Source organism: Ruditapes philippinarum, unplaced genomic scaffold (assembly GCF_026571515.1).
Source record: "Ruditapes philippinarum isolate M1 unplaced genomic scaffold, ASM2657151v2 ctg3458_1_1_1_1, whole genome shotgun sequence".
NCBI lineage: Eukaryota > Metazoa > Mollusca > Bivalvia > Venerida > Veneridae > Ruditapes > Ruditapes philippinarum.
The window spans coordinates 1-72,089 of NW_026860950.1; the positions used below are offsets into that span (position 1 = coordinate 1).

The 72,089-nt window shown below is 32.9% G+C and overlaps 5 protein-coding genes across 6 annotated transcripts in view; 1 reads left to right on the forward strand and 4 right to left on the reverse strand.

The window, feature by feature from the left end:
- Positions 1–2,761: 2,761 nt before the first annotated feature.
- Positions 2,762–5,885, reverse strand: LOC132714004 (lambda-crystallin homolog). Its single transcript, XM_060696740.1, has 6 exons — positions 5,738–5,885; positions 4,898–5,132; positions 4,464–4,625; positions 3,984–4,178; positions 3,527–3,632; positions 2,762–3,109 (listed from the first exon to the last, which is right to left on the reverse strand). Exons 1-6 carry the CDS (start codon positions 5,770–5,772, stop codon positions 2,898–2,900), a joined length of 945 nt encoding a protein of 314 aa, XP_060552723.1. The 5' UTR covers positions 5,773–5,885; the 3' UTR covers positions 2,762–2,897.
- An 8,798-nt stretch (positions 5,886–14,683) lies between these two features.
- LOC132714005 (lambda-crystallin homolog) lies at positions 14,684–18,473 on the reverse strand. 2 transcript variants are annotated; one of them, XM_060696741.1, is made up of 6 exons: positions 18,393–18,473; positions 17,909–18,143; positions 17,007–17,168; positions 16,527–16,721; positions 16,192–16,297; positions 14,684–15,028 (listed from the first exon to the last, which is right to left on the reverse strand). In XM_060696741.1, the coding sequence occupies exons 1-6, from the start codon at positions 18,425–18,427 to the stop codon at positions 14,817–14,819; spliced, it is 945 nt and encodes a 314-aa protein (XP_060552724.1). In that variant the 5' UTR covers positions 18,428–18,473; the 3' UTR covers positions 14,684–14,816. The 2 variants fall into 2 exon arrangements, with proteins under 2 accessions (XP_060552724.1, XP_060552725.1); XM_060696742.1 differs by lacking the exon at positions 14,684–15,028 and adding an exon at positions 15,068–15,779.
- A 5,436-nt stretch (positions 18,474–23,909) lies between these two features.
- On the reverse strand, positions 23,910–30,639 carry LOC132714009 (lambda-crystallin homolog). Its single transcript, XM_060696745.1, has 6 exons — positions 30,525–30,639; positions 29,491–29,725; positions 29,108–29,269; positions 28,256–28,450; positions 26,985–27,090; positions 23,910–24,235 (listed from the first exon to the last, which is right to left on the reverse strand). Exons 1-6 carry the CDS (start codon positions 30,557–30,559, stop codon positions 24,024–24,026), a joined length of 945 nt encoding a protein of 314 aa, XP_060552728.1. The 5' UTR covers positions 30,560–30,639; the 3' UTR covers positions 23,910–24,023.
- Positions 30,640–47,589: 16,950 nt separating this feature from the next.
- Positions 47,590–62,271, forward strand: LOC132714008 (protein SPO16 homolog). Its single transcript, XM_060696744.1, has 7 exons — positions 47,590–47,709; positions 52,900–53,005; positions 55,106–55,238; positions 57,998–58,099; positions 59,214–59,292; positions 60,962–61,079; positions 62,093–62,271. Exons 1-7 carry the CDS (start codon positions 47,692–47,694, stop codon positions 62,215–62,217), a joined length of 681 nt encoding a protein of 226 aa, XP_060552727.1. The 5' UTR covers positions 47,590–47,691; the 3' UTR covers positions 62,218–62,271.
- Positions 62,272–62,409: 138 nt separating this feature from the next.
- Positions 62,410–72,089, reverse strand: part of LOC132714006 (molybdenum cofactor sulfurase-like) — a gene marked incomplete at its 5' end in the record, with an annotated part of 14,416 nt that continues 4,736 nt past the window's right edge. The window contains 3 exon segments of the mRNA XM_060696743.1: positions 62,410–64,380; positions 65,230–65,334; positions 71,084–71,193. Of these exon segments, the coding sequence (XP_060552726.1) occupies positions 64,297–64,380; positions 65,230–65,334; positions 71,084–71,193 (299 nt within the window). The 3' untranslated portion in view covers positions 62,410–64,296.

Consider the following 72,089-nt stretch of genomic DNA (forward strand, 5'->3'; position numbering starts at 1 on the left):
AAAATTTTTCGAATTTGTTACATTTTCACACAATGTATGCAGTCATTTACTTGCTTCTCCTATAGAAGCAAAATTTACGTACATGACAAAATTTAATTCCTGTTGATAATTCAATTTAGTGTTGTTTTTTTTTTATTCATCAGAACAGCTCATGCCTTAGATTGGTAAAATAAGAACCATAAGGAATAGAAAATTGACAATATTGTACAAAATCTTTTAGAAATGTGTAATCATATGAAAAAGAAACATTTTAAGTGTGTGTGTTTTTTGTGTTTTTTAATTCTTATGTACTAAATAGTTGAAATGATTCTAAAAAATCCTTTAAATAAGTTTTAAAAAAGAATTTTCAGGATAAAATTATGAATTTTGGCCAGTTTGTTTTTTTTCTCATTTATAATAGACCTTAATTTGGCTATTTGAAAACTATATATAGATGCAAAAATGTAGGAAGAATGTCAATCTTTTAATAACAAGCCATGGTTAGTAAGTTTTAAGCTCTTGTAGTTTAATTGTCAAAATGCCTCTTTATTGTATCACATACATAAGAGGAGTTCTGAGTTCAAATCTCAGCAAGAGTTCTTATTTGCTGATTCATGGTTTGTAAAATTAAAATAGGGCTATATTAAAGTTTTTGTTTTTATAAGTCATTGTTTTTATTTGACAGTTATTAAAATCAAGTTTTTTTTAAACTTGATTAGAACTCTGACAGTATGATTTAAAAAAAAAACTATTCTTTTTTAATGAAATTTTCCGAGAATCTTGATCTATCATAGTATAAAGCGACTTGACGAGTAAAATATCACTTGCCACAATGTCCAAGTGTAAATAGTGTTTGACAAATGGTAAAATGTACTAAATTTTCTATGCGTTTTCTAATTTCTGCTTACTAAACTGCCGGCATATAATATGGTAATATCTGCTAATCGTGAAATTCGCTCATATCTAACACCCGACCGCGGATCGGCAAACCTGTGAGGAATACTACATGATCAAGGAGTACTATACGAATGCTAAATGCAAGATTTCAAAATGGCCCAAAACATTTCTCATTTCGAATAAGACCAAGCTTGTCTGTCGATTTTCGTGTTGACCGTGCATTTCATACTGTGCATGTTTTTCACGTATTTGCCGAAATTTTTGTCTTGATATTCAATCAATATTTCAAGTTTGAAATGAATATTTGTTTTGGTTTTGGGGAAAAAATATAAAAAGGGAGAAATGCCTTTCAAGATCATCTTAATTCCTTTAGAAATGCATTTTACTTTTATATAAAATAAGTATTTTATGTTTTAAGTGAATATGTTTGAATTTTTTAGCAATAAGCCGTAACAAGGCGAAAACATAATCGAAAACATAACCAAAAAGGTTAACCAACGCCGACACGTTTAGCTTTTCATTAATGAAAAAAAAATATTTCTCGGGAGTAAATAGTTAGCTGTCATTTGGTCACGGAGGCCCCTCATACCTTTTGATATAAATGCAAATATTGTGTTAAACAATAGCTGAAAGTAATGACATATGATATACAATCATATCAAACATCAAACACATATCAGTTTCCGCCGCCTAATTCCCTTAAGTATGCAAGTCATAAGTGATTGCATTTTTTCATTATAACGAACCAACACATTTTACAGTACCAGTTAAATGTTTACGCGAGCAGAGCGACCAGGGGAGAGAACTAGAACATTACGTTTTCTTTACTCTATACAGATTACTTGCCCCTGGAGAATGTTGCTAGGTGATATGATAGATCAAAATCAATCGGAACATTTTCGGCTATTATCTATAATAACCTCGGGGTTAAAACGGATTGAAAGTAGTTCTACCACGTGGTTGGTTTCTGATGTAAACAAAAACAGAGAGAGAGTAATCTTCGATAATATATATTTGACATCCAAAGGAAAAGAAATGTCTGTTTCAGTACACTTATGATTTAAAATATGTCTGACAACAATTTTTAATTTAAGACATGCCCACTGATGTACAATTTTAAGCAAATCCGACTAAATGTCAACAGATTGACTTTTTGTACTTTTGGTTTCTACAACCATAATAACATACATGTTTTGTTTGTTTGTTTGTTTCATTTTGCGCCTTTTCCCAACAGTATTTCAGTTATATAGGCGGGTAGTTTCCTAATATACATGTATATAAAAAATAATGTTTTCTATGAATTCACTTATTTACGGTTAATTTTACTTGATATATTTGAAATAAACTTGTCAACAACTCCCAGCATTAAATTACTATTTGCTTACATGTTTAGTTTCTTAGCGTAGGTTAGACCGTTTTACCGCATCCGTTCTGTGTATTCATACTATTGTGTCCGAAGACTGATGGAAAGGGCCGAAAAGTTGCGATTGAGATCGAAATAACACCATATGACGTCACGTAAAAAGTTTACGTACGTTAATGCACTTCACAGTCTGTTTAAATTTAGATTAGAATATGTCTTATATACCGCGAAGAACCGAAGCAAATAGCAATGTATTTCTAGAACGTTGAGGGTATATGTAAGTGTGTGCATTAAATCTATTATTGCGTTTTGTCTTTTTTCGTATATTTCAGCTTAAAAAAGGTCATTTTTTCCGTATTCGGCATCATACTTCTTTAATTTATGATTTCATGTTTTCAACATCGTACTTCCATGTTTTTCGCGTTCTAGATGTCTTCATTCATAGGAGATGGCCCTAACGGATCATTATAGTAAAATCTTTCAAAATGATAGTAATGACCTAGTAAATATGAAGTCACCCCATGTACTAAAGGATATTTATTCTTATCAAAATAATCTTCTTACGATTGTTTTTCTGAAATGAGCACAATAAAGATACAATGAATTGAAAACATGTTGAATTAAAATGTCTGGCTTATATGTTTCCGGGTTTAACTCTTTAGTCTCCAGTTTTGTTTTTCAGTTTATAAAGTTCTGCTAGTTTCCGGTCCCTCCATTCACGGCGCTGCTCGATTTTATCCAGAGGAATTTGTTGCTCGAGTTCTTCCTGAATCTTTTCAAGTGGAGGTCCTTCAAAACGGATTGGAGGCCCAGATTGCTTTTGAAGTTCATACAATGGATCCGCATACATTGAACAAAAATCCTTCATTCCTGAAACAAAATGCGAAATGTACAGTCCTCTTAAAGTTTCCAGAACTTTATGGTCAATTTTTTTGGTCAATTATCGGAACCATCTTTTGTATTTTGCTTTTGTTGCCTCAGTTAGTGATTTAGTATTTTGTATGGAAGTCGGAATACTACTTTGTTTACATTTTGTTACCTTTATGACAAACGATTTCACATTCAGTGCTTCTTTCTTCATGTAATAAGCATCTAACATGCTCTAAAACCATTATTTAGACCATGATAAAACTCATGTTCGCCAATTCTAAATAAAGAAAGAATATTAATTTCTGAGGCATAATTGCCTTTAAGAAATTTTGCTTAATTAATTATTATTATTATTATTTTTATTTCAATGTGCTTAAAGAATTTTTAATGACTCTTAGAATAATGTTGAAAATTAACCGTTTGCATTAAGGTAGGATGTCTCTAAAGCACCCATAAATGCATATCTCAACCCAAGTCCGTGTGGCATAAGCTTGTCCAAGTCAGCTACACTGATAACATCATCCTAGAAAAGAAATCAACAAATGCTAAATTTTTAGATTGAAGAATAAAGATGTAATCTTGAAATGCAAATAGTAAATATCTTAATAGAATGACTGGTGTAGAAGAACTTGCAAGTAGGCCTATGTATAACATTGACTTTCAATTTTGTATCGTCACTGTTAATAAAAGCTTTCTGCATAGGTTACAAAACATAAACATGTATGTATTCATTGCATTATTTTCTGGCAACAACAAAAATCTCAGTGGTATTAACTATTTAACGTCGCTATATCTATTTTCCTGTAAAATTAAGTTACCTTTAATTGGCACTGTGCTTGATACATTTTGGGAAAAAAACAGAAGTTAATCGAACCCGTATAAGTTTGAAACATTCCGCAGTAATCGTATGCTGAATACGACATATAATGAATCCCGCAGTCTCCTTCTTTGCAACAATGGGCACTTGACCAGCGTCTTCAAGGATAGTTCTAGCTTGAGTTACAACTGCTGGGTCGGTCCAAGGAGTCGCAATGATTTCAACTAGTGGAACCAGATGTGGCGGGTTAAGCTTTGTAGTAGAATTGTTTTGTTATATTGATGCAAATAATCTTAAAGACAGACTGATCGGAACACTGTTATTTAAAATAGTCTTGAAATTATTGACCTTTCTGTCAAACTGGAAGAGGGAGGTTTTTGCCATTGATATAAATAGTAAGATATATTCTATTTCTATTAACGGTGGTAGATATTACATTCTTTTAAATATTGTAGATGTCATAAATTTCATTGTATAAACAATTATATGAACAAGTAATAAGGGGTGTACTAAACTGTAAAAATAAAAAAGTCTTACAGGATGTGATACAATTACTCTGTCCTTGAGTTTCATTCCCTCCGCAAGTCGAGATGGAAAAATATTCCCGGTTGAACTTGCTAATATAACATCCTTAGACGCATACTTTTCAGCTTCTTCAAACACACTTCTCTTCAAGTTGAAGTTTTCAAACACACATTCCTGTCAATGACAAAGAAAGCCAAAGAATTGTATTAATTTCTGGTAAATGTAAACAAGAAAGAAATCATTGTAAATAATAATCCAATAGTAGATCTTAATCAGGACTTGGACGATCACATTTGTTTCGGCCTTTATCATATTAGTATATTTTCAATACATTTCATTTTGGGGAGAGCGGGGTATGCTTATAATTAACATTCATATTGACAATACTGATAAAGGTGTCTCTCTCAAAGAAATCAAACATGGTTGCAAAATATAGATAAATTTACCTGAACGTAAGATGCACCAGCCACACACTGTTCCATAGAAGGCGTTGTTTTTATAAACTTGAGAGCTTCCGCAGCAGATATAGTTCCACGTAAACATCCTTTCTCTTCGAGTTCTTCCATCTTCCTTTTTATGGACGCCAAGCCATCTTCTAACTTTTCGGCAATATTGTCGAAAATCCGTACATGGAATTTTGCCGTCGAGAAAACGATAGCCCAACTTTGGCCCACCAAACCACTATAAGAATTAATGAAAAGCAAAAAAAGGTTGTTAAAACTACATGTCTAAAATATAATTCGTCTGTGTCCAATTTTATCGTGTTTTTTTTATCAATTTATTTATTTGAAAAGTTGTTCAAATTGTTATCAAGAAAAGGTTCTTAAAAGATTTATATTTTCTGATTTATCATATTAATTTAGTCCCTATATTTAAAGTATTAAAAAATATTTAGAAATATCAACAAAAATACTCTAAATACTAGTTTTGCATAGTCAGCTGTTTTATTAATTTTGTAGGCAAGTATAAATAAATATTCAACCAATATTCTGTTTTTCAATCATTAAAAGCTAAGTCAACGTTCAAATTTTTGTATAAAGGTTTTAAACATCAACCAATATCTTGTCTTTAAGTTATTGTATAATATTAAAATTGTCATACAATGTATGTAATAAAAATATTGCATCTTAAACTTTCTTAAAGTAAATAATTTTTGTGCTTAAAGTTTCATTAAATTTTATAACAGTCAGCATATCTCCCAAGTTCCGCGCATGCGTACATACCGTTATAATAAATAAAACGAAACAAGAACACCAGTAAAACAACAATATTAAGTATACTCATACCAGCCGATTATTGCTATCGATTTGTCCTGAGCCATGTTTCTTCAAACAATCTCTCTTGAATAAAGACATATATATTGTAGGTCTACATGTCTTATCAATTTCAATGTGGGTCACTTGTCAAAGATAGGGTTAAATTAAATGAATACATTAGAGTGGAATAATTGGTTGACAGTAATTATACTTATCTATCTATACAGTATATACATACAATGCAATAATTTATTTAATTTTAACTTGGTCTGTGAAAACAAACGGACATGTTTTAATTTTAAGGTTATAGTTTTAATCAAACATACCAGTACACATTTATAAAAAAATGTTAAATCGGCGGCAAATTTCAAATTCTTATGTTGCTTAAAAAATGACAAGACATAGACCAGGCGTTAGTTTGTTGATTTCAAAAATATGTATTTTTGTTTCGTTTCATAACACCATTTTAAGTCTGTCGCACAATTCTCTTTTTTATCTTCTGCAATTCTTATGTTGTTGTCGCAGGGTAGAATAACTTATCTAACTCCCGGCGTAGGTTCATCAATTAATAAGATATATATGAAGAACAAGCCTAAAACATAAATATAAAACAAGTTTAATGTAATAAAAACACAAACAATACATCATTACAACGATTGTCCGATGGCAATAAGAATTATTTTAAGTAAAGTAATAAAATGAATGAAATGAAGAATATTACCACAGCGTTTCATTAATAATGAAAATTACTTAATAATTTTATTTCTATAAACAAGAGCTCCGCTAGGCGGAGCATTATATGCCCGAAAGTGTGTTTTATAGTAAGGATGAAGCATTTGTAAGACATGGGAATCCTTCAAAAAGCAATCCTCCTTTATAGCTGACGAATCTTCATATGTATACAGTTGCTGTTTCCAAAGCACCACCATCAAGTTGTATCTTGTAAGTAAAAATGCTACGACGGATGGACAAAAAGACGCCATGGGTATAACATAATTTTTTAGGGGATATAATTAATGTACTCAATATAAATGATCATCCAATGAAGTTTGACAGTTGTAAAACTTTAACATTATTAATGTCATTTGATATTGACCTTTGACCTTGTGACCCAAATATAGATTTATTCAATATAGGCAAGGTAATAGTGACCTTGGGCAAGGTAATAGTGACCTTGACCTTTGACCTTGTGACCCCAAAGTCAATAGGGGTCTTCTACTCAATATTGACAATCATCCTATGAAGTTTGAACACTGTGGGCCAAATGGAACTTAAGTTCTGCTCCAGATCATTATGACCCTGACCTTTGACCTTATGACCCTAAAATCAATAGGGGTCATGTAATGGTCTTGGCTGTTCATCCTATAAAATTTTACAGCTATAGGTTGATTAATTCTTATGTTATTGAGCGGAAACTGTTTTCAGTTTTAAGGTCATAGTGACATTGACCTTTGACCTTCTGACCCCATAATCAATAAGGTCTTCTTCCCAATATGGACAATCATTCTATGAAATTTAAATACTGTGGGCAAAATGGAACTTGAGTTATGCTGCAGAAACTGTTTTCAGTTTAAGGTAATAGTGACCTTGACCTTTGACCTTGTGATCCCAAAATATAAAGGGGTCTTCTTCCCAAAATGGACAATCATCCTATGAAGTTTGAATATTGTGGGCTAAATGGAACTTAAGTTATGCTTCGGAAACCGAATTGCTAACGGACGGACGTGCCATAAATTGGGGTTTATGTGCTTTTTCTTTGATCTTTATGTGGCATTTTCCCCAATAAACCAGTAAAATTACCACATAAACCTATTGGTTTATGGGATTTCCTTCTTTTTTAACTAAAATTATGGACGGAATGAAGCTCATAGACCAATGGATGTTCGCCCGGACATACCAACTTTTGATATTTAAGAGGCAAATCAGCTCATAAACTACACCTGGACCAAAGTCCATAAGCAAAATTAGCTCATAAAAACAAAAACAAAATAGCTCTTAATTTGAATTTTATGAGTTTTTGTTTTTTATTTAACTACGGAATGAAGCTCATAAATATCAAATGTTTGCTCGGACGGACAGACAGACAGGCAGACGGACGGACGCCAGGGGGTATAACATAATATGCCCGAATTATTTCGGTCATATAATAATGTAAATTTTTACGAGCCAGGCGTAACGAGAAAGAAAAGCCAGCAACAAACTTGTAACAATAACAAATTTATTACAGAAAAATTATTAAAGAAAAATAAAATAACAAATTACGTTTACAAATACCTGAAGTCCAAATAAAAATTACAAATGTCTAGTCTGATCCTGGAATGATCCTTTTTCAATAGCACAGTTAAATCCAAGTTAAATCCAAGAACACTTTAGAATAAATTCCCACAATAAAATCCACAAGAATAATTAATAATCCAAGCTCCAATAAATCACTTAATTTCCAAATTGAATAATACTCCAAATATATTGATGACTTAAAAGATCACTGATGACTAAAAAGGTAACTGATGACTTAAAGATAAGATTAATGAAAAATGTCTCCTTATATATATTAACTAAGAAGTTTCCAGAAAGGTCTATTATGTTCTCAAGTAATCATAATCTAGCAACTTCAACAATAAAGATCATTCCAGAAGTTTCTATCTATGTAATATGTTGCATACATAACAAAATGTACAGAATTTAATGTATAACTACAATCCATTTGATATCTATACATGTTAGAGAAGTCAAAGTGCCATAGTCATAGTCATGTAACATTTTCTCTCAAATTTCAAACAACGATTGCACGTACAGAAACAGTTCACAAAACTGCACGAAGGAATTGCCTCGGTCACATCTGTGCATTTCCGCTAATGAGCGTACGTTACGGAAACGTCCGTAACTGCTTAAATTGAAAAATATAGGTATAATTCCTGAAATAATTAATTTAAAACTTTAAAGGTTTAGGCTTTATATTGCTTAAATTAATTTTGTTTCACTTATTTTTAAAAACCAAAGGTTTTGACCCAAAATGGTTTAGAAGAATCTGCATAACCAAGTGCAGGTGAATGACCTTACATATGATTAAAACTTTTCGCTCCTGATCACCTCAAACACAGTGAGGTTTACTTTATGATTGGCCTACTAAAGGTCATAAAAAGACTGAGCAATTTTACCATAGTCTTTACAAAAAATCTGCCTAACCCTGTAAAAATAAAAAAGTGCGTAAATTTGAACGTTTTGAGGTCCTGGTCAAGTAGGCAAAGGAGCAATTATATCAGGATCATTATGGGTACCTTCTGAGAAAACAACATAATCTAAATTAGACACACTTGATCTGAAAAATTCACATGTTGAATGTTTTTATTTATATCATGCTTTTGGGACGTTCAAAACAAGCCTCAATTCCGTTGAGATGTTCCTCGATAGTCTGGGAAAAATCAAAACATCATCTAGAAAAACACAATTACCCATACAGGTTTCCATTAACCTTTGCAATATGCCTTTAGCGTTGGTAAGAACAAATGCCATACTCTCACATTCATAAAAACAAGTCGTCTAATAATAAAAGCTGGGTTTGGTGTCTTTCTTGGCTATATCGAGCTGCCAGTAACCTCTGCGTCAATCTTATTTGTAGAAATGTTTTGCATTAATAAAGGAATCCAGCATATGATCTACACAATAAAAAGAAAAAAGCATATTTGATGGATCTTCTGTTCAGTCCACGAAATCAATGCAAAATCTGAAACAAATATCTTTCTTCCTGACAAAAACAACATTGCTACAATTGACTTCCTCTAATTGTGCCACACATAACATTTCCCACAAATGCTGATGAACTTATTGCTATATAGAAGGTGGCATTAATTTTCCTGCAATGATAACATCGGCAAATATAATGTGACGTTACACCAAGTAAGTTTTGCCAAAATCTGTGAGAGATTTAGAAAAATAATTTAAAAATTGCCTTAAAGCTGCTGCTTAGTCAAATTTCCTCACGTACTTTTACACCTTATTCATGTAAAGTTTAAAAAAAAAACAAGATATTTTTGGTTTAGTTGAAGACGGCGGCTTTCAGGTTTCAATTAGTAAACAACCCACACATATGAAGGAGAACAAATGTGAGTATTTAGTAGACTTCTGTAGGGTTTACAAGTGATTTTGAACACACAAACTGGTACTCTAGCAGTGTTTTTTTTCTTGTCTTCCTCAGCTATATCAAGCTGCTAGTAACCACTGCGTCAATCTAATTTGGACAAATGCTTTGCTTAGTAAGAGAATCTAGCATATCATATACACAAGGAAAAGAAAAAAGCATAGTGGTTCACTACCAAGAAGAAAACAAATATTTAAACCAGCTAAATGCGGTTTACCAGAAACTGCAATTATAGCAGTTGATACTCCCTAAAAAAACTTCCTAACAAATCTTGACTAGAAAATATGTTGGTTGACTTCACAGAAGTTAAGTTTGTACAATATGTTGCATCCACACCAGTTCTGCAAGTATTTGATTGAAATCATTGTTACAAAAGCGCAACATAATTTTCCCTATATGTACATTCAGTCAGTTTTCTGTATCCGGTATTATTAAAAAGGAACAGAAACAAAATGGTTATAAAAAAGTCTGTATCCGGCATCAAAACATCACCGTCAATATATCCTATGTATGGTAATTTGTTACCACAGTAACCTACAATATCAAGATTGAAATCAGTTATTATATACAAATCAGGTTTTGGTTTCAGTGAAATTTAAAATAATTCTGAAATCAAGGTAATCATATATCCACTGTCAACAAGTACATCTGTTTCAAAACCACATATAAAAGCTTTGCTTTAATTGGCTAACAAACCATTCTGTCAACCAAGTTACTATCTTGTACTGTAGGGCTAGCTTTTACGCATATTGACTTCCTTAGTTTAAACTAAAAACAGTGCCGTCTTCTAATGTTTGCCTTTAAATATACAGCTTGACATGTTACTATTTGACATAATATTAACATTACTTTTACTTACAGAACTATTTTCCTCTTATATATATGGGTCTTGATTGGTTATAACATTAACAGTTCCTGTCATTTATCTAGCAATTATACCTATTTCTAGAAATGAAAACGTGCAGTTTTTTCGGCTTCTCTTGTATCTGTTTTTTTTAAGAAAAACATTTTATTTATAAGTAAAAAAACAAAACATGTATAGAAGGGTGATCAAGTTATTTTTACCAGTGAGATCATGATCATGAGATAATCGATAATGTTTATATCAAATGGCGTAGACTTCTGGGCTACGTTAAAAAACAAAAAACTAAAAAATTACTTGATGGTGAAATACATGTTAAACGCACCTCTCTCGATAACCTGTTGTGTTAGAATCTTCAAGTCGGCATCGCTCACATCAGTCCAAAATTAAGAACTTAACATATCATTTCCAGGAGCAGCTGTAACATGGTCACTTTCAAGTTCGACCTGAAGAAAAGCTTCGATACGACACCCATAGGCAATTAATCTCAATTACTCTTCAGTGTCTGTTTGGGCGTCCGTGGCCGAGTGGTTAAGGTGGTTGACTTCAAACCACTTGCCCCTCACCGCTGTGGGTTCGAATCCCGACAGGGACTTTGGAGTTTTTCTTTTTTTAACATGGGGACTAAGTCGCAGACTGCAAAATAGAGAAAAAACAGAATCCCTAAAGAAAGCCCAACACGGCAAAATTGTAAATGTTACAGGCTTGGTTTGATTGAACCTGTTCATGGACGGTAATGGAATTGCAAGTTACCGTCCACGCCCCCTAGCACCGGCTTAAGTAGAATTCAACATTTAAACACGATAAATGGTGAAACCACACCCACTTGTTGTCATGAATAACTAGAACTATCGCTGAATGCGATTCATACCCCCACCAATGTCCTTGACAGAAGAGAAGACGACTTGGAAAGGTGGTTAAGGGAATAACTTAAGTGGCACAAATACATAAAAAGAAATTATCTCTGGTGAAAATAAGACTAATTGTACAGGTAATAGTATAAATTTATATTATCAAATCATGTTCGAAACAGTTACAAATAACCTTTCATTTTCCCAATGTACTAAACATTTTATTTATAAGTCAATTTTTAACCTTCAAGTGTGGTTTTGACCTTAATCTGGCACAAGGGTAAGATGGGTTTTGCACATTTGAGTAAAGTTTGAAGAAAATCCTTCCATTAGTATAGAATTTATAGAGTGGACACAACATATTGTCTAGTATTGATTGTATGTAAAATTGAAGACTTAAAAAGGGGCATAACTTTGTCAAAATGCAATACATAGTAATGAAACTTGACCTGCATATCTTATTTGCGACACCTCATATATCTTTTAAGTTTCAAGCAAATACCTGTGCTAGTTTCAGAAATATTCAAGTACTTGTTAAAATTTAAGAACATTTACTATGTCAATTTTTGACCTTCAAGTGTGACATTGACCTTTAGCCGGCACAAAGGTGACATGAATTCTGCACATAACCTTGTTGAGGTGAACATTTGAGTAAAGTTTGAAGAAAATTCTTCCATTAGTATAGGATTTATAGAGCGGACACGCCATATTGTCTAATATTTGATTGTATGTAAATTTGAAGACTTAAAAAGGGGCATAACTTTGTTAAAATGCAATACAGAGTTATGAAACTTGACCAGCATATCTTAATTGTGACACTTCATATGTATTTTAAGTTTCAAGCAAATACCTTTTCTAGATTCAGAAATATTCAAATAAATGTTAAAATTATAGAATATTTTCTTAGTCAATTTTTGACCTTCAAGTGTGACCTTGACCTTAAACCGGCAAAGGGGTGACATAGGTTCTGCACATCCCCTTGTTGAAGTGAACATTTGAGCCAAGATTGAAGAAAATCTTTCAATTAGTGTAGGACTTACAGAGCGGACACGACATACTGTGTAATATTTGGTTGTTTGATATTTGACCTTCAATTGAGACCTTGACCTTGAGCTGACACATGGGCAATATGGGTTCTGCACATCCCCTTGTTGAGGTGAACATTTGAGCTAAGTTTGAAGAAAATCCTTCAATTGGTGTAGGACTTACAGAGCGGACACGACATATTGTGTAATATTTGATTGTTTGATATTTGACCTTCAATTGTGACCTTGAGCTGACCGAAGGCAACATTGGTTCTGCACATCCCCTTGTTGAGGTGAACATTTGAGCCAGGTTTGAAGAAAATCTTTTAATTAGTGTAGGACTTACAGAGCGGACACGACATACTGTCTAATATTTGATTGTTTGATATTTGACCTTCAATTGTGACCTTGACCTTAAGCTGACACATGGGCAACATGGGTTCTGCACATCCCCTTGTTGAGGTGAACATTTGAGCCAAGTTTGAAGAAAATCTTTCAATTAGTGTAGGACTTACAGAGCGGACACGACATACTGTCTAATATTTGATTGTGTTTGATATTTGATCTTCAATTGTGACCTTGACGTTGAGCTGACACATAGGCAACATGGGTTCTGCATATCCCCTTGTTGATGTGAACATTTGAGCCAAGTTTGAAGAAAATCCTTCAATTGGTATAGGAGTTATAGAGCGGCACGACAATAGAGACAGACCGACCGACGGACCGACCGACCGACGCGACAAAGCGAATCCATTACAGCCCCCCCCCCCACATTTTGTGGTGGGGTATAATAAATACTAAAGAGAAGCTATGAAGACGAAGCGATTGGAGGCAGCAACGAAAGTTGTCAATTTAACGACCAGTATACTGAAGTGATTGAATCATGTGAAGAAAGTACGCGAGAAGATAATCAGCCAGTCAAATCTAGCCAGACTGAAAAAGAAGGAAATTATTCCAGATGTTATTATTCCAGAAAAGAAAGCAATAACGTAAAACATCTTGAATTGAAACAGTTTGTATCCATTTGGAAGATCAACGTTCGAAGAAAATGATGAAAAGGTAAAATTCTCCTTAGAACTTTCATGTTTTGCCATTTCTCTGTCATATTTCAAGCTTTGGGGCCTTACCTAGTCATTGATTGATTGATTGATTGATTGATTGATTGATTGATTGATAGATTGAACAGCCCACGTAGAAAAGATACCGAACTTAACGTAAATTCTTAACATTTTGTAGAAAAAAAATCCTACATTTCTGATCATTGTTGTTGCATTTACTGAAACACAAATATTGTTTGCATGTTCACGCATATAATTATTGTATCCTTTCATACTTTTTTTAAACTTTTTTTTAAAATTATAGAATGATGTCCCGATTAAAACATGTTATAGGAAAGAACACAGTTTTTCACCTGGGGAAATATGCAACTTCATACACTTTACAAAGCATTTTAACAGTTTTTGCTATTTACTTGACACTTTGCATATCGGGCATTCAATGAGAGAAGTTAGATTTCCGACATAAATGTACATTGCAACTGTTATGTTTGTTGTAATTTTAGTTTATGCTTTTTGATCTTTTCTTATTTGGTGGTTACATTTTTCCTAAATGAATAATGTATAATCACTCTTAAAATATGTTGCCTATTTACTGTAAATGTCAATGGTTTTGGAGTGCGAATGTTTAAAAGGCACATAATGCCACAGAAATCCATATTCATAAGATTCTTTGGAAATGTCAAACATGAGTTTAATAATGTTTTAATAATAGATTTAAAGTATGTAAGATGTTTCACAGCTGAAGACAGTATTGCTAATTGTGTGCAGTAATGTCTTATGTAAACAAAGTAGGATTTTGACTTCGATACTAAATACTAATTCACTTTAATTCATTTAAATTTTAACAATTGTCAACAATGCAAAAGAAGAAAACATTGTTGATCTATATGGCAAAAGAGTATTGTTTGGATACCAAAAATTGAAAGTATTTGTGAAATAAAAATGATAAAATTTCTGAGGCATAATGGGCCTTTAAACTCTTAAAAACATAAATTGATAGGCGATTTTTCTTTCAAATCCCAATATAGATAAGAGATTGTCATCACAGTTCATATGATTTTATTTATATACTGGCGTATAACAGTTGAGGTACATACGAGACAAGACAACCGTCATTCAATAAACACAAAACATTGCCAGCAACCTTATATAAATATATATTAAGATTAAAATCTTTAGTTTTCGGCTTTGTTCTTTAATTTATAAAGTTCTGCTAGTTTCCGGTCCCTCCATTCACGGCGCTGCTCGATTTTATCTAGTGGAATTTGTTGTTCGAGTTCTTCCTGAATCTTTTCAAGTGGCGATCCTTCAAACATGATTGGAGGCCCAGATTGCTTTTGAAGTTCATACAATGGATCTGCATACATTGAACAAAAATCCTTCATTCCTGAAACAAAATAGGAAGTGTACAGCAAAAACGAAAAATAGGGATATGAGCTAACAGAATGTTATTGGAGCACATTTAAACTATAACGAGGTCATGTTGTGCCTATGTAAGTCTATTTAACATTGATGACCCCCTAACTCTCACAAGCTTTGAGTGGTCAAAGTAACAGTTACCATTACCTTTGTCATACTGACCTCAAAATCATTAAAGATCATCTACTATTCATAACCAACATTCACACTGTAGGGAGAAGCATTATCTGGTAAAGGATCGGACAAACATTAAGGGTCAATGCCAATTGAACTCAAAATACGAAAGAGACATTTATCTGTAATGACCGATCTCTACACCAAATATCTAAAATGATATTATTGCCACCTGAGGCAGGGCGAGTTTTGACCTGGTACCATTATTTGAACAGTCATGGTAGATGTCCGTTTGAACAAATATGACGGATTATTCTTGTCGAAGTTTGTTCGGTGTAGTAGGTAAGCATATAATATAGACAAAGCCAAGCCTCTGTTATCAAATACTCTATAGAAGTTTACTTGTAGATATCATATGTGAGTTGATACTTGAATACAACACATATAATAGATATATAAACCATCCTTCGGGTCTTGTTTAGTTTGTGTGCTAGAAACCCATCCAAAAATAGTAAATAAATATTGTTCATACAAATTGCTGTGGACGCTCTACGGACAAGTTATGATCGCAAGAGCCCACCATGAGCATGTTGTGCTCAGGTAACCTAAAAACAATAAAACAATTAAAGTTTAATTATACATAATGAAATTATAATAGCCTTCAACTTACGTTACACTAATTTTCAAATTTTAATGGAGGTAATTTTACTAGATCTTGCATTGCCTTTCCGGAGCCATCAATGGTAGCTATTCTAAAATGTTACCCGCAAGCGCGAAACATTTACACGCAATTTTGTTTTAAAGAATCGTTTGTATATGGTATGAAAAAAACGTATTGCTGTGACATTAGTGGGCAAACAATCTTGCAATCCATGTAGTCTTGGTCTGACGGCATGCATTTTCTTCTGATTAATATTCTTTTACTTTTGCTTAATTGATTAATAATACTAGTATTATTTTTCTGTTAATGTGCTTAGAAAGCTGTTAATGACTTTTAGAATAATGTTGAAAATAAACCGTTTGCATTAAGGTAGCATGTTTCTAGGGCACCCATGAATGCATATCTCAACCCAAGTCCATGTGGAATAAGCTTGTCCAAGTCAGCTACACTGATAACATCATCCTAAAAAATTAAATTCAAGAAAACAACAAAGTAACCTTAAAATGGAAACAGTTAATGTCGTCTTTTTAATCAAACAACTGAGGAGGAAAAGTTGCATGTACGTATAGAATTGATCTTCAATTTTGTTTCGCCAATGTTAATAAAGTGGTCTGCATTGATTACGAAATATAAATATGCATCAAAAATTGATAATTGATACAATTTGAATAAATACATAAGTTAATCGAACCCGTATAAGTTTGAAACATTCCGCAGTAATCGTATGCTGAATGCGGCACATAATGAATCCCGCAGTCTCCTTCTTTGCAACGATCGGCACTTGACCAGCGTCTTCAAGTATAGTTCTAGCTTGAGTTACAACTGTTGGATCGGTCCAAGGAGCTGCAATGATTTCAACTAGTGGTACCAGATGTGGCGGGTTAATCTGAGTATTAGCATTGCGTTGTTATATTGATGAAAATAAACTATAATTCTGATGAAACACTATTATTTAAAATGTTCGTGAACTTATTGACCATTCTGTCAAACTTGAACAGGGGAGCTTTTTTGTCATGGATTTAATTAGTAAGATATATTCTATTTTTCATTTATGTTGATAGATATAACATTCTTATGGTTGATCATTCTTTTCAATCTTGTAGATGCAAATTATTGAATTCTTAGCAATTTTATAAAGGTGCGTATCAAATTGTTAACAATAAAATCTTACAGGATGTGAGACAATAATTCTGTCCTTGAGTTTCATTCCCTCCGAAAGTCGAGATGGAAAAATATTCCCGGTTGAGCTTGCTAATATAACATCCTTAGACGCATACTTTTCAGCGTCTTCAAACACACTTCTCTTTAACTTGATGTTTTCAAACACACATTCCTGTCAATGTTGAAAAAAAAAACTAAAGATTGTTTTCATTTTGTTTTTACTTGTACATTTACTAACCCCATCATAGGTTCAAAGGTGAGCATCACTGTGTACCTTACAATTACAGTGTTAGTATGAATGGTATGCAAAAATATAAATTGTTTTAGCTTATGAAACATGTAAAGCAAGATATAATAAAGTTCTTAAACACGTGCTGAAAAGCATCCTATTAGTCATTATATTCTTTTATACTATCATGCCATATCCATTCAGAAAGATGGAATATTTAAAGATGGTTCTAAATATCTAAAAAAATTCTTGATTGTACAAGTAGAGTCAATTCAGAGAAGTTCTTGTTATTTGCATTAAAATATGAAAAAGGTCCATACTCAACATTTAATTTTGTGGAAAAATTTTCCTTCCATTGTATAAACCATAAACAATGTCGCATCGCTTGGGATAATTATTAAGAATAACATTTTTAATTTCAATTATTTTTTTGCCTAAGAGTTATATTACTTTATGGTATTTGGAAACTGAAAATTATTGTTAAAACTAATCCAAAGATTTTCGATGATCACTATTTTTCTACCTAGCACATTAGTAAAGTCTTTGCATTACATTTCATTGTGTGTAGTTGTGGGTATGTAGGGGAGGGGAAGGGACGAGCTTGAATTGCATATTGACAATATATATTGGTTGTTCTACTTTTTTCTCGAAAGAAATCAAACATAGACTAAAGAGAAATTAACCTGAACGTAAGATGCACCAGCCACACACTGTTCCATAGAAGGCGTCGCTTTAATAAACGTGAGAGCTTCCGCAGCTGACATACTTCCACGTAAACATCCTTTCTCTTCGAGTTCTTCCATCTTCCTTTTTATGGACGCCAACCCATCTTCTAATTTTTCGGTCATATTATCGAAAATCCGTACATGGAATTTTGCCGTCGAGAAAACGATAGCCCAACTTTGGCCCACCAAACCACTTTAATATTTAATGAAAAGCATAAAAGGGTGTCAAGACAAAAATCTCAATATTCACGTAAATGTAATGCACATTATTGTTGATGACTGATGGTGTAATGTTAAAATGGTGAAACAATGTGTTGTAATAAAAATATTGCATCTTAAACTTTCGCAAAATAAATTAGTTTTGTGCCTAGATTATAATTTATCAAATATCATATCAGTTAGCATATCTCCCAAGCTCCCAATATATTAATTATTATCATACCAGCCGATTATTGCTAATGATTTATCCTGTGCCATGCTCCTTTGAACAATCTCTGTCGAGTGTAGACATTTATAATGCACTGTAACATACGGTGGCACAGAGGTGACATGTGGGTGTCTTTATTTATCTCGTTCCCACGAGTTAATAAGTCGTTCCCACGAGATAATATCTCGTTCCCACGAGATAATTATCTCGTTCCCACGAGATAATAAGTCGTTCCCACGACATAATATCTCGTTCCCACGAGATAATTATCTCGTTCCCACGACATAATATCTCGTTCCCACGAGATAATAAGTCGTTCCCACGACATAATATCTCGTTCCCACGAGATAATATCTCGTTCCCACGAGATAATTATCTCGTTCCCACGACATAATATCTCGTTCCCACGAGATAATAAGTCGTTCCCACGACATAATATCTCGTTCCCACGAGATAATATCTCGTTCCCACGAGTTAATTATCTTGTTCCCACGAGATAATATCTCGTTCCCACGAGATAATTTCAGCCAATCAAAACTCAGTATAGTGGAAAAATTAAAAGTTATTTCCCTTTTTTTAACAAATGCTAAAATGGACTTTAACAATCAGGCTAATATTAGAAACCTTATATCAAGATACTTTCATGAAAGATTGAATTACCGGCAAATAGTGACTGTGTTGCGAGAACAACATGGGATATTATTGTCAATAAGACATTTATATAGACTTTTAAGGTCTGAAGGACTTCAACGAAGGTCGTACTCTGATCCATCTTCAGTTATAGACTTCGTCCAGAATGAACTCCAACATTCAGGCCAGCAACACGGATACAGGATTATGCGTATGTCTGGCAAATGGTTTATATGTTCGATCAGGCGACATAGCAACCATTCTCCGTATAATGGATCCCGAGGGTAAGAAAATAGCACACCCGTCTTTATAAATGTATAGCCACAAATAACAAAATGTCATGTAAAAACTTGAGACACAGACATGACAACAAACGTCATATTTATAAGACTTTCTTTTCTGTATCCATTATCATATATTCCTTTATGTTATTTGATGAACAAAAAGCCTCTTCTGTATGAACTTCATAAACGCACTACCCAATTAAAGGAGAAATCACACAGCATCCAGCAGTATCAAAGCCACATGATCCCTATGCGACCAAACATTCACTTTGTTAAAGGTAAACCCATAGCAACGATGTTGGCCTATAAACATGAGAATACATACAGTAGAGAAATACTTTAAATGCGACGTGACGTGAGAATACAAACAAGAGAGAAATACTTTAAATGCCACGACACGTGAGATTACATACAGGAGAGAAATTCTTTAACTGCGACGAGAAATGAGAATACATACAGGAGAGAAATACTTGAAATACGACAAGACATGAGAATACATACAGGATAGAAAATCTTTAACTGCAACGAGACATGGGAATACATACAGGAGAGAAATTCTTTAACTTCGACGAGACATAAGAATACATACAGGAGAGAACTTCTTTAACTGCGACGAGACATGAGAATACATTCAGGAGAGATATTCTTTAACTGCGACGAGACGTGAGAATACATATAGGAGTGAAATACTATAACTGCGAAGAGACATGAGAATACATACAGGAGAGAAATAATTTAAATGCGACGAGACGTGAGAATACATACAGGAGAGAAATTATTTAACTCCGACGAGACATGAGAATACATACACGAGAGAAATTTTTAACTGTGACGAGACATGTGAATACATACACGAGAGAAAAATACATACTGGAGAGAAATTCTTTAACTGCGATGAGACATGAGAATACATACAGGAGAGAAAATCTTTAACTGCGACGAAACATAAGAATATAAACAGGACAGACATTCTTTAACTGCGACGTGACATGAGAATACATACAGGAGTGATTTTTTAAATGCGGCGAGACGTGAGAATGCATATAGGAGAGAAATTCTTTAACTGAGACGAGACATGAGAATACATACAGGAGAGAAATTCTTTAACTGAGACGAGACATGAAAATACATACAGGAGAAAGATACTTTAAATGTGACTAGAGATGGAGAATACATACAGGAGAGAAAAACTTTAAATGCGACGAGACATGAGAATACAGATAGGAGCGAAATTCTTTAACTGCGAAGAAATTGTTAAGAATACAAGATGCTCTTCTATATTTAGCTCTAGCGGTCCCCTTAAAGGGGTCAGGTGCTCGCATTTGAACCAACTTACGAACAGACCTTGCGTACATGCTACAGATCAACTTTGACGAGGAATATCCTGGATCCACCAAGCGGTTCATCAGAAGAGAATGTTTGAAGGTTTTTTTCTATATTAAGCCATAGCGGTATCTAAAAGGGGCCAGTGCTCTCATTTCCATAACCTTAAGAATAAGGACTAGGATCAAAGGGAAACACTGTCAGTGTTTGCTTCCGAGCTGATTGAAAACGATCCAAGTGCGTTTTCTGACAGTTGTGTTGTGACACAGACATCTGGGCCCGTATTCATCAACGTTTAAAGTCTAAAACTTAGACTTTGACTTAAGAACAGCAAATAATCAAATTGCCATAACTTTGTTTGTAATTTATTTTGCATAAAGAAATTTTGCCCTTTTGTTTGCAGGCATAGAATGCACATTCATGTAAAGTTTCATTGTAATCTAATATGTTTTAACAAGGACAGAGTAAAATGAAATATTGGCATTTTGAAGTCAAAGTCTAAAACTTAGACTTTAAACTTTGATGAATACGGGCCCTGGTCGGACCATGGGTCACATTTCTTTAAATTACACCACAATATTGGGTCGTAGGGTCGTTATTCTTTGGGGTCACAATTCTTTGCAAGGGGTCACTTTGCTTCACGTGAGTGAGTTGTAGCCTTTCAATATTATGATTTTATGACCGGAGATCATTATTTTGTCATTATTCTGTTGGGATCACTCTACTTCGTTACCCTCCCAGAGATAAACAAGGGGGACTGATTCACTGATTCTGCTTTTTATCTTCTTGGTTAGTGCTCAGTGACTAAGATCTAGATGAATGTACACCCACATGTCACCTCTGTGCCACCGTATGAATGGGATATCTATTGGTGCCATTGCGCGACTGGACCGGCCATACAGCTTGGCACTGGTGTGCAATATATTTTATCAATGACCATTGACTAACAATAGGCCCTTTGAATACAGATTATTAATGGAATTGCACTAATTAAGGTGATTCTGCTTTGTCAGCCATGTTTGTTTTCACTATGTGGGTCCAAAGTGAAAGTAGGCCAAAATTCATATAACAACAAAGCTCACATTGTTATATGATGAGCCATTTGCAAGTACACATCCAGTTCTATGTTTTAAAGACTATTTTAAACAAAAATAAAAATGATAACAATAAGAAAAATTACCTTGAATGTGCTACATTTCTGAAGACCAAAAACATTCTGTTGCTAAGTTTTATGCACATTTCATGAATGGCAAAATCTTTTTTAAAGTCTGTTTTAGTGCCTACAAAAGCTACTTTTTGCAGAAAATACAAAAAAACTTTGAAAAATATAAACCTTAGGAAAGTAGTTTATCTGACCTTGAAAAAACATGGCCACCATGACATGTGTAAAAAAGTAGTACCATGAAAAAAACATAATTTATCTATCTCTTGTGTACATGACAAACAGACACACTTCACTGTTACACATAAAAAAGGTTAGATTTTAAAGTTTGATTGTGTTTTCATTTTAATTGTAGTTCATAAGGCTATAAATGATGATTGTTTTCTTGCACTACTTTTTTACAAAAAATAATGGAGGCCATGTGCTTAGAAGGACATGAGATATGGATTTATTTGGAGTTAAGTTTTGAAAGATTTTTGTATTTGCTGCAAAAAATAGCTTTTGTAGGCACTAAAACAGACTTAAAAAAGGATTTTGCCATTCATGAAATGTGCATAAAACTTTGCAACAGAATGTTTTTGGTCTTCAGAAATGTAGCACATTCAAGGTAAATATTCTTATTGTTATCATTTTTATTTTTGTTTATAATTGTCCTTAAAATATAAACCTGGAAGTGTACTTTCAAATGGTTCATCATTTTAAAATAAGAGCTTTGTTGTTATATGAATTTTGGCCTACTTTCACTTTGGACAGACTTTGTGAAAACAAACATGGCTGACAAAGCGGAATCACCTTAATTTCTATATTTTTCGTCCTGAAAAAAAACCCAGAAGGCCCTAACCCCGAGTTACGAGGACTATACAAACGTGCATGCTAAATGTATCTGTATCTAACTAAACAAATGCAATTAGATCTATTCTAGTATAAATTAACAATACCTGATTTGAAAGAAACTCCCGATATTGATAATCAGCAAATGGTTAAAAGAAGGAAAAGGGAAGTAACTTTTTGTTGCGTTTTTACAAAGACGAATGAAGCGCAAAAAGGGGAATAACCTTTTCCTGTCACATTGAAAGCTTTTCATTGGCTAATTTATCTTGTTCCCACCAGATAATTATCTCGTGGGAACGAGATATTATCTCGTGGGAACGAGATAATAAGTCGTGGGAACGAGATATTATCTCGTGGGAACGAGATAATTAACTCGTGGTAACGAGATAATAAGTCGTGGGAACGAGATAATTATATCGTGGGAACGAGATATTATGTCGTGGGAACGAGATAAAAAAAGACACCCACATGTCACCTCTGTGCCACCGTAGTTTAAGTCAAATTTTGCCTTCGTTTAAACACATTTTTTTTGCATATTCTCGCATAAAGGTGAACGTCGCGTGGCCAAGACTTACACTATATCCCCGTTCACCTTCATTCTTTTATTTTTACTTAATTTAATAGAATGATGTCCCGATTAAAACATTTTACATAAAATCAATGATAGCAAAGAGCTCAGTATTTCACCTGGTAAATTGTGCAACTGCATACACTTGTAACATTTTTAACAGTTTTTGCTATTTACTTTTCATTTTGCATAAACGTAACAAATATCGGACATTCAAAGAGAGCAGTTAGAATTCCGACATAAATGTACATGTACATTGCAACTATGTTTGTTTGTAATTTTAGTTTATTCCATTTGATCTTTTTTTTTATTTGGTGGTTCCATTTTTCTTAATGAATAATGTGTAATCACCCTTAGAATGTATTGCATATTTACTGTACATGTCCATGGTTTTGCAGTGCAAATGTTTAAAAGACACAGGTACATAATGTCACAGAAATCCATATATTTTAGATTCTTTAGAAATGTCAAACATGAGTTAAATTATGTTTTAATAATGGATTTATAGTATGTCAGGTGTTTCACATCTAAAGAAAGTATTGCTAAATGTGCAGTTATGTGTCATTAAGGTAGCAAAACGTAAACAAAGTAGTATTTTGACTACGATACTAATACTAATTTACTATAATTATAACAATTGCCAACAATGCAAAAGAAGCAAATAATTATAGTTGATCTTAAATGCAAATGAGTATAGTTTGCATATAATAAGTGATTGCCATTACAGTTCATATGATTTTATTTATATACTGGCGTATAACAGCTGGGGTACATAAAAGACATCCGTCATCCAATAAATACAAAACAATGCAAGTGACCGTATATATTTTATTTTAAGGTCACAATTTCTAGTTTCCGGTTTCGTTTTTCAGTTTATAAAGTTCGGCTAATTTCTGGTCCTTCCATTCGTGGCGCTGCTCGACCTTATTCCGTGGAAATTGTTGCTCAAGATGTTGATGGATCTTTTCAAGTGGCGGTCCTTCCAAACGGATCGGTGGCCCAGCTTCCTTTTGCAATTCGTACACTTGCTCTCCATACGTTGAACAAAAATCCTTTATACCTGTAACAAATTGATTTGAAAGTCAAACAATGTATTTATACTTTAAGGAAAATAATTTTAAAGCTACACATATCGAGAGTTCTCCAGAAAAATGTTCACCATTTGAAATGTCTTCAATGGTGCATTGCATCGTTTTTGGAGATATTATAAAAGGGGAACATGTCTTGTAACCTATCAGCGTGTATCATTTTTACGAGCCCATCGGGCCATAGTTTTTCCATACGTTTTTTTTCAGATACACTACCATGATTACATCCATAGTTTTGAAAAAAAATCTCAATGATTCAGTATTTAATTGTGATAGATTGATTTTGATATATTCTTAATATAAAATCAATAATGAAGATCTCGGCATTGATCTTTTCCTGTTTTTAATACCCTCCTATCTACCTATCGAAAAGGATAATTTTGATGTTTTCGTGACACAGCAGCTTTGCAGATGGTTGTCTTCAAAGGATATTTTAGCACAACTGAACACGAAACCAACATACGTTTACTTTTTGAAAAAAACGCCTTGAAAAAATCCACAGTTAGAACGCACAATCAAACAGTTGAAAAAGAGAGGTGCAGAAGAAAGTATCAATCACTTTAAACTAAAAGAAACATAAATACATACAAACTTTCTTAAAACATTGGAATTTTGTTCTGAAAATATGAGACAACTTTTTGAAAGCAAAAATCGTTGACTCGTACGTTATATTGAAAGTCAGTCGAATTTCTAAAGAACGTCCTAAGTATGTACTCCTCGCAGTCTGTCGTAATTAAATTTTCTAGAGCGAGTTGATCAAACAAAGCTCATAAAATATTGACAATAAAATATTAGATATCTACAAGCCACTGACAGAAATTGAAATAATACAAGACAGAAATCGGAAAGTGCCAAAATGACCAACGGAACATTGTCCAAATTGAAATGAGAAAATTCTAACAGAAAGAGAACAAGACAGTACAGAACTGTCAATACAGAAACCAGTGGTTAAAAATTATCCACGCCTTCACGTAGAACACCGGGAAATTAAAATGAAATTATAGCTAGCATATGCACAATGCATTTTTAAACGTAACAAATGACACTGTAACTAAAGCCGTAGATGGATGGAAAATACACTAAGTGTTGAAAATATTGATGTATATTTTCAAGTCTCATACTGGAATTATATCTTGAGAGTATCTTGAGAGAAAAACAGCTTGGGAATTCTGATACACCTTTGACTCAGGAACTTTGATACATTGTGCCTTTGTCTCTCCAACGAAAATGCAGATGTTGAAAGAAGCCTTTCTATTTACATGCCAGAATAGTCAATTCTGTATGGCGTAGCAGCATTAAATGAATGACGACATCTGTCTTCATGGAAATGTTCAACCGAGAAATTATAGAGATCATACAAGAAATATTAGGTCTGGAAAGACTGAAATATGAAAGGTCAGTGGTCATGACTTGGTAAATAAAGAATGTAAAAGTGATAATGACATTACAGTTCAGAGGAAAAAACAGAGAAAGAGTGAAAATAAGTGAACAAGTAGGATGAGGTGGAAACTAATAAAAATGTTTCGGATTTTACAGTTATATAAAGTCATAAATATACAATGTATGTTTTGTTACATAGTTCTAGACTAAATGTACATAAGACAACTTATGGGCAGCAGGCTTTATAAGTTTACTGTTTTCTATATTAAGCGATTCATACCTTATGAATCCTTTATAGCCAACCGTTGCTATTATTTGTCAGTATTGCATTTATATTTTGGAAAATTAGCTGTCTTGTAAAATTTTACCGCCTCCGTGGTCGAGGGGTTAGAGTCGATGACTTCTAATCCAGTTACCTCTCTGGCATGGGTTCGATCCTCGGGAGATGCTAAGGTAGTTTAGCGCGGAGGAAGGTAGTCTAGTACTGGTGTAACTCTCCAGAAACGATGGTTAGGAATCTACCCGCCTATATGACTGAAATACTGTTGCGTAAAATGAAACAAAAACAAACAAAAGTCTTGTAAAATTGACTTTGATTTACAAGTCTCTCCTTTGTTTGCTATGTGAAAACCATGTGAAACTAGGATGCTAGCAAATCTTTGCTAAAAACCGTAGCTCTTTTTTTGTTTTCTAGTGTGTTATTATGTTATTTAAAATATGAAAAACAATGTCAACAAAAAAGGCGGCGTTCAATAAACGCAACCCCCACATGACCTAGCGACAGGAACCAGTGGCGGCGAACCCCAAACAAAAACAGGACAGGGCACAAGGCAGGACACGGACAGACTTATCACTAAAATGGTAAGTAAAATCATGTTGAGACCTATCCATGTAATTCAAATATTATGCTTGCCAAAACATTGTTTTAAAACACAACATTTTACTCGTTTGTATAGTTTGATTTCTGACAAATTTATTGTTGATAAGTTTATTTCATTATTGGAGTTGAACCTTATAAAATTCCACATCAAGGTTCATGTTGTCAAGATGCCCTGGCGTTGGATCCCTATTAAGACCATGGTAACTGGTTTATTTAAAGAAGAAAATGTCATGGGTAAACGTTTGTATTTAATCTGCATGATCTTTAATCTCTGAAAATGCTAACTTGACTTTTTACTTATTGGACACATGACTACCCCCTTCCCATGAAGCTGTTGTATGTCCTATACATTGATTTTCTTTATTTGTTGATGAAATAATGTTCTACCATTTCTATAGTTTATTTAATTATAGTTTATTTAAAGGTTTGTTGCAACATCTTAAATAATTTTAAAACCAAACCGTTTGTGTTAATATGGGATGCTTCCAAAGCACCCATAAATGCATATCTCATTCCAAGTCCATACGGCATGAGCTTTTCCAGGTCATTGACACTGATAACATCATCCTAGAAAAGAAATCAACAAGTTATTAACATGTCAGTGAGTATATTCCTGTGGTAAGTATTATTCCATAATACAAAAATTATAGTATAGCAAACAGAGTTTCCTCCTAAAACCAAAATCATTTGTACCATCAAAGAATTAGGGTAGTAATAAAAAGGAACAAACATTAAATTCCAGTTAGGTTTTCATTCCTATTGCAACCGAAGACTAGATGCTTTTTGTAATGTGTCACCGTTGCATCATACAGTTGTTGCTTCTCCATCACTATTTCATTGGGCTTTTCAGAATTTTCTTTCAAACTAAATAAAGCATTTATGTCTGAGGCATCTTGTCATGACGAGACATATTCATGCCTATCAGCGACCGTAAAAAAGTCGCCAATCATGCGAAACGTCACGCACGCCGTCGCGGATTACAAACGGACAAGGAAAGACTCAACGTATTCTTTGTTGAGAGAATTGGTCGCGAACGCGGATCACGGTCGCCGATCATGGATCATTTACCAATGGAATAGCGCCCTAAGGTATACAGAATGATGTGAAAAAAATTAAAATGAGATAATGTACTTGAAATTTCGATGAAACACGGAAATGACCTTCAAAAAGGTAGTCAGTTCGTTATTCTCAGTAAAAATAAAAATATTTCTGGAATAAAAAGGTTGGTTATTTTAAAACATTGTGGTTCGTTTATTTACCGTGTTACTCGTTTTAGCCATAGCTTTTCACAGATAAGGAAGGTTGCACACTTGGTTCAATCGAGCGAAACGGTTGCATACTTGACAAAAGGCTATCAATTTTTGAAAATTTATAACGTCCCCAGGTGAGTGGGTTTGTATGTTATTTTGAAATTAATGAATATGTTCATTCATGAAGACAAATGACGCACTCGCTTAAAAGTTTCATCTTTTGGCGGTGTTATTGAAGATATAAACTGGTCATGTATAACAATGATTTTTCTGGTCGATATGTTTACTTATTTCTTCACATCTGTAAGTTTGTTTTGAAGTTCATCAAAGACAAATATGTTACTTTCAGTATTGTATTAATGTTTTAATTTGCATTCAATATAAAAAATGCGAAGCAAAGAGAGACTATTATGTAGAGGTTTGACCTGATTTTGATTTTGAAAAAAAAGTAAAAAGAAAAAAAACAGCACAAGTTATCGAACCCGTATCAGTTTGAAACACTCCGCGGTAACCGTGTGTTGAATACGACATATAATGAATCCCGCAGTCTCCTTCTTTGCAACGATGGGCACTTGACCAGCGTCTTCAAGGATAGTTCTAGCTTGAGTAACAACTGTTGGGTCGGTCCAAGGAGCCGCAATGATTTCAACCAGTGGAACCAGATGTGGAGGATTAAGCTGTGTAGTAGAATCGTTTTTAAATATAAATACAAATTATCAGTGACATTATATCTTTAAAATGTCACGTGTTTGCAGTGTGTCAATACCACATAACTTTCATGTCATTTTTAGTAGCACGGCAAGCAGAAATAGTTAATAAACCGCTCGATTTAAGTCTTTAATTTCAAGAAGTTCTTTATTTCTTTATCAATTAAGACCAATTAAAATGGAAGTTTAGTTGTATACCATAGTTGTATGGTAATAATTTATTTGATGGATGAACAGTTTTGTCCCGGAAACGGGACAACTATTTGTGTGTACAGTTAAAAAACAGTACGAGAAAATAATAGTTTTTCCGTTTTCGGGCCAATACTATTCATCTATCAAAAAACTATTGCCATGCACTAGTAAAATACAACTTTTCTCTTAACCTCCACTTAATTTGGTCATAATCAATAAAGAAATAAAGAATTTACGAGCGAGTCCAAGCGATTTTCTGCATGCCGTACTACCAAAAAATCGACGTCAAAGGTACGTGGCATGGGCTCACATAATAATCTCCGACTCCTAATTTTAATCACGTTAGAACTCTCAAGGAGAAAACAATTTTTATCAGTCTGGTAGACAGATTATCGCTGAAACTACGGGGTATAACAAACTGTAAAAAGGTCTTACAGGGTGTGCAACAATGATTCTGTCCTTGAGTTTCATTCCCTCCGAAAGTCGAGATGGAAACATATCACCTGAGGAGCTTGCTAATATAACATCCTTAGACGCATACTTTTCAGCCTCAGCAAACACACTTCTCTTCAAGTCGAAATTTTCAAACACACATTCCTGTTGGTTTTATAAAAAAAAGCATATATAATTAGATTTGTTTACGTTCACTTAAGTTTATTGCTGATAATAATGCATTATACGATACATTGTATATTTCTGGACCCTTTATGATCTCAACCATATATCAGTTTGACAATGCTTTTTTTCATTTAATCAAATTTCTTTTTCTTTGTTCTTTTATACAGGACATTATAGACCTATAATATTCAGAAAAATACCTGGACGTAAGATGCACCTGTCACGCACTGGTCCATAGAAGAAGTTCTTTTTATAAATTTGAAAGCTTCCGCGGCAGAAATATTGCCACGTAAAAGCCCTTTCTCTTCAAGTTTTCCCATCTTACTTTTTATGGACGCTAAACCATCGTCTAATCTTTCAGGCATATTGTCAAAAATCCGTACATGGAACCTTGCTGTCGAAAAAACGATAGCCCAACTTTGGCCTATTCTACCACTAAACGAGTAAAAGACAAAAAAAATTGTAATGTGACGTTTATTTATCTTAATCGCTTTTGTCCCAACAAGAATGTTTAACAATTAATTTTGTTTTTTTCTTCTTTGACTATCATTGCAGTTTTTGTAAATTTTTATTTAAGAAATAATATCGGCCTGAGGGGAGTATATCGGCTCTTTAACACAGGTTTGGAGTTTTGATGCGTAGAAATTGACCACGAAGGCCGTAGGCCTGAGTGGTTAATTTTGTCGCATCAAAACGACAAAACCGGTGTAAAACAAAAAAAAATGGTCATTTTATTATAATCAGGCACATTATGCCTCAGAATTCCAAATATTTTCATTTCTTTACAAATGTCAAGCATGTGTTTAATAATGTTTAAAGAATGAAATAAAGTGCATGTTAGATGAAATTCAACTGAAAAAAATAGCGCTGTACATGCAGCTGTGGCCGCCAAGGCAAGAAAAATGACTTCCAAAAGACAACAAAAGATGCAAAGAAAGTTCGTGCAGTAAAAACAGTAAACAATTAAAGAAAACAGAAGAAGTTTTTGAGAAATAAAAGCGATACTATTTCTGAAGCATAATGGGCCTTTAAACAAGAGTCGTCTCAGTCGCAAGTGCTAAAATTGATATAAAATCAGGCATATTGTATCAAATATAACAAACAAAACATTTTAAAGTACAAATCATTTCCATACTGTATAATTAGATCTAATTTTAAAAAAAAACCTATAATTACAAAACAAAGAAAACAATATGTATTATAATGATACATTAGTAATTCATTATGATCATACCAGCCAATTAACGCAACCGATTTATACTGAGTCATGTTTCTTCATACACGTAGATCTTTGCACAATTTTTATATACTATTTAAGACGACAGACAGTGCATGTCTCTTCTGATTTGAGATAACCTGCAACACGAATGCAATTTATCTAAGAATGAGGTCCTGAAAGAGGTAACATAAAGATGATCTTTCAAAAAGACAGAGGTCTTACTGAGGGGAAAATCAGTAGAATATCCTTGTTAGTATATGAAGTACATAAAATAATGGCAAAGGAACATTACTTAGTATACGAGTAAAATATGCGCTAGATAGGTACCATGCCATACTGATACTTTTCCCAAGAATGAAGTGGAAATATCACGGATAAAAGTTTTTTGATTCACTACGCATTGTAGTACGATTTGTAATGTCTGGTTTCGTTTTGGATTGGCGAAAACACGTATACCGGAAATGAGTCAGCTGGTATACTATTAGAAATGCGATACATCCCATTAGCGCTATTTTGAGAAAGAGTGACAACGTGATGTAAATTCAAGACGCCGTTGACGTTGCCAAAGTGTTCTCTTGCATAGCAGACTGGCGTTTCCGTGAGTTTTACTTATACCGGAATAATAAATGATTTAACTCAATACATGATTGGAGCAATACCTCTAGACGCTTGCAGAAATCATGACAAATATCGTTGTTTTCGCTGAATTTTACTTTTTTTCATTCATTATCATAGATAAATCGGTGTGCAATGATGAATAAGACCCATTTGGGTAAAAAGGCAATATTTTAGCATTTTATTATTCAAGCGCCTTGCTCGGTATATACCGGAATACGGTATTTAGTGTGGTGCTCCAGTCTCACTCATTAATGATATCAAACTCCTCACACTGATTTCCTCCCTTGGCAAAATTGTAATCACTGCCTTCACAGACGTCACATGATGATGAAAGTCACATGACGTAACGTCGAAATTCAAATGTAAATACTAGTGGTTAGAAGTTTGGTTAGATAAAATTTCGTCAAATCTTAAATTCGTGGATTGACCTACCCACGAAAACCACGAAAATTCGTGCCCCACGAATAATAATGATTCTACAGTATCGACCGTTACATAGAAAATCTAACGTCATTTTTCTCTTTCTGTTTTATTTTTTAACTTTTTGTACCTGCGTCCGTTGTATTTTATCAAAAAATTATCAAAAGTATACAAAATAATGAAAAATAGATAAAAAAGCTAAACAATATAAATATCCAATGTTTGTGATGGCAGAGATCTCTGTACTGATAAGGGGAGATCACTGCGTAGGAGATTGTAATAATATATGTGATATGTTGCGGTTCGGACCGGAATATCCATCCCGAGGGGGACTCGCCCATATGTCAGATTTTTTTCGCATATTTTGCCATATTATTTCATATTAAAAATGGTTAATATGATATATGTTCATGGAAATATAAGTCATTCCATCCAAAACTATTTTCTTACATTAGCGTATGAACTTACAGACGAAATGACGTCATCCGTAGCACATATTTCCCTTCTAAAACGACGTCATTTTAACACGGTTGATTCATATGAATTCATGAGGTGCGTTAAAATGACGTATTCACATTTTACCGGTTTGCAAAACCTTATCAGTCAGTCAAGCCCGTCTTAAAGATATGGTCATTTATTTTGGTGGCAACACCCAATTTTTTCTTTATGTTGCATATAATAAACCTTTTTACAAAGTGGTCTGTTGCTATCAAAATCGGTCGGAAGTAGTATTTCCTAGCGCATGTGCAATCTGCGTAGGGCAAAAAGAGTATCGCCCTACATAGAAATATAATAAAATTTCATAGACAATTCCGAAATAGTTTAAGGTGAAAAGTATAAAACTGTATGAAATGGCTTCTAACAAAAACATGTAAGATGCCTTTATAGTGGCCAAGTTCCCATAACAATGCATGGAAAAAACGACTGTTTGAGAATTCCCTCTCACGATTACGGACCTGACATTTACATATATTTTTTTTTTTTTTTTTTTTTTTATTATTATTTTTTAATGTGGAACTTTATCTAGAGGTCATCTTAACTGTTGTTGAAATAGTTCATATAAAAACTAAAGAAATTTGAATAATATATTTAATCGTGGTTAATTATCATTCTGGAAAATGTTAGAACACGTAACAATGCATTTTAAGTTTTCAGTTTACCTGATTTTATCCTTTTATCTGATCGATGCCAAACAAAAACAATTTTAATTCACATAAACATATTCACATAATTTTACAAAATATTGAGAAATTAAGATGGGTAGTGGGTAAGAAAATAACCCGGTTCTCGATCGTAACACCTGTAAATGCACGTCACACTATTCGGCACTTCACAAAATCATTGGTTTATGTAAAAGCTAATTAAATTACAAATTTATATTTCTACGTGTTTAACTATGTCCCGGTACTTAAACTAGCTGTTTTTTGATAATACGAATATTAATATTTTCTCAAATTTAAAATTGAACTGCTTGTCTTCAAAATCGGTATCATTTTAGTCTAAATTGCCAAATAATGTTAAACCTACATGGACACGTATTGAATAATGGCTTATTTAATACTAGTATTAAGCCAACAGAAATATATAATTAACATAAAATATGAAGATTAAGAGTATTTGTGCAACCATTTTGTAAAGAATTTTGCATTAATATTGCATTTTACAAGCGTAATTTTTACAAAACTATTTACGAGGCTCTGAACAGTTTAACAGTTTGTTTTTAATAATATCAATGTTATTATACTTGATATATCTAGAGTGGATATTTGTCTTGCTTATAATTTGTCATTTATTTAAATCATTAAACAATGTAACATAAAATTTCTTTGTCAAACAGTTATTTTTTTTCAACATTTACGAGCCTTTCATTTATGGGCCTTTGCCTATTTCACCTTCTCTTGTGATTTATTCTGCTTGTTTGGTTGAATTATTTTAACTTGTCAATGGAAATTGGTATTGTTGGAATTGCATTATTCCATGAAAACAAAGATTTTTAAATATATATATAAAATATGTGCATCACTTGCAGACAGCTTCTAAAAATCATAATTATTATATTTTAATTGATATTTAGAAGTTTTGGCTTTTATAGAGTTCAACGGATATTTACTTTCGTGAAAGGATATATTTAAACTTATATTGCAATCAGGTGTGTCCCGTTTCTGGTGGAACTGTCCTGTAAATGGTAAAAATAATTGTGGAATATTCTTTTTTTTCCAAGCTTTTTGGTGAAAACGCAATTATTTTGGTGTATATTGTAATAATTGTAAGATGGTAGGTTCTTTGGAGCAGATTTGGTGATAACTAGCTAGTATATGTTCTTAAAGCAAATAAATTTAAATCTTTTTCATAGATTTTTTAGTGAAATGTGATATGATTATTCATGCATCTGCTAATAAAATATTTTACTTTATCTTAGATTAAGATGTCACACACACGGTTATGGGGCAAATTTATATAATATATATTATAGAGACTGACAAGGCAAGTTAAATGAAATGACAGTTTATAGATCACAGTCACTGCATCACCTAGCTGAAGGAAGCAATAAACAATGTCTTATATTAAATATTTAGTGAACACCATAACACATTTCATTTAACAAATTTTATTCACAATTCATTAATGAATATGTCAAAAATGCAATAACACTTAGAACTTTATATAGCAAACAGACAAATAAAAATCTATAAACTTAACAACTTCATTTTAGTGTTTAACATTTATACAGAAATCATCTATTTAACTTGGAAAAATATATTATTTGATTGTCTAAAATAAGGTATCCTAATTTTAACCATTAATGTTAAGCAATGGTTTTGTTTGCATAATTTTATATACTAAACATACTGAAGTAAATTGATGTTTCTTTTAAATATTCATTTCTGCAAGAAACTTCAGAAATTGGTATTTTTGCTGTTACCTCAGTGCAAAACCACAATGTTATCAGTAAAAATACAACGGTGTAGTTTGTTTTTGAACTGCAATTTTTAGTTTTTCCATTGCTGAAAAGTAGAGTACATGTAACTTCTGTTCTGTAACCAATAATTTCAATGTACCATCATATATCAGTGAAACATTATCAAGTTTATCTTGCTATTCACATGGCAAATTTTTGAAGAATGAGTGATAAGCCTGTGAAATAACATTCTGATCACACAACTTTTTCAAGTCCTCGTACTTAGTCTATGAAACCTTTGGACTGTTTCCATGTCTCAAGAGTGGTTTAATATCATGCAAATTCTTATCCTTATTCCACAGACTTGGTTGCAGATTTAAGTGAACATTAATTATACTGAATGAGAGCAGTATCAGGATACTCAATGTGGAATGAAATTGTCTAAATTTCCATCCACCGCATTTAAGATCCTTGACTTCCTTACTTTTGACTTAGATGCTTAAAATCATAACAATTCGTACTTGCCTTCTCGGTAACATGGTAAGGATTTGTACGTCTTGCCATTTGAATGCAAGCACACCACTGTGATGTGATATACAATGTTATATGTTTACAAGCCCGTTCAATTGCTAAATGAACATAATCGTTTTCATTCTGTGTGTGGCCACGCTCTAGGTACTTATTAGATACACTGTCAAATTTTAGTGTCTTCATATTGTACCAAAGCATGGTCTAAATAGAGCTAGATGGTTCAGACTGATGTGTCACGTCAGTCTGATCTGCACCGGTCACAGAGCTATGTGAAGCAGGTGTCACATTAGACTGTTCATTAATTTTTAGTCTTTGTTGTGTAGTGTCATCTCTAACAGATTTCAGAATTACATTTTCTGGTGTATTTTCAATGTCTTCAAATTTGTTAAAAATCTCTATTTCAATGGAATCAAGTACTGTCATTCAAATTCTCAAAAGTCTCTGATAAGTCTAACATGCTGTAATTTGCTTCAATAGATGAAACACTGCTGACACTTGATATACTAGATTCATCCAGCATACCCTCTTGAATCAGGAAAAAACATCAAAATCTGAATTGATCAGTCCTGTCTGTGTTGTCTAGAATGGCAAAAACACTTACAGCTTCAAAAGGAATATTTTTGTCAACTGAAGATGACAGATCTATGTCGTATAAACAGACATAATGCAGGGATACTGTTATATATAGTGAGCACAGCTGTTCCATCTGGTCCTGGCATTCCAGTTTCATTTCTTGAATGTGGATCAAAAAGAAAGTATTTTCTTTGTCAAATATGACAGCTGTACTGTAACTTGGTGTAATGTTACCCCTAATAGTAAAAATGCATGTGTTACTCTCAGATAGAATTTTCGTCAGGGCTTCTTATAAAGTAGAATATGGGCTATCGTTTTTCTTCAGACTCATTGTTAAACAAGTCTGGACTTGACAAAATTGCAAAGAGTAATAAAAATCACCACAGTGATGTTTCAGATCTTCTATCATGAGATATCTATTGGCTTGTTTTTCATGCAGAGTATATAAGTGGTCATCCTGCTCCAAAATATAATCAAGCATATCTGGACACCATTCACTAACAGGTGTTTTATATGATTGAAGAATGGCTGCAAATGAATTTGTCGTGCACTGCCTGCCGTTAGCACTAAACTTTAAATGTCATTGACGTGTTGTGGCCCTTATCATCTTGAAAAAATAGAGACTTATTAAAGTGAATGCTTTCTAAATTTGTGCTTAAAAATATCTTAATTTGAAAAAAAGTTGGTAGAACAGACTATGGAACTAAATATGGAACCATGATCCAAGAAAACTTATATGCTGAATAAATTTAAAAAAGACATTTAAATAACATTATTTTCCATTCATAATGGGGAATAGAAAAAAATATTTTTTTGCCTGTCAGACTGCATAAAATGTTATTTTAGTCTATTTTAGATAATAATATTTTCATTAATTGCATTGAAACATTGTTTGTAGCTTTTTATAAAAGTAATAAATGTCTAAAGTGAAGAAATATCTTAATCTAAACCAAAGGGGATTGTAACGGTGCCTGGACTCTATATTGGGGTTATTTGTGATCAAACTATGTCCAGACCAAAAATTACAGGTGACAATCATTATATATAGACTATATATATAAGGATTGTCACCTGTCTTTTTTTGGGTCTGGACCTAGTTTTGGTCACAAATAAACCCAATATAGAGTCCAGGCACCATTACAATCCCCTTTGGTCTAAACAATATAAATTATTTATGTTTAATTCAGTGTTTCCAAAATAACGTAGTTACTAAATAGATCTGTCTTCTTATAAATAATACAACTTCAAATGCTCTCGAATCCATAACAATACAGATACTACTTAAGATAATTTAAGATAATGTTTACCTTTTAATCGCAATTCCAGTATTATTTAAAGAATCACTGTTTTAACGGTTACTGTTGATCCTTTCATAACATAATGTAAACTGATGTTATGTAAGCATGAATTGTATAAATTTTACATGAATTTGACTCTGATGATGTCATAACTTGTCTCTGATGATAAATAATTGTGATGTCACAAACATTATTGCACTACATAACCCAAATGCAGATGAGAATATTTTGGTGCAATAAGTAAATATGCGCACTTGTCTCATTCTTGCACTAAGTTTAATTTTATGTGAATACAGAAATATTGGTGGAAATATGTGAATAAATGCATTTATTGCATTAAAATAAAATTTAAGTGTAAATGTTCAATTTTGCTTTTATTTATAAAAAAAAACATATTTTCTAAATACAGTAGATCTATGACTTCAATTTTTTTCAGGACATTTATAACACTGTTTTTGTTTATATTATGGAAAAAAGTAATTTTGTGAAAATTTGCACTTTTTACACTTAGGTGATGTTATCTTCTTTACTTTTACATGTTCTGGTTGTTAACGTGCTTATAGCTGGCTGGGACAAAAACAAATAGGTAATGGTAAGTAGTCAGTGAAAATAATTATACAATTTATGATTGGTAAACCATTTTGAAAGCATTCTGATCTAATCAATAGGAAAATCTAAAAATAGGAGCAAATTATTTGCAAAATGTGCATACGATGTAAAAGATTATAGAGGCGTACTGAAATCAAATTTAACGCTTTTTATGCATGAGAACTTTTATCGCAAGTTAAAGGTATAAGGCATTTAATTAAAGTGAAGTAAGTAATGCGTGTAAGTTTCTGAGCGCATACGATCACCATTTATATTTATATTTAACATAAAAAAACAAGAAAAGCATTGATACAAAGCATCAAAGGGCGTCAAAGCAAGAAATGCAGCAGGTGAAAATGAACTAGTAGACATATGATGACAAGATATTCTTATAATCTTTTCAACGATTAATTGGTTTTTACCAGAAAGAATATTACTTCTTATTTTCTTTATGATCGTGATTATTAATAGCAACAAATAGCTATGCATGTATATAATCATTTATAATCTATATGTGTAACGCACCTTATTATGTTATTGCTATTAGCAAAGACCCCCTCATAAGGTATCTGTTCACACTTAGTAAAATTATGACACTGGTTATATTACCATGTTGATCATGTTGAGCATAATTGTTTATTATACAATAATTGTAATATCTATTTAATAAAAAAAATTACAAATTTTATGAATATTGTTTTCTTTTCTTTTTTTTTTTGTGTTTTATGTGCTATTTTAATACTATGTTTTTACGTTTACTACTCTTTTTTATTAAAATTGTAAAATGAATTTTAAGAATTCAACTGTCATATTGACCGACGGTTTTAAGTCTAAACTTAACTGGAAAAAGTCAGTAAACGACACTATACATGTATGGTTAATTCATATATGAAAGAAAAATCAAAATCCTTTCATGCATTCTGAAGTTTCAGAGCGGATATTACCACCACCTTCTATATTTATCAAACATAAAAATTTGAAATGACAAAGTTTGAACCCCCAGAGTGAAATTCACCTTAGTAAAAAAAACCCAGGTTTTGTTCGCCACACACCGTACATCTATGGTTATTTCATATATGAAAGAAAAATTAACACCGTTTCATGCATACTGACGTTTCTGAGCGGACATGACCACAACCTTCTATATTTATAAAACATAAAAAATGACAAAGTTAGAACCCCCAGAGTAACCTTAACCTTAGTCAAAGAAACCCATGTCTTGTTTGCCACACACCGTACATCTATGGTTATTTCATATGTGAAAGAAAAATTAAAATCCTTTCATGCATACTGAAGTTTCAGAGCGGCCATTTCCACCACCTTCTATATATATTTATCAAACATAAAAATTTAAAATGACAAAGTTTGAACCCCCAGAGTGACCTTCACCTTAGTAAAAAAAAACAGGTCTTGCTCGCCACACACCGTACATCTATGGTTATTTCATATATGAAAGAAAAATTAACATCGTTTCATGCATACTGAAGTTTCTGAGCGGACACGACCACAACCATCTATATTTATATAACATAAAAATGACAAAGTTGAACCACCACAGTGACCTTGACCTTAGTCGTAGTAACCCGAGTCTTGCTTGCTATACATCAAACATCTATGATTATTTCATATATGAAAGAAAAATTAAAATCCTTTCATGCATACTGAAGTTTCAGAGCGCAAGAGTGGACACGACCACCACTGTCTATATGTACAAAGCAGGACAGACTGACGGACGGACAGACGTGCAAACAATTAGGGTTTATGTCTTTTTTCTTTGATCTTCATGTGGCATTTTTCCCCATAAACCAGTATAATTACCACATTAACCGGTCTGTTTATGGGATTTCCTTCTTATAAAATTATGGATGGAATGAAGCTTATAGACCTTGGGATGTTCGCCCGGACTGACAGACAGACGGACGGTTCGATTTTAATATGCCACCCTTCGGGGGCATAAAAACGCTACGTCACTTGGCAACGCCTGTCGTGGTGCTGCTTTCCGTCTGCTCAATTATTCCTTAGTGTGTCCATCATGCGGCCGATTTTTTCGTACCTTATTTTCCACAGATTTTCTATTGCTTTTCTGTATTGGTTAGTCCTTTTTTACTTTTCATGCCATATAATCGAACAGTTACTGGTAAAGTGGCCACTCTTTGTTAAAAATTTGACGCTACGGATCGTTGTACTTGGTCCCTGTTAATAATGCATTTTTATACCATTACAAAAAAAATCACTAACCATTATTACCTCTTGACTGAAATAGGAGCTTACGAAGACAGGGCTGAGCATCCCTGCAGTGATTAAAAAAGACGTACTCACAACGCTTGCATTCTTGCTATTGAACGTAAATTAAGCTCTTCTTAATATCTTACTGGAATATTAGCTGAACAATTATTTCAAATACAAAATGTAATATTAAATAAATGAGATGCAGATATTATGTGCCTTTTTCCAAACTGTAATTGTTTAACATTTATAAATTACTTAACATTTAAATAACTGTATTGCGAATGTCAATCTTTGTTTATTAAAAGATATATACAAATACTCTACTAAAATGAATATTTATTAAAAAAATGAGTAAAGTTATCGCAAATAAATGAACGCATGATAGATTATTAATAAGCCACTGCATTTTGTGCATTTTCTGCATTATGTTGGTTTTCTCAGTATATAAATAAAACAAATATATGAACTAGGTAGGTGTTGACTTTGACATTAGTGGTCTCAATAGAAAGGTCAAATAAAGAACAAAGCAAAGAATTGGGACTTAATTTGGTGGTTTTAAAAGTGGATAAGGGAGGTGGTGGTCTGAATTCTGGATCATGTTAACATTGACATAAAAAACAGAAAATTTCGTACTTTTAAAAACTGGTCTTAATAGCGGGGTGGTCTAAATTTCGAGGTAATCTCAAGTAGGGATTCTTCTGTATTTCGAGGTCAACTTCACTCAACTTCGGGGCGTCCGTTGCCGAGTGGTTAAAGTCGTTGACTTTCAACCACTTGTCCCTCACCGCTGTGGGTTCGAATCCCGACAAGGACTTTGGATTCTTTCATTTGAGGAAGCTATCCAGCTAGCTTACGGAACGTCGGTGGTTCTACTCACGTGCCCGTTCGTGCCTGAAAAAATGCACGGAGGGGCACCTGAGGTCTTCCTCCACCAGTAAAGCTGGAACGTCGCCAAATGACCTATACTGTGTAGGTGTGACGTAAAACCCAAATCAAACAAACCAATCACTCAACTTGAACATACGACAAGACTTTCTAGGTTTTAATGGTTCTGCTTTGCACAATATATCTTCCTTATTACCTATAGCTCGTCATGTGACTTGGGCCATTTATGTTCACATTTTGCCTTTTCCATAAAATTAATTCTACAATCCTCATCAATTTGATCAACGTCCTCGGTTTTTCCGATATATCAATCTCCTTCATATCTTGCTGCTACAAAATCTCCCGCTTTAATGTCTTTGAAAACAGTATTTGCAACACTAACCATATCTTCATGATCTGTAACCATTACCTTATGTACATCTGTGCCTGCATGAAGTCCAAAATTTTCTACATTCCAATCAGATAAAAAGTTTTCTACAATGCAATTTTCACAGTAGCATGAAGTTGTCCTGATCATGAATTGTTCTTTGCATACAGATATAGCATGGAACTTCATCGTGTTTTTCACTGGTTTTACGTTTAGCTTTAAAAATTCATCAGCTTTTCCTTAACATTCATCTTTACCAACGGAAACAAATATAACGTCTCTCAAGTTTGATTGTAATGACCAAGCATAAAAGTCATGAGCATCTTGAATCGTAGAATTTTCTTGACAAATGGCTTTATCCGCTAAACGCTTTGCGGTACCTCCCAGTCCATCGCAAGCACTTTTGCCGTTCCCGGCCTCAAAATAATTCCACTGAGTTTAGCAAGTATATTGAATATGCATCTGTTTCTATATTCACTTGAAAGACCATCAGTCCATAGTGTAACTTTTGAAGCTATGGACCAATCTTCTTCAATTCTGATATAATTGCATCAATATATTTGATACTGTAGAGTGTGCCATTTCATCTGAAACGATAACCATACTTTTATGCTTCAATTCACCATCACTATTAAAAAAGCTACTAGTGGATGAAGAGTAACAGAGCTCTGATTCAAATATGCTGTTTGCACTTCATCTAAAGATCTACATGAAACTTTCTCTGCAAAATACATTTGAACTATTATATGATGATCTTTTAATGTTTCTTTGTTTACTTTAAGTTGTTGAAATTGAGAGCCAAGTCGCTGAACGTAGCTTGATAACTCACTTACTTCTTGAATTAATTTATCTTTAAATACTGTTAAATTTGTTTCCTGTTTAATCATTTACATGCTTATATTATAGTTCAACCTTTTTCCATGTTTTAAATAAGACAGTATCTGATTCAAGACATTTAAATAGATCATTAGGGTTATTTTCATGCACTAGTATGTTTTCTGGATTTTCACTAATCTTCACTTCATTTTTTTCATTTTTTTTCTGAGAGTCTGAGAGCCTGAACCTTGAAAGCCATATTCTGGTGCCGTAAACACTAATATGCATTTCTCGATATATATTTTGCTAACAGAATATGCTTTGGTCTCAACAGCAAGATGCTGCAAATGACACTTGAATATCTAAATATTCTGCTTTAAATTTCTGGAAAAGATTCCTCAAATAGTCAGTGAGAACCAATGTTTGATGCTTTGTACCTGCCAATTATTTTTTAACATTATTCTTTCCTGGTAATGTCTTTCGGTTTTCCTCACGGGAAAGAAATTCAATTACCCTGTCTTTCATTTTCCGTTATATACAAGAACGTCTTTCTTTTGTATATGTTATGTCCTTCGATTGGCAGCGGCTCAATGATGACCTTCTCAAACCAGTTTCTTGACTTATATTATTTATACATCGATATTTCATTGCAACTTTCCCGGCAATTAACTTTGTAATATTTTTCTTTTCTTTGTTGAGGTATTGATTTTGGCCAACTTACATTTATTCAAAAGTACATTTGCAAATATCAGTTTCCGTTTCACTATGCCATAGCTGCAATTTTTATATTTCAGTTTCACATTCAGTTTTGTGCCCAGAGGAATCTTTACTATTTTGTAACCTTCACTTTCTTTGTTAGTCTTTCTATTTGTTTTCTTTTGCATGCTAACCCTTTCTGTAATTATAACTGTATTTTTTTTCTCTTAAACCTTTGATAGTACGATCTGCTCTTGCTAGGGCATGAGCTCTAGCTGTTTAGTGTCCATTTGGTTTTGATGACATTAGCAAACAGGGTAGTCTAACAATAAAGCGTTCTTTTTTGGAATCATTAGGACTCACAATAGTGCTAGAATATCCACTGTACAATCTTTTCTGTATCTTCTTGTGCATGCTGTAAATTTTTCGTTCCCGCTTGGCATACGCTGTCGATAAAAAGACAAAAGAGAAATAAAATAGGATAGAAAGAATAAAGACACGGACAAAGTTTTTGCTCATAAAAAAGTTAAAAAGAAAAGAAGTACTATGCAGCAGAAAACAGTTGTACACAGTTACTTATCAGCCATGTAGGCAAGACCAAACCAGCTTCCGCGACAAAGCTCAAACTCTTTATTTGACGGTACTTCGTAACTGTGCATGAAAGTCCCCTTTAGGAGGTTTGTTTAGACAGCTTATTCTTAAAGGATGCCAAAGAATGAGCCTCAGCAAAAGATGCTGGCAGGTTGTTCCACAAAGGGATACCTGAACTTCATAACGTCAGTGGATGTTGAATACTGCAGGAAAAGGGTACTGTGTGGCGATCTTGGTCTGGGTTTAGTGAGTGTTAAGAAATGGCGGGGATCTATCTCCACAAGTTGATGGATGGTTTCGTAAAGCATAATGAGTTGGAGCTTTTGACGGCATGTTTCCCAATTTATATGATGTAGCGTTTCTGAGACGCTGCTGGCGTTAACTACCTGTTTGTAGTGAGGCGTGCTGCTCTTCGCTCTACCATTTTACTCTATATATTAGGTTTTTTTATTTACTGATCGACGATCAGAGAATACAAAGCTGACATTCAATCTCTGACACAGAAGTTTCACGACAAACCTAACAACCAGTAGTTCTCAAAACAGCTTTAAACTAGCTATTCAAAAGAAAGAAATATTTTTATTTTGTTACAAGTAGATCTATCCAACAAATTTCAACGTTTTCAAAGTTTAAAAGTAGCGTTAGCTTATAGAATTGTCAATAAAAGCACAATCACAAATTACGCGGATCAATATGATTTTAATCAATGAAAATATTATTTTTAGCGCTGTCGATTACCGAATACTACACAAATACACAACTTCGCTAGTGACCAAACTCCTCACAGTGATTACCTCCCTTGGCAGAATTGTAATGATAAGGGGGCAACAGTCGAGGCAACTTTTTTAAAAATTCTTTTCTAAGTGTCTTTGTTAAGGAAGAAGCCACGATATGCAAGGATAAAGTGTGGCTATCATAAAAAATAAAAATAAATGATTTTTTGATGCAACTCTAGTTATGCAAAATTCCGTATGTATCAAACTCTGGTGCCTTGCAAGATGCATTATAGTACATAAAAATAAACTTATACAGGAAAATACATACAGATTTAGATTGCAAAGATCAGAAAATACCACAGAGCTTGCAGCCCTTTGATTGTGAAAGGGGGTTCCAAACAGTGCAGCAGTAATCTAAGTTAGCTCGAACAAGAGATATGTAAGCGTTGGTTTTAGCTTCACAGCTTGTGTTTCTCAAATTACGTTTTAGGAAGCCTAGCATGGTGTTAGCTGTTTTTGGTGATCTTGTCAATGTGTTGTTTCCAGCCAAGGTCTGATTTTTAGTCCACACCTAAGTACAGTGTATGTTGATGTCTGTTCTTAAGCCAGAGTTATTCCTTTCCGGATATACATGTGTAGTTGGTCCGGAGAGGAGATTTCGCCCTGGTTACTCGCAGGACGCTGCATTTCTGAGGGTGAAAGTCCATGCCCCACAAGTGTTCCAACCTGGCTAAATAATTTAGATCAGCTTGAAGTAGCTGCTGGTCATGGATGGACTTGATCTGGCGATATAGGATGCAGTCGTCTGCAAATAATCAAGTCTTTTAGAGAAGTCCCTCTGGAAGGTCATTTATGAATATGAGGAACATATGCGGTCCTAATACTGAGCTTTGAGAGACGCCGCTAATGACTGGGGCTTCTTCAGATCTATCTATCTATCTACCATATAGTCAAACCTCTGCTGGGGACATACACTTGACGCGCGTCAGCTGACAAGAATGTTAGTAAAAGAGCTGAAATAAAAGAAAAGAAAAGTAATGGAAATGAGTATATTGTTAAAAACAGGTGAAAACAAAATAGGTATTTTAGGGAGACGTATGTTCAATCCGGCTTACAGCCAGACTGAACTCTGGACCAGACAAGTTTATGATATCAGGTGGTAAAGCATTCCAGTGGACTATTGTTCTTGGGAAAAATGAATATTTATAGTAATTAGTTTTAGTTTGGACTTGTTGGAATACATGGAGATGGGATTTCTAGATGATCTTGTAAGAGGGATGATATACTTTGGGAAAGGGATAGCCACCTGGTCATGCAAGATGTTGCGAAACATGACCAGGCGTTGTTCAATACGCCGAGGGTCAAGGTGCCTCCATTGAAGGGAAGTCAACATATCAGTGACCCTTAACATACGGCCGAAGTCATGTTTGACCCACCTATACCAGCCCTTCTCTGGACGGACTATATCTGGGCAATGAGAGTTCCTGTGTAGGGGGGCCAGACCGTGGAGCTGTACTCAATCTGGGGCCTGACAAGTGTCTTGTATGCGGTTGACTTTAACCGTAGAAAACCAAGTGTTTGATTCGCCTTTGTTGTGATGTTGTTTATGTGTTTATTCCACGTTAGATCATTTGATATTGTAATGCCAAGGTATTTTGCAGATGGAACTGTTTCTAATGTGGTGTTATGTAGAATGTGTTGTGTTGGAATGACTGTTTTTCGTTTTGTGATTTGGATAACCTGGCATTTTGATGGATTAAATTGCATGTCCCATTTTGTCTCCCATTGTTCAAGTTGGTGTAAGTCAATGACAATGACAATGACAATTTATTTATTGATATTGGCCACCGGCCCATTACGACAATATATACATTTACATATAATATTGGAAGGTCATTGATGTATATAAGAAATAAGACAGGTCCGAAGCCGAGCCCTGGGGAACACCGGAGGAAACTGGTATGGAGCTGGATGTGGAGCCATTTACCATCACGGACTGTGACCTGTTATCAAGAAAACCTTTGATACATTTAAGAGTTTGACCCCTAATACCGTAGAATTGCAGCTTATACAGAAGTTTTTCATGGTTGACCATATCAAAGGCCTTAGAGAAGTAAAGAAGTCCTGATCGATAACTGGCCTTGGACAAGCACTCTCTTGGTGCGGCCATTTAAGAAGGAAAAGATCCATTGCAGAGTCCTGCCTCGGATACCATAATGATGGGCCTTCTTAGTAAACGATTTGTTGATACGCAACATGCATGAAACGTTATAAACTTATATAATAAATAATATAATACTGCACTAATAATAAAAAACGATCACATAAAATTACGTTAAAATATCTGTACATACCTCATTTGAAAGTCTTAACATTAAATTATGACAGGTAACGAAGCTCAGAAAGTATCATTTCTATAATTTGATTTGAATTGCAAATTGTAAAAAGTATGATCAAGTGGAAAATGATCTGAGCAAATGTTTCTTTTTTTTCTAATTTGGCATATTAAATGATGAATTAAATGTGACATGCATTGAATCTCTTTGTTCAACGAGTTAATAAATTCATTATTGAATCTACACTCATTCTATATCTGACATCATTACATTTATCTATAACATACATGTATATGTATACATGTACAGTACATGTAGTACATCAGTGATCGCGTACATGTATGACATAAGGACAATTTCGAGACTAGAATATGATCCTGAAATGTTTAAATGCTGTAAATCGAAATGAATAAATCATATGATAGGAAAAAAATGAGCAAATACATAATTATGCTTAATTATATCACGGATTTATATTTCAATTTAAGTCTTGAGTGACCGATGTCACAGACGCTTGGGATTTGGAGCTCAAAACGCCTTTAAAATCCAAATAAAATGCATATTTGTCAATCCCAGGACAAGTACTGATCATATATATCAAAAAATCTTAATATATGCCGTTTTGAAAAAAAATCATATTTCAACATCTATAATAATACACAAGATAAAAATGTTCGCCGGAAAAAATCCGCACCCCTACCGTCATAATCACAATGTATTTTAATCCATTCCAATATTTTCACATAATCCTTTGGTCCATCGACACAGAAGATATAATTCTTCACGATGATGGTCAATTTTAAACTTCAACGGTAATATAAACAACGCAACAGCCGAAATAAACATCAATATTCTCGCCGTATTTTTTCAACGACAAAAACTTTCGATAAATTCAATAGACCAGACGGCTATGACTGAAGCTATCCGATTATGTGGTTCCCAAACTTAAAAGCGCTGCGCATTTTGCACACGGCAAAGCTGGGGCCACATAATCGGATAGCTTCGTTCATAGCCGTATGGTCCATTGAATTTATCGAAAGTTTTTGTCGTTGAAAAAATACGGCGAGAATATTGATGTTTATTTCGGCTGTTGCGTTGTTTATATTACCGTTGAAGTTTAAAATTGACCATCATCGTGAAGAATTATATCTTCTGTGTCGATGGACAAAAACATAATGTGAAAATGTTGGAATTGGAATAAAATACATGGGGATTTTGAGGATAGTTGTGCGGATTTTTTTCCGTCAATCATTTTTATCTTGTGTATTATTATAGATGTTGAAATATGATTTTTTTTCAAAACGGCATATATTAAGATTTTTTGATATATATGATCAGTACTTGTCCTGGGATTGACAAATATGCATTTTATTTGGATTTTAAAGGCGTTTTGAGCTCCAAATCCCAAGCGTCTGTGACCGATGTGTATACATGAAGTCCGTGCTTATCTTACAGTACCTAACTGTTCGATTTAAACAAACGAACATATTCCAATATCAAGACTACAATAATAATCAAACAGATCAATGGAAAAGACAAAAGTTATCAAAGCGGCCTGTTTCAAATTCTATTAGTATACAATTGATCAGTAAATGCTTATCGGATTTTGCAAGACTTAAATGGCTAGCACTTCTGAGGTTAGTTTGTTGATTAAGCTACAGTAGTACACCAATATGTGTAAAAACAAAGGGGTACGGCTCATTGAATGTTCACAAAATATGTATTTGATGGTAGAAAACATTTTAAAGATTTATCCTAAGTCAGAAATGAATTTTAAGTCCATTCCCATTACACTATATACTAATATATAGACTATATATTAGTATATAGTGTAATGGGAATGGACTTAAAATTCATTTCTGACTTAGGATAAATGTTTTCTACCATCAAATACATATTTTGTGAACATTCAATGAGCCGTACCCTTTGTGTAAAATTACATAGATCTAGTCTATGAAAAATAAGGTTCAATCACAGGAACTTGAAATTCTATCAATATTAATGATAATATCCAAAATATACCCCCTATACAGTATAGGGGGTTACCGGTATATTAAAACTATATTTTGGATATTATCATTAATATTGATAGAATTTCAAGTTCCTGTCAGTGTGGTTAAATCAACATAATTATAGCTATGTTATTCTGGTTATGCTTCGAAACGGGACTAGATCTAAAACAAAACTTTAATGCCGCATCAGATGAAAAACAAAATAGTAAAAAGCAGCTTATAAAGTTTTGGAAGTCAGAACTAGTTGTTGGGGTTGTGAAGGTAAAGTGATTGGCATTTCTGCAGCTATCCACATAGATGTACAAGTTACATAACTAGAGCTGTTGACATAGAGTAACTCCGGGTAATGTTGACATTGGTGTAATTTCGACACCTTCTTTCATTTTCCTATTATATTAACAATAAAGCACCATTTTCTACTTGATTTAAATCAAACTTACAATGTCAGAACTATATGTGACATCATCACTTGCGTTTGGTATTTTAGGCATTCTTCCTTTTCTAGAAATTTCCGGTCTATGGATGTCATTGCTTGTAATCTTATCCGAAAAAACGGCATTTACAGAATTTTATAAGAAGGGTCGATAACTAAGGCACATAATTGTATCATCATTTCCTATTTTTGTATTGGTTATGATGCAAATAAACCTTAAATATGAATGTTATGAACATTTAACCTTGAGTTTATCTCAATTATATGACACATAACAATTGTAAAGGGGTGTCGAAATTGAACGATAGTTATCTTCTCTGTCGGCCAATTTCGACACATAGTCATAGAAATATTAAAACTTTAAATTCACAACAGTATTAGCTCTAAATGCATTAATAGATAATCCAAAAACATTAATTAAAAAAACAAACAAACAAACATTATGTCACTTTAATTTCAAGTTGCCAAACTGCCGAATGCTATTCATTATTTCAAACACTGTATTGACATTACAAACTCGACTTCATCAAATATGCATTGTAATAACATAAAGATTTAGTATCAACAAGACTTTTGATAAATTGCTGTCTAGTCAGCCCTTTGCAGTCTGCTAACCCTGTTTTTTTCTTCGTACACTGTCATAAACACTGAGTCATCTGCTTGTCCTATGCCGTTTCCTTACCCTGTCTCATCTACTGACAAATGACTACTGACTACTGCCATGAATATCAAATTTCTGCTCGCCCTACGTTGTCTGATAGTCCTACTTTCATAATCACTGAGTCGTCTGCTAGTCCTGTATTGCAAGTCTACTGACATCATCAGAAACAAATTCTGAATTTCCCGCCTATTGCTGACACTCACGACAACTTTTGTCAACGTAGCCAGTGTTCTGGATGCACAAATAATGGATAAAGTGAATGGTGAGTTTTTTGGTGACACTGACAAATGGATTGACCATAAGGCATTTTTTTAAGTACAGGTGAACCAATGAATTTTAAGTTGCCACTTGAGTGAAAAAAATGACACCTCTGTTTGCGAGTTTTGATAATTGATGGTCAATGATTGTGCATATTGGTTAGTATGTACTTAATAGCACAATATGTTTACTTCAAATCATTGCAAAAGCAATGAACAGGTAACGTTCTTATCAATCAAATATATTCGTGCATTCTACTGGAAAGAATTTAATCATGAACCTATTCAGAACTTAAAAGAAACATGATTGTAACTTCGAAAATGATTTTTTTTATTCAGCGTTTTTTTTCTCTACTTTGGGAATGGTGCCGGTACCAGACTGATTGGGAAAAATTGCACAATTTTGACTTACATTGGGAAAAAAAAATTATGCATTTTTTCAGCTACAAATAAGATTAATCATCATGAATAAAGATAGCCATCAGCTTCCAATCTCCAGGTAGAACTATTGAGTGTTGATTTATATATATGAATATGTTGGATTTAAATGATTTCAGAGAAATCACTTGGCCTTGTGGGAATTTTGAACAGCCATTTTGAGAATTTAAACATTGGAAATTGGGAATTTTACTGTCTATTTTCTATTGGGAACAATACCGTTTTAGGGTAGTAGTTATATAAAGAAAAAAAAATACTGTTATTTATTATATTTGAACATTATGTCCTCAAAATTCTTTCATTAGTTGAATGTGATTTTAAATAGTGTCTTATAACAAAAAATTGCAATTAAATTTAATGATTAAATCTTTATCTTATTAGACAGTAAAACAAATAAATGTTTCATGTACAGTCCTTTCATTTTTTAAAAAGCAAATTGGAGTATGTCTGAATTAGACGAAACATGTCGAAATTACACAACAATCTATGTTCGTAAGAGAGATATTGCAAATCAAACAAGACATTCTTGTTTGTTAACATAATCAAGAAGTATTCCAAAAAGGTTAGTTTCACCTTAGGGTTAAAATGGGATCTTGTAATATCGACACTTAGACTTTTTTGAGCAAAATTCTCTTAAAGTGTCGATTCTGTGCAAAGCATATTGACGATACATTAATAACGGTTGACAAACATCGGCATTACAGCGATATTCATGTATCAATAAGTACTCTTTATACACTTGTTACTATATATAGTAACACAATTGCCTATGATTCAACTGATAATGAGTGTCATGTGACTGATTATTAGTTTGCAGCCCGGGGCCGATAACTGATAATCATAATGGGCCTACAGAACACAAGTACATGCGCAAACTGAAACAATGACAATGACGTCACATTTTACCTTATCAAAACAGGTCGCTGTAAAGTGAAAGTAGGTTATAAAGCTAAGCTCAAATCGCTTGATAACATTATTTGTATGAACTTTGCTTTACTGAAATTTAAAGAATCAAAATACAGCAATTTCAGTAAAAGAAAATAAAACAATTGCTATATGCACAAGGGAAGCAACTCTGTAGAAGTCTGGAAAATATCAATGTAATTAAAAAAAAAATTATAACAGATCTATCAAATGTATTGATAAATGAATAATGGACCCGAGGGCTTCAGTGCAAAGCATATTGATGATACATTGATATCGGTTGACAATTATCCAAGAAACACCGATATATATGTATATGTATCGATAAATACTCTTATTTTCATGTATATAAAACTTTTTTCATACCCGTTTAATTGATTTTAGTAAAACAAATGTTCTGTTCATGCAAATATGTTCTGTCCTGTCTTTAAAGTACCTTTGCATGATTTTTGTGTCATCACTGTTATGAAATGTATCCATTATGAAATGTTAGACATGGCCACCTGCTTTTGTATATGTTTTTAGTGAATTTTCATAATTTATAGATATTTGAATAATTAATCAAAATTATCAATTTTTCAAATGCGTATCGCTTATTGATTGACAGAAAAATATCAAGGTTACATCAATATTGTCTCTATACATTTGTAATGCCGAATAATTTTCTTGCTATATGTGTGTGTAGCCGAAAATGTTCGTGTTATAAAATTATCTGGACGAGGAGGAAGCGCGACACTGTGAGCTTGAGGCAGTAGTATTTGAATTACTGTAAATTAGCTGGTTTTATTCTGGAATTATCCAATAAACACTATTTTACAGTTGAACATAGTTTATTAAAGTAAGAAGTCATCTGATTACATTAATATAACATATCTAGTCAAATAAACATTTTTTTTTTATAAAAATGGGGAAAAATTAGCTTAAATTTATGGTAAAGACAAAAGTATATTACTCGCTTTCTGTGTGAAAGGACGCCAAATAATTAATATGGTCAAAAATTTACTTCACAAAAATAATGACAAAAATGTAAAACTTCTCAAAATCTAGCAGTTTACTTAGATTACTATATATATATTTCTTAATTGAATAAGAATTCTTCTTTATTTCATAAGTTATTTACAAATGCCTTTTTTTATGAAAAATCAGTATTGTAGAATGAATATTATGAGTAAATGCTTAAAGACAGTAAGTACAGTTATAAAGTATTTGATAATGAAAATTGGAAATACAAATATTGATGAAAACAAAGTATAATATTTATATAATATTAAAACAACGTGAACTTAATAAAGAACATGAAATAACATACATATTTACATGTACAGTACATAGATATGAACATAACATAACTATTTTTTAAAACAATATTTTTTTATATAATAAATGTAGAAAGTCACATACCTGGAATTATCCAATAAACACTATTTAACAATTGAACATAGTTTATTAAAGTAAGAAGTCATCTGAACCTAAAAAGGGGTTCCTTGGCTTTTATTAGCCACAGACTTCTAAGGTTACAGATTGCATTGAAAAAGAGAACCTACTCTAGGAAATTACTTAATCAGTTTTCTATTTGAAACTGTGAAAAAATAATTAAAAGATTTTGGTTAAACCAACAGCTAAAATGGTTTTAGCTTGGGGTCTGATTAACAGCTGATTAGTAAACAAACATTGAAAAATTTACAATAGACTTCCAGGATATGTAGTTGTAAGTAAGTAGGTTTTGACATCTACATTTTGTAGAGTATTTTGAAGCTTTATTTCAATGGCAATCTGTTATAACACCTATATTTTAATCCCAAGTATGTGTTTATTATAAGAAAAGTTTGGAAGAAAAAAGTAAAGTTATGTAACAATAGAGTACTTTCAAAGAATTCAATAAACAATATTTTAGTATATTTGTAAAAACAAATACTTGGAAATTCCCTGAAAAAGATTTTGCATGCAAATATGGGGCATAACACATAACTGCTAGAGAGGTGTAGGCACTAGGCATGAGAGGGATAGTATACAGTAGTATTAAACAAGTAGATTTATTTCTAAAAAATTCTTCATGTACCATATGATACTGTATTATAGTTATATAATACTTATATTTCAAGGGACAATTGCCACCTGTAGTGACACCCTGGCCAGTGATAATTCATCATTCTATGCTAAAAACAGAGTATGAAACAATTTTCAGACAAAAACAACTGAAAGTAAGAGGTTTGTAACTATTTTACAATTTTAGTCATCAAAATTCTTTATACCTGTACTGATTGTTTAAAGCATTTAGTCATTTTGTAAAGACTTAAGTTATATTCATTCTTTAATACTTAATTTTCATACAAAAAGGCATTTGTATTTGAAATGTTACTTTATAACTGTTCTAATTGTTTAAAGCATTTAGTCATTTTATTAAGACTATATTCTTATTTGTGCTATGATAAGAAGAGCACATAACCAATGAAAGAACCGCTTTTGTTTAATTCAATTCACAGTATCCAGTTGTTTACCATCGTGTTTATATATTAATTACCACGCTTTGCATAAAGGCGAGTTAAGTTCGGCCCAGACTGGGCCGGCCGGGCCGTTGAAGACGGCCTTGTATTAACTCACATGGCTAAATGTCTTGCTTTTATTGCAAATAAGGAATAAACGTATCTCAAGATGTCTAAAATACGAGTTTTTCAAAACGCATCTGCAGTCATTCAACTTTGAAACAGTTATGTTGATTATTTACAGTCATCATTTAAACTCGACTCGTCTCATAAAACATTGCTCATTATTATATTGCTCTCTTCAGTTTGTGCAGAAAAATGCTTTTTTTCACATTAGTTGCACAATTTGCAGATGCTAAACATTAAACAGACAGACAGATATCTTTATTCACTCAAGCACATTTGTACAATATGAGGATTTTCTAATATAACAAATATATAATACATTATATTATTTATAATTTAGTTTTCCAGCAGTAAACATACATAATTTTGCACAATATATTTTTTTTTTTTTTTTCTTATAATTTAAACAATATGGTGAATTATTAGTGTTTTCTGCGGGGGGGGGGGGGGGGGGGGGGATTCGGATATCGGATATTCTTAATTCTAGATAAATTAACAGTTCATCTTGATAAGAAAAACAAGAAATAATAATAAAAACAAAAGCAAAAACACACAAATATAAAAGAATGTACTAAGAGATTCAATCAAGTTATAACAAATTTCCATTAAATAAAACTATGTCAGTAGACACTTACTTAGTTTATGACACCTTAGGTTATGTAATCAGAAATCATCTAACCTAAACTGATGTAATACTTATTACCTTGCTGTCTTTAAATTGTGACATTTCTAAATATAGTGTAAAATTTGATTTTTTTTTTTGTAATCTGTTCTAGATATGTGACATGTTTATCAATATACTAATGTTTAAGTCTTATTAAATGTCTGTTCATGAAATGTTTATATCAGTAATGAATTTTTCTATCAGAAAAATAATTGTTTCTTACGTATACTTATGTATAGGGACTCGCCTGAGTTTTTTGTGACATGATTGGACTGTAAATAATTTTTGGAGATTAATGTGCCATTTGATGTATAGGTCTAGACCAATAACTTTTGTGCAAAACTTCAGATCATTCTCTTACTTTGTTCCTTCAGAAAAATTATTTTCTTTGTGCAAAAGTGCCAGAAAAGTGTTCTAATGCATTTCACTCAAACTGAGCTAAAATAAAAAAAATCAATTTTCTTATTCAACTCTGATCATTATAATTTATATTTTGCAGATTTTCTCATTTTTTAGCTTATCACTCGATATATATGCAATAATTTGAAATTTTATTTTTAAAGTGGTTCTAGGTTAAATATGTTATTTTTAGATAAATTTATATATATAATTGTCAAATAAAAAAAAATAAGGTTGAAATTTGCCAGAGATAAAATACATAAACAATAAGGAAACCCCTCGATAACTCTTTAATCTACTGGTACGCTCTCTATATTTAAATCAGAAAAGCTTATGATTCGTTTCCCAATCCTCAATTTTTTTAAATAAACGTCTCTGGCGCATAATAAAAGCTTCCAGGATGCTGTTTTGAAGAAGGCTTAACAGTGATATGAAGAACTTTTCCATGATAAAATTACTGAAATACTTAGTTTGAAACAACATAAAATTGTTTGGGTTTTTTTTTCAACAGAAAATAAAACCTGATGGTAGCTTTAAGTTTTTTTTACCTCAGTCCACTTCCTTTAGAAAATCTAAATATAGAACATGGTTGTTGTTACAATTATGTTTTAATGATTTGTATTTATATATTGCCAGTATCAAATGGTGTAATACCAGGCTCAGTGGTCTTCCCATTGTCATCTGTAGCATTTCTGATAGTTCCAGTGTCAAGGGCAACAACTCTGGATCCAGAAAATAACATCCAGCTTTCACAGGAATTGATTGAAAGGTTTTTGTTTTCTTTAAAGCAGCATTCTTCCAGATAAGTCAAATTTAAAGAAAATCAAAGTTGATAGAAATGTACTTAGATTATAAGAAAAGTAAAAAGATTCAAGATTCAAAAAATAATTTACATGTTATGTGTAATTTATGACTGATTCTGAAGTATTGATTATCACCATATTTCTACAGCATGACAAAATTAACATGTGCTATTTTTGCATATACACATATATAGACGACAGTTTGATAATGTAAGTGAATTGTCTGTGCTGTTTGCAATGTGTAAACTACTTTTTTTGCTCACTTCACAATAATTTTCTTTTAAATACATTTTTCAAAATTTCTATGATTATTAGTACAACTCTGGAGGCATGCTGCTTTAACAGTTTCATTGTTTATTTATTTTCTGCTAGGAACCTTTACCAGCTAGAACAGAAATTGAATAGCCTTTTGTGCTGTCTGAACATGTGCATGCTTTAAACTGTTTATAGCTCGATTTTTTTTTAAATTTCCTGGACTGCTTTAAATTCAAAATGGTCCGAAAATCAATCACCAAAGTTCAGTAGGATAAGAGTATAATGATTAAATTACATTATTTAAAGATGTATTTTAACTTAAATTGTCAGTTTTGAATTAACTCCCCTGGTTAAAAAGAGAGTGCTATTTTGCATTGGTTCGTTTTTATGATATGTTTAAGATCATGTAGTGACATTTCAGCATTACTGGTGGAGCATCTGATGTGCCCATATGAGCTGCATCACGACAAAACCAACATAATGGGTTTGCGACCAGCATGGATCCAGACCAGCCTGCGCATCCGCGCAGTCTGATCAGGATCCATGCTGTTTGCTTACCAACCCTATTACATATAGAGAAACTGATAGCGAACAGCATGGATCCTGATCAGCCTTCACGAATGAGCAGGCTGGTCTGGATCCATGCTGGTTGCAAACACACTATGTTGGTTTTGTTATGACGCGGCTCAATTATGAGCATTATTTGAGGCACAAGCTGGCACCTATTTATATTCACTGAACTCCGTAAATTAGCTGAATAACTGTCACATGAAAGAATCCAAGACCCCAAAAGGATTTGGAAAGGAAACAATTACCGCTCAACCAATAAGGCCACTTCTGAGTACTGTTGTATATGCCATTACCCTATAACTAGGCCCATGGTCTTTAGGATGACAGTATGATATCTTATATCCATTAGACCAACACACAATAAAATTTTATACAAGTTGATCCAGTAAAAGAAAATATTCAAGATCTGAGTTGCTGTTCTCAAATATATATACATACTTGTATATCTAAATGGAAGAAGCATACATGTACATGAAACATTGGAATGTAAGATATGTACATGTATACTGAAATGAAACAAGAGCAATCAGTGATCACATGTGTCGCCTCATGATGGCCAATTTCATGTTGGGACAAGTTTTGTGACAGACGGACAGACAGACGGACAGTGCACAACTAGAATTGGTACTGATCATTCCTGTACAGTTTGGATTAAAATTGCAACCAGAAGTTTATGAGGAGTAAGTCCCGGACAAGTTTTTTTGTGTATCTGGCAACCCACACAGAAAAAAACACCTGTTTTATCAAAGGCCATAACTCAGCCAAACATCATTCAACCGGAAAACCCCTGCAAAATATGCGCAAGGACTTGAGCTACAGATCAATCCTATAAAGTTTCATTGAAATTGCATTAGTGGTATAAGAAAAGTAGTCCGGACAAACTTTAAAAAATAGAAATTATTAAAGGGCCATAACTCTGACAAAAATCATTGAACCAAAAAATGCTGACAATATGCACAACTAAAATTGGTACTGATCATTCCTGTAAAGTTTGGATGAAATTTGCACCAGTAAATTTATGAGGAGTAGTCCGGACAAGCTTTTTTGTGTCTGGCAAAAAACACAGAAAAAAGCACCTTTTTTTATCAAAAGGGCCATAACTCGGCCAAAAAGTCATTCAAACCGGAAAAAACCCGTGCAATATGAGCAAAGGACTTGAAGCTAACAGATCAAATCCTGTTAAAAAGTTTCATTGAAATTGTAATTGTGGTACAAGTGAAGTAGTCCGGACAAACTTAGAAAATAAAAAATTATTAAGGGCCATAACTCTGGACAAAAAAATCATTGAACCGGAAAATGCTGCAATGTGCACAACTGGAACTTGGTACTGATCCATTCCTGTAAAAGTTTGGATGAAATTGCACCAGTTAGTTTATGAGGAGTAGTCCGGACAAGTTTTGTGACGGACAGACAGACGGACAGACAGACGACGGAGAAGTGATCCCTATATGTCGCCACTACTCTGTAGAGGTGACACAAAAAAGCATATGAGTATTAATTCAAATGGAAAATACATATACATTTTAATGGAAAAAGCATACACATACATGCATTTTTGGAAAAAGCATATATGTAGATACAGGTACAGAAGCATACATGTATATTTATATAGAAGATACATGTACATGTATACATGTATTTTAATGGAAGATACATATATAACCTATATTTTAATGAACAATACAAAATGGTATATTTAAATGGTATATTTTAATATGGAAAATACATACATGTGCATACATATTTGTAATTTTGATGGAGGATACATATGTATATTATGATAGAAGATGAATATTTTAATGCAAATAGTGTTGTAATATCATCCCTTCTGTGCAAGGGGCATTGGTTTTATGAGAGTTTTATAAAGAGGGTTTGTTACAGTTTCATCTTCTTATTTCAGAGTAGATAATTTCCTCAAAGTTCATAAGAATTGCTACATGTTATGTCAAGCACCTCTCCATGGACAAAATGAAAAGCAAGTTTTTGCAATGATACAAAGAATGTAAGTTAACATTGATTTGATCATTTCTAGTTATAAAAATAGTAAATAACCAAAAGTTTATTAAATCCCCTTCTCCAGCTTTTAATATTCCTTTGCACTAAAGGTTACTGCTTCATACCATATATACATTGTATACAACGTACATGTATGTAATATAGAGTATTATCACACCTTAAGAATAACAAGCAATGAACTTTCAGTGTTTACACAGTGTGGTCCTATTAAAATCATTATTCGACACAATCTTATCAATTAAGCATCATTTTCATTTCCAGAGTCCCAAATGTCCATATCAAATGCATATCATATCCAATAAAGCCTTGTTTTTATTTTAAGAATCCAAAAATCCTTATTTGTCAGATCTTTAACAATTTAAATGCCAAAAATGGTGGTGTGAAATAAAGTAGTCACTATGCAGTCATTGTACCATGATGTGTTGCTCCAATAAAAATCATTATTGGATTCAATTTTACCAATTAAGCCTTGTTTTAGTTTCCAAAGTCCAACAAATCCATATCAGATGCATATGTATATTGTTACCCTTTTAGCCTTGACTGCATTTTCAGAATTAATAAAATTCTCTATTAAATACATGTCACACTCCATTCTGTTCTTGTTTTCATTGAGTCCAAAATTCTGTATCAAATTCTTATTGCACTTGAAGTAAGAAAGTTGTGTAAAATATCAAAAATGGTTGTGTGAAATAAAGGAAGTGATACATTGTTGAGAACAATACTGATTCAACTGGACTGGTACAGAGCTGAAAAACTGTTATCAGACTTGACTAGCATTTCATCTGAAATAAGTTCGACAGCAATACATTGTATGTACTTATCCAACAGAATTCAGTATTGCTCTTGACTATGTTAAACTTACTTCATATCATAGTGTAGGTAGGTGGTAGGCAGGCAGACAACCAAAAACTAGCAAATTCAGTTCCATCAGTGTTTTTTAAAAATGTTGGTTTATATATGCCATATAATTGTTTACTGTGTGTTTATAGGGCATAAAAAATACATCCTATGATTCCTGTTGTTGACCTATATCATGCGTATAGTGACCTATAGTGGAACTATCAACTAAATCATTAAAATGTTCCGTTTACATATTACAGGTATTTGAATACAAGACTGAACATGATACCTGTGCACAATGCAATGGAAGGAGTCAAGACAATGTTCACAATAGCAAAGGTATATTTAACTTTATCTTGAATAATAGTGCATGATAATTTGTTACACTTAAACTTTGAACAATACTCAGCCGAATAAGTATAAAGAGGGATAACTTGGTGCTTGGGCTGTCAGACATAATAAAATAATGTATTGCCTCTCATGCTCTCAGTTCCTTATCTTGCAGAAAAAAAGTGATTAGCCTTTGCCACCAGTATAAAGCAAAGCCAATATTAATTTTTTGTCTGGTTTCCATAAAAGTAATAAAGGACTGTTCCAAAATGAGGCTGGTTCAGTCCATTTGTTAAAGTGACATTATGCTCATTTTTTCATTGTTAAATGGAGCTGAGAATATTTTTCAAAAGATTGACTGTATAATAGTGATTAACTGACAGTTGCTATTGAAAATGTTGAGGATAAAATATAAATCTGCCTAAAACATGAAATTGGCTGTCTCACACTTTTTATTGAATGCCACTAGGTATTTTCCTATGGAAATTTATAGAAATGACAATGGGCCATGTTAATTTTTTACCGCTCTTAGAATTGAAAGGAATTATGGCAAAATGTAAACTTATTTTGACTTTCACCAGTTCATTTACTCTATACTCTTGGATGGGCATAATGTCACTTCCCATTTCTATCCTTAAGCCTTGCTCTTCTGGGATTAGGGGGCAGGGGACCTAAAAATTAGCAATTTTTAGTTCCGTGAGGCCGTTAAACACATTACCAAATATTTTTTGATTTTATAAACATGTGAAAAACTTACTGCTTGGCAGTATTCAAGGATATATGACAAACATTGAAAAAAATAACTATCTGCATCCATTACTCCATATAGTACAATCTGAGAGCAAATAATATTACCCCCCACCCATCCAAAATCAGGCTGAAAATATAGGAATATGCCCAATCTTCATGAAGACGCATAACACTTAAGAATCCGCCTAATGTCTTTAATTATAGAAATTTTCTATAGTAAAATGATCATAAAGTATGAAAATGCTAAACAAAGTGTCTGTCATACGTTTAGATTTTTTGCAAAATTTTATCAAAGTTTCTTACTCGTTCTGTAGCAGATGACAATCTGAAAATTTACAGTTTTTCAGCCTCCTTTTGAAGAGTCAAAAATGCATACAAAGCTACCAAAGGCTAAAGTTTCGCACACAAACATATAAAATTTAGCTCATTTCCTACATACAAATTACAAAGAATTACATCAACAAAGAAATATAAACAATTTTCAACACCTTCAAAACACCATGTCTGTATTATCAATAAATTTCACCGGGGCCAAAGTACGAATATGTCCCCTGCCCCCTTATGTACGGGATAATATATGTTTAAAATACCAGCTAAGTAGGCTTATCATAAAAAGTCATTTATGCTTAAATCTCATAGCTGATTGGAGGAAATGTTTGAAAATTTTAAAGCATATTCAAGATTAAATCAGAAATTTTAAATGGTCTTGTCTTTTGTGAAAAAGGCGTTTTAACTGTAGTGTCTAATATAAACAGAAAATTTCTTTGCTTTCAAACCCGTGTTAAGGTCCACATGGTGATTATAACACCAAATAATATTAATATCTGTCAATAAGTGTGACTTTACATTCACTAAACTGCTCTGTATTGACAAGGCTACATTGTATTTGATAAAATGGCAAAACTTATACTGCTCTCTTTTTTTTCAGGGGCTATGTAAGCCAGTTAGTGATATATTAAATGAAAGATTGGAGCAAGTTGTGAAAGAGCAGAAGAAAAGTGACTTCATGACTGCAGCATTAAAACAACTTGGCTTGACAAATCATGATATCCTTAACTGCTATGAGACCTCTAAGCTAAGGGGGTAAGGTGACTGACTTGTATGATTGTCCCTCACTGCTGTGGGTTTGAAACTCGGAGAACTTTGTTTGCGCTAACTAGCATATAAAATTTTGCCAAATTCATATATCATTTACTGTATGAAATAGCTTTAGAGCCAGGGTCGTCCGTTGTCAAGTGGTTAAGGCTGGTGGCTTCAAACCATTTGCCCCTCACTGCTGTGGGTTCGAATCCTTACCTTGAATTCTTTCATGTGAGGAAGCCATTATGACCTATACTGTGTTGGTCCACCGTAAAACCCAACAAAAAAAAAACTTTTGTAATAGTTATTATTTTTATTTAACCATTTTGCATCTTATTTTTTTATGTATATAAATTCTGAAAAGTTTTAATATACGCCTCTTCTGTTAAGCTATGCATAGCAATGTTGCCCCCAGTCTGCATACCATGAGAGGGAAAAGTAGGACTTTGGGGCAATATAATTTTTTTGAATGCATGTTTTACAAAAAAAAAATACATGTAACTGTAAAACAGGTTAAAAGTCATTTAATCAAATTAAAACAATTATTAGTAAACTATTCTGTTTAAGTAAAAAAGTATTGTAGTTTGTATTCATAAAAAAATGCATTTGGTAGGACAAAATAACATCTTAAAAATCTTTAAAATATATCTATTAACTTTTTCAATTGATATGCAGCAAATTTTTGTGAAAATAAAAAAGCTTGTGTAAAATTAAGGTTTATGTCAAAACCAACATAATGGGTTTGCGACCAGCATGGATCCAGACCAGCCTGCGCATCCGCGCAGTCTGATCAGGATCCATGCTGTTCGCTTACCAACCATATTACAAGTAGAGAAACTGATAGCGAACAGCATGGATCCTGATCAGACTGCGCGTATGCGCAGGCTGGTCTGGATCCATGCTGGTCACAAACCCATTATGTTGGTTTTGTCGTGACGCGGCTCAAATTAAGGTTTATGAATTCCTTAACCTTATGAATAGTGTCAAGTGATTGAAGATAGTCTAGGCAGTCTGAGAAATCTTGCAACAGCTTCTAGAGAAGATCTCCTCAACTGTAGTCTAGATTCCAACACTGTGGATAAATTACTGCAATTCTTTAATTAATATTGATGATCCCTAATCAGATATACGAAATAAAGAAGTGAAGTGAAGTGAGAACTGAGTTAAAGTATTAATTTCAAAAAAAAAAATTCTGTTGAGTGAGGACTATTTGTCAATTTTTGTGTGACCTGCTACAGTGTAGCGCCAAGATATAGGGATCACTTCTTAATAGTCTGCCCATCTGTCTGGACTTATTCAGACAACTCCTAAAAAACAGCACTAAAAACCTACGAAAACTTTCAAAAATAGGTCAAAATATATAAAAATAGCCCGTACTGCGTTTATAATAAATAGTAGGTGATAACTAGTGCAAAATCAGTCATTAAACGCATGTAACATGTAAATTATGACTTGAATATTTTTACCTCTCTTTTCTCAAGTGTGACTTTGTTGAAATATTTTAGTTCATATGGAGGCATGCAGCTTAAAAATGTGTCAGAGAGACTATTCGTTTTTTGAAGCTCAAGACAATCAATTTGTTAGAAGAACAAAAATATTTTACCTATAATCTTTGGTTTGGCAAGTAGATTGTTAGAAATTCAGGAAAGTAGGTTGCTTATAATTTACTGAATGTACATGCCACAATGTCCCAGACATCCGGGAAATTAGATGTCTGTCCTGGAGATGTCCCGGGGAACAATTTTATCCCAAAGAAAAATGATCACGATATGCTGCGCAAGACTTATATAAGAATAAGTTAAACCATTATTCTGAGTATATATTTTTATTTCAACAATTGATATATCAAAACTACATGTATAATTCTGTTTAGATAAATGTAAAATACTAAAAATCCTAAATATCTAGACTATGTATAATTAAACATCACAGGGATACTTTTGGACATACTCATATTGTTCAACACTTTGTCTTTATGTTTCATTTACTTTTCATGATCAATTGTAAAAGAAAACACTACATTGTATTTCAGTGACTTGGAAAAAAAAAATATTCGAACTGATATTTTACAGCTAAGCTTTAGAGGAACACAACTGAGGTCCAAAAGCATAAAATACAAAAATTTAGAAATGATGCACTGATAAACCAGGAAAAATGTGAACAAGATATAAAAGAAATATATTCAGAAATGAATTGAAAATTGTTATTTAGTATGATTCTAAGCTGTATTTTAAATAAAGTGCTTCAGCACTTTTTCATTTTTATGTGATTTTGCAACATAAAAATAACTCTGAAAAAACAAGAGTCAGCCACCGATCAGAAATTTTGTACACAAAATATTGTTATAGACCTATCTCAATATTGAAATGGTATAAAAATTTCAAAAAACATATTTCCAGTCTTGTCATGTCAAAAAGCCACTGTTGAGCTCCTTTAACAAGTTTAACACTTAATGTATCATCCCTGCCTTCAACATACAGATCACAGTTTAGCTTCATTAAAAATTTAATTCATTGCTTAACAAAATTCTAAAGTATATCAATTTAACAAACAAGGCATACAATAAGTTAACACTCTAAAATATATCAATATAACAAACAAGGCATACAATAAGTTAACACTGTAAAACATTCAAGGTCAAAAACATACATTTTCACATCCAAGGATTTCAGAGCCTTATGAACATTGTAATACCACTAAATTTGTACTATTTTATTTATTTTTTTTTTTTTTTAATAATGACATCATAGTGAAGAACACTGGTCACTCTCTCATTTTACAAAAATCTTCTACCGGTTAAAGTAGGTAATACAAAAAACTGTCAGATGAATGTGACATTAACCCCAAATTAGAAGCTGCCAGATATACAAATTCATTAGAGTTTGTAATCCTTAATAAATAAATAAATAATTGCTGATGCAAGCTAAACATACAAACATAGCTTTTAGACATAATAGAACAAAAAATACCCCTTTAAAGAAATGTTCATAAAACAGTAAAATACAGAAAACAATTTAAATAATACTATTTTTGTAAATGAGCATAACAATTAAATATTTAACCCTCTTAATTTCTGACTAAATAATTATTCAGTCTGACTAAAAAAGTTATTTAGTCTGATTATGAAAAAAAATTGTTTGGCATCCTGACAAAAATAATTCTCGGTCTAAAGGTAGATTTTCGTCAAGAAATGAAAATTGGGTCTCCAACTCGGATCATTGGTTGAGTAGCACTGAAGCACCCTCGTAGATGTATACCAAATGGTACCTGAAAATAAAAAACAAGAGGGTCATGATGGCCCTGGGTTGCTCATCTGAGATTTATTGAAGGGAAAGGTCACAATTCTTCAACACAGAAAATGAAAAGAAAAATATTCTTTCAACATTAAACCCTGTAATTATGTCAATGGCTATTAGAATCTAAACCTATACCATGACATATAGGGCCAGACTGATTAGCAGATCCACTCAAATGTGGATGTAGATCCTAAATGATAAAATAAAGTGTCTTGATTTAAACCACCAACATTGTTATTTTAGCTTGAAGTAAATTCAATAAAGTTTGTCTTGTGATAAAAAGTGAAAAACATGTTGTTTTTTTCCCCAATTTATTCTTTAGTTCTCTGCCCTTGAAATGACATTAAATACAGGAAAGCTAAAATATTACATTCAAGGACAATTAAATATCTTGATATAAAACAATATAAAATGGATTGTAAAACAAAAAGATGATGGCCTAAAAACCAATTGCTTTATTACGAGACTCTTATCTTACTAGCCTTTGCCACCTCTTTAAAGACATACATGCCATAATGTCCCGGATGTCAGGGACTGTCGAAAAATCCTGAGGCGTCCTGGAGATAATTTATGTCCTCGTTAGGAATAAAAATCAGACATAATATATTTTTGTGCAATAATATTGTCAAAGTAATTATTATAAAAAGCTGATAACGGAACAAATATCCCAAGACAGAATCGCACTTAAAGACCACCCTGTAATCCATCCAGGCTCAATTTTTGATATTTAAAGTTCCATAGTCAAAGCATAGCAAATCAGTCATACAAATTCAGCAGGTACCCGTACCATAAGGGTTAAAAGTAAAGTAAAGTTATTAACCTTTGTTCCTCTCCAAACAGCGAGTGTTTTCAATGGTTCTTTACTTTTCTCGCCCGTCTGCTGATCTAAACATACCATCTGGCATCTTGTACATGTACCCTGACTCTAAATTCATAATATCAAAATTGCTGTTTAAAATTTATAGAATTATTAACTAGTTCTATTAGATATTTTTTTGGAATTCATTAAACTTTATGTGCTTTATTTAAAACAGATTTTATAGTTGGATAAGAGCTAGAAAGTTGATATATCAGACAGATATTATTCACTGATTCAACTGGATCTGATAAGAGAGAGTGTTCTTTGCCGTCTTTTCATTTGTCATTGACTTCAAACCACTTGCCCCATATGATATGGGTTCAAATCCTGCCAGGGACATCAGATCTTTTCATGAGAGGAAGCTATCCAGCTAGCTTGCTAAACATCAGTGATTCTACTCAGGTGCCCATTTGTGTCTGAATTAATGCCTGGAGGGGCATCTTAGGCCTTTCTTCACCAGTAAAGCTGGAAAGATGCTTAAATGACCTCTACTGTGTTGTAAATTTAAAACCAATCAGATAAGGGGAACAACTCTGTATAGTAATTTGTCAACTTCATAACTTTTTTTGTCTTGTCATTTTCACAACACTGGCTGGTCATTAGTCTTGATAAGACTGATTATTCCAGCTTATCACTAGAAAACTGAACTTATTTTCGGTAAACTAGTAAGTAAGTAAGTAAGTAACGACTTTATTTTATGAGGCTAACACATTCAGTTTCCCGATCTTCCATGCGGGCCTCAGTATATACAACACAACATAAAATACAATCAACATTTAGACAACATAAATATGTACATTAAACATCATACCAATACAATAAATAAGTAAACAATTTTTTCTTCTTACATAGAGAAGTGACATTTTCATAACTTCAGCATGGAAAGTATATGTTTTTGAAACAATATGTACAAACAATTAGTTACAAAATTGCCACTGGATATAGGAGGATTGAAATTTCCTCAGGGTATAAGAATTTCGAATATGGATTGGTATGCTGTTCCATACCACAGGACCAGAGTAATTAAATGATTTTCTAAAAAATTCTGTTTTTGGTTTGGGTACAGTTAGTTTTTCATTTTGTATAGATCTTAAGTTAAAGTCATGTTTGTCATTTATTGTTTGGAATTTATTTTTCATATAAATAGGAAAGGATGGTTCATTTATAGATTTATACATGAGGATTGTCTTTTTGTACATAATTCTTTGATCAAAGGACATCCAATTTAATTCTTTAAATAGAATATATGATGGGGTATCAAAACTTTTGTCTAAAATAATTCTTGCAGCTCTTTTTTGAAAGTTCACAATTTGCGAAAGTAATTCACTACTGCAGTTTCCCCAAATAGTGCAACAGTAGTCAATATGTGGCAAAATATAAGCATTAAAAAAGAGTTTTCTGGAGTGGAGATCAAGGTACTGTTTGATTCTAAGAAGCAAATAGAGCTGTGAATTGCATTTTTTAATAATATTTTGAATTTGTGTTTTCCATTTAAGATTTTTGTCAACCTGGACCCCTAGCAGTTTTTCAGTGTCTGTAAATTCTATCTCTTTGTTTTGAAGGTGCAGAGTAGATGAAGCAGTATTTTTTTATTTAGTATTTTTTAAAGAGAAATTTATGGCCTTAGTTTTTTGTGCATTTAATATCATTGCATTTTGCCTACACCATGTGCTAACACTATCAAGATCAGTTTGAAGATTATAATTCATTTCCGTTAAAGTACTTCCAGTAGAAGTAAGGGAAGTGTCGTCTGCAAACATATCGGTAGTTGACTGTTTAACATGAAGATGGATGTCATTTATGTATATCAAAAATAGTAGGGGCCCAAGGACTGAGCCCTGAGGCACTCCTGAGACAACTTCAGCTGGTTCAGATAAAACACCAGACACATTGACTTTTTGTGACCTGTCTGATAGATAAGATCTTATCCAATCTATAGTATGTGAAGAGAAATTATAGAAAGGTAGTATTTCTAGAAGAATTTGGTGGTTTACTAAATCAAAGGCTTTTGATAAGTCTAGAAAAACAGTTCCGACAAGTTTGCCATCATTCAGAGCACTGATCCAATTATCAATTATATTTGTAAGAGCTGTCTCACATGAATGATGTGCCCTGAAACCTGATTGAGCAGTGTAAAGTAAAATGGTTTTGTTTCTAAAATAGAGCTTTAAGTGGTCTGATACATGTTTTTCAATTATTTTAGAGATAAGGGGAAGTACTGAAATTGGTCTGTAATTATTTTTGTCTCCCTTTGGTCCTTTTTTGTAAATTGGTGTTACCTTTGACTGTTTTAGCTGAGTTGGAAATTTTCCACTTTTTATGCTTAGATTTATAATACTACATAGAGGTTTACTTATGACATCAGCTGCTGTTTTTAGGAATTTTGCACCAATACCATCTAGGCCTGTTGCTTTTGTGGCGTCTAGACTATTGAGTTTCTGATTTACATAGCTTAAGTCAACAAAGGGTATTTCATATTTATTTGACTGATTTGAAATTTTGGATTTAACCGATTCTTGTAGAGCAGTTTTCAATTCATATGATAATCCTTCTGATACATTTTCAGCTTTTTCAAATACACTTGCAAAGAAAGTATTAAAGGTTTCTGCTGTTAATTTTGGATCAGTTATTGGTAAACCATTCTCATCATTTATGTAAGAATTTTGTTGAACATTTGTTTTGCCTGATAGGTTTTTCAAGTTTTTTCAAAGTTTTTTAGGATTTTTCTTATTTGAGTTTATTTCATAATGAAAGAAATCTTTTTTTGCTGTATGAATAAGTTTTTTCACTTTTAATTTCCAATATTTGAAGTTATCAACATTATTTTTCTTTTTTGCATAGTCCCTGTTATGTATTGCATTAGCTATATCCTCATTGAACCAATCAGCTTGGTTTTTATGCTTAACTCATTTTTGTTTGTATGGAGCATGTATATTGAGAGTTTCCAAAAATAATTTATTAAAAGTGTCTAAAGCGTCATCTGGATCATTAAACATATCAATAAGGGACCATGGTTGTTTTGACAGATCATCTAGAAATTTATCAGCGTTGAAGTTCTTTAAGTACCTGTATTTGATTGTAAAATGAATTGGACCTTTATTAACATTTTTGATAGTTCGTTTTGTGAAAATTATTGGAAAGTGGTCACTAATAGAAAGTATAGGGACAGCAATGTATGATATATTTTGTGATTGATTACTATAGACATGATCAATAATAGTTGATGAAGTTGATGTAACTCTTGTAGGCTGTGTTATAAGTTGTGACACATTAAATGTATTAATAATATTATTCCATGCTGAGTTATTTGAACCTGTAGTTCCAAAATTAAAGTTAAAATCTCCAAAAAGAATTATTTCTTTGTTTTCAACAAATATTTTTCAAGAATTTCTTCAATGTAATCATTCCATGAAGTTAATGACGAAGGTGGCCTATAAATGTAGCCTATCAAAAACGGTTTTTGCTTTTCAAGTTTCATTTCGAGCCATATTGATTCAGTATTTTCAGATTGTAAATCAGATCTTAGTTCACATGGCAATGAATTTTTAACAAACAAAACAAGTCCACCACCATTTGATTTTCTGTCACGTCTAAAGAGTTGATAATTGTTTAAAGATATCTCTGAGTCAGCAAAAACATCACTTAGGAAAGTTTCTTGTAGGCCTAGTATGTCAATGTCTGGATATTTGTCAACTAAATTTTTGATTTCATCTATTTTAGGATACAGGTAGTGAATGTTTAAATGAAAAAAGTTAATTCCTTTTTTGTCGAATGTTACTTCACTCAAAGTTTGAAGAGGCAAATCTGTTCTTTCATCATAATCCATAGAATTTAGATTTTCAGAAATAGGTTTAATATGTTTTGTTATCCTTTCATTTTGATTTGTAATGTTCAGTACAGGTTCATCACGGTTTTCATTTAATAAAACTGGTGTGGTCTCATCCATGTTGTCTTTGGCCAGGGTTTCCATGGTCCCTGATACATTCGGAATCTTTGATGGGGATGTTGATGTCGCCGAGCATTTCCATGCCAGATGTTGGCATTCCGAAAATTTACACTTTCTCTAGAGAAATTGTTTTCTGGTTTTCCGGAATTGTTGGTATTAATCCCAAGGATTTTTCTAATGCCTGCATTAATTTGCCTTCCCAATATAGCTGAACCTTCTTTATTCAGTTGTACTTCATCATAGTAGAGATTCTGATTTACCTTATCATATTTCATGAATGCGCTTGTATTATCTAGGAAGAGGAATCCTTTGTTCTTGCAAAGCTTTTCTAGTAGATTATTTGCTTCATCAATATTTTTTCTTGATAATAAATCTCTCCTTTTTGGCAGAATGGATGATACAGCTATTTTCACATTTTGGTTTGCTGATTGTATGGAAGTAACTAGATCAGTAAAATCTTCACATATGGACTGAGGAGAGTTCGCATTTGAGATGTTTTTTATGCCTGTGTGTAGGACGATTATATCAGCTTCTTTTGTCTGTGTTTTATTGTGAGTTATGTCCTGAATGGTTGCTTCACTGGTTGATTTTATGCTTACATTTACTTGTTGTGAGTTCATTTTCTTTCGTATTAGTCCCTTGGTTACGGAATCTCCCAGGATGAGTACCTCATATTTCTTTGTTGTTGGATTTGTGCTTCTTTCAGGTGAAGAAGAATTTTTTTCTGTGTCAGCTGTTTTTTGGCATGGCTTTGATGGTGATAATGACTTTGTATTTTTTGATGATGTGACAAAGTCTTTTGTGTTCTGATTCGCTTTCTGGACTGTTGTTGATATTTTATTTTGAATACCACCATCATTTACAAGTTCTTTCCTTAGATGTTGCATTTCATGCTGGAGTGAGTTAATGTCTGTTTTTGATGACACATTCTCTATTCTGTTTTTCACATGGTCAAGTGAGCTTGCAAGTTCCTCGAATTGCTCTTTTATTGATGACACATCTGTCTGGAGTGTGTGTATACAATCTTGTTGTATATGCTTTGCAGAGGCCTTTTCACGCAATGCTTTATTTTCTTGTTTTAAGGACTGATTTGTAATTTTTAGTTTAGCCATTTCTTCTTCAAGTATTAAGATCTTAGCATTTTGGCCACTATTAAATGTTTTATTTTCTGAGAGTCTGTCCTTTAAGTTGTTGATAATTGACTGAAATTTTTCATTTTCAGATTTGAGATTGTCTTGGCTTTCGTTGTAGTTCATGTTTAAGTCCTCTTGAAGGCCACACTGTACTGAGAAATCACATTTTTCTGTATTTGAAGAAACAGATATTACAGATTTAGGACAGGTGCTGATACTTGAATGTGACAGTCTTGTTGTATTACTGTTAATTTCGTAGCTATCATCTTCACTCACGCTGATGATAGATTTGACATGGGTTTCCTCGTGTAGAGATTTTACAGAAGTTTGATTGTAATTCACTGTTTGACTCTTTGTTTCAGTAGGCCTTTGATGATATTGTTTAAAGTTTGAGTTTATTGGGCTGACACTTTTAACTGGATAATTTGCTGGTCTGGAAAGCTTCTTTTCATTTGATGTTGACTGAATTTCTTGTAGTTTTCTACTGAAATATTCCTGATCAATTTCATATCCTCCTTTCTTTGCTGCCTTTTTTGCTTTTTTCATTTCTTTTCCGAGTTTTAATATTTCTTTGTCAAGAGATGGGCCAAATAGTACATTGGATACTGTGCTAAGGAGGCTGCTAGATTTTCTTTTAGTAAACTGATGTCAAATTGTTACTGATTCTCTACATTTTTTCACTCTGATTTCAATAATCACATGTTGTAATATGTGAAAAGACAGATAAAGAACCTACCTTAAAATGAAGTTTTCCAATCTTTATGCTCGTCCATGACTCCTCTTCAAAAGGATCACAACCACTTACCACCAGGTTACCACGGAAACGGTCAACAAGATTGTCTATATCTAGAACAGAAATCCATCTTTGTTAAATATATCAAACTAATATTATCATATAAAAATATCAGCTTATAATAGCTTCTAAAAAAATAACATACCTATAGGAAAACGTGTAATTCTGAACATCAAAGATTTAAAAATAAAAGCATAATTTACTACTTTTTTCAATGAATAAATTAAAATTCAAGCAAGTAAAAAGGAAGCAAATATTTTATAATAAATCAATTCCTGTATGCCTTTATGACCACCCATAATAACAATAAACTTACTATTATATTACATTTTTTTCGTTACTTATAATATTTTATGATATTAAAAGATTTCAACAAACCAACGCAATTAAAAATGTCTAAACTCGTTTTGCTTTCTTGAAACTAATGAAAATTCACAAAAAAATCATGCACACCAGATACAAATCATATTAACAGAAATTTGTTTCAATCAGTACTTGGCAACCTCTATTACCCTTATCCATTTTCCCAGATTTACAATTGACATAAAAAAGCCTTTTTTCTTACAAATGCTAAGAAACATTTACATAACCGTAACATTAAGTAAGAAACAAAACTATTTTGATAATGGACCCTTAATGACATTTCTGTCTACTAATGTATTTTGTGGTAACAGAGAGAGTTATTTGAGAACTATACCTTATTACAGTGGCAAAAGGGGAAGCAAAACTACCCTAACTTGTTCTCTGAAATCATTAATTTACAACAGCTTTGTGCTGAACCCTTCTTTTCCGCACATATTATAGCAGTCTTTCTTTAAATTTACTTGTTTTAAATATAGTGTATGAAGTAAACTTTCAAAAAAATGCGTTACAACTATCTTAATCTCTAGATGTTTCTCATGAAAATGTTTATAACTTTGTGAACATACTAATACTGGCAACATTGAAC

Coding starts and splice junctions, on each gene's coding strand:
- LOC132714004 (XM_060696740.1), bottom strand. CDS start 5,772: ATGGCTCAGGACAAATCGATAGCAATAATCGGCTG. Junction 4,626..4,897: donor CTGGTGCATCTTACGTTCAG/GTAAATTTATCT, acceptor TGTCATTGACAG/GAATGTGTGTTTGAAAACTT. Junction 3,110..3,526: donor ATCCTACCTTAATGCAAACG/GTTAATTTTCAA, acceptor ATTTTGTTTCAG/GAATGAAGGATTTTTGTTCA.
- LOC132714005 (XM_060696741.1), bottom strand. CDS start 18,427: ATGGCACAGGATAAATCATTAGCAATAATCGGCTG. Junction 16,722..17,006: donor GAATTATTGTCTCACATCCT/GTAAGATTTTAT, acceptor GCTAATACTCAG/ATTAACCCGCCACATCTGGT. Junction 16,298..16,526: donor AATGTTTCAAACTTATACGG/GTTCGATTAACT, acceptor TTAATTTTTTAG/GATGATGTTATCAGTGTAGC.
- LOC132714009 (XM_060696745.1), bottom strand. CDS start 30,559: ATGACTCAGTATAAATCGGTTGCGTTAATTGGCTG. Junction 29,726..30,524: donor TCGGTTGCGTTAATTGGCTG/GTATGATCATAA, acceptor TTACTCGTTTAG/TGGTAGAATAGGCCAAAGTT. Junction 27,091..28,255: donor AGTGTTTCAAACTGATACGG/GTTCGATAACTT, acceptor TTTCTTTTCTAG/GATGATGTTATCAGTGTCAA.
- LOC132714008 (XM_060696744.1), top strand. Junction 53,006..55,105: donor AAAACAACTGAAAGTAAGAG/GTTTGTAACTAT, acceptor ATATATTGCCAG/TATCAAATGGTGTAATACCA. Junction 59,293..60,961: donor CAATGTTCACAATAGCAAAG/GTATATTTAACT, acceptor CTTTTTTTTCAG/GGGCTATGTAAGCCAGTTAG.